Raw genomic sequence first — 70,718 nt, 5'->3', positions numbered from 1 at the left:
CAAACGGTCGCTAAAATAGAGAAATGGTAGATGATCAGTAAGGCAAATTAAGAAATCGCCATTAATAAATATCTCAAACTCAAACCTTTTCGGATTCAGTTAAAATGAGTGACTGTAGATTCGGCACACATCGAAGAAGATCAAACACTATGTTCAGGCTCAACTTCTCCGCGACATACATTTTGATCTTCAACTCGAGCAGTTTGTGAAAGACAGGAAACCCTCCTACGACTGCCTTATATTTTTTCTGAAACAAATTAAACCATCTGTAAGTATGACATCTCCATTAGTTCTAAAACAATCAGGAGGAGAAGATCGAGCGAAAACATACCAGGAATCCCGTCTTCAAGCCTGAGAGGCATTTGTCCGACACAGTTATAGCTGCCGCAGTCACATCGCATAGCGTCTGAACAAATGTTCCAAAGCGAACGGAAGTCAAGGAGGGTGCTTCGATCTGCAAGCTTGTCAAACTGAATTCGGGTTTTAGCCTTAAATATTCGAGTTTCGGACAAGTGATTTGAAGATTTTCTGGAGCAGTTATAAGAGTCAATCTGAAAAGATTTGGCGCCGCTATTTGAATGAATTCGTGTCGGGGATATTTTATATTTAATCTTAATTCTTCTAAAACAGGGCAGCCCGAGAGCAACCTTGCCAAGCTCTCGTTAGGAATAATATTTTCACCAAGTAGGAGGGAAAGCGTCTTCAGATTGCTCAATCTGAAGGCGATGGAATTGGAAAACGTAAATTTGAAATTCACATCGTCCACGACTTGCAGATTCAGCGACAAGAGCGATGGCCAATCGAACAGAAGTTCGAAAAAAGAATCGATTATGATTCTGTATTCCTCAAAGAAGAAATTGAGGAGAGTCACGTGTCGGGCGCCGTGGGATTTGGCATATTCGACCAAGTCATAGAGGAAATTCTCACGTATAATTCTCAACTTGTAGGTTGATCCATGTCGCCGCTGCGGGAAGCGAAGAAGCGCTTCATGATGAGCGTTTTAGTTGGAAGTAGGAGAAGTCGACGACGGGGACGGAAGTCCAGACGCGGCGCCATCTGCGGGCCAGAACGGAGGTACGGACGGAGTCTAGAGTGGGGAGGAAGGAAAGGATGTGGTGGAGAAGCTCGTCCGGGAGATTACTGAGGTAGTCTTCCCCTTCCGACTGCCCGTGCCGGCGAAAGCGGCGGCGGCTGCTACTCGAACCGTCCATAAAGAGAGAGAGGAAGACCGCTGCGGCGTCTGATCTACGGACCTACATATTTATAGCCTATTGCCAAATAATCTGATCCAAGACAATTAAATTAAAGGAAAGTCCCGACAAAAAAGTAAACAGATATTTTGACAATTTTTTTTTTAAATCTTTAATTTTCAATGTATCTGATTATTTTTTTTTTTTTTTTTGGGATGCTATTCTAATTCAGAGCCGTCTCAACAATTGAGACTCTAAGGAATATTTTTTTAAAAAAAATTATCTTATTTTTTTTAAAAATAATATGTTTTTTAAAAAATTAAAAAATATATGATTAGAGACATTTAATTTTATTAATAAAATTTTTAAAAATAATTGATATGGTATAAAAAAAATATTTTTTAATAAAAAGCGATCGCCAACTTGGTAATGTATAAATACTTTTATTTATTTTTTTACCAAATCTCACTTTATTAGTAAAATTTTAAAACTAAAAATTCCTTTATGTTAAATTTTCAAGTATAATATAATAAAAATAATATATTTTAAATTAAATACATAAAGTTAAATTTCATTCATAAAATGTTAAAAATACGAATTAATTTAGCAATGACTAATAATTTATAATAATTCTATTAATATACATTTTGATTGTTATTTTAATTTTTTTTATCAATCAATTTTAACTTTGATAAAAGAAGATGTTGACGTAATAATAAAATTATTATTTTATAATTTAAATAATCCTATCCGAAAGCGTGAAGTTGGAAAGTCGGGGATGTGACGGCTCTGCTGACTGGATGAACACCTTGCTCCACTCTGTAAAATAAACCAAACCAAGGAAGAGGTCTTTAGCGTTGACCCTCCAATGCTAAGTTAGAAAAAATAACAGGAAAATAATCTGAAAATAATAGAGATAGAGATGAATCCCCCCTTTTTCTTCATACTTAACATACCCTTTTATACCTTTTCCTTTTTCTTTGTTGTCCGTTCGACTTATATAATGATGTCGTCTTTACAGTACTGGGTGGAAAACCTGGCCATGTGCTACAAGCTTGCTTATCTAGAGCATGAAGTCTAGCAGCTTCGTGCTCTGAGCGGCCAATCATTTGTTTCTTAGGTGCAACTGGAGCAGATGAGCGCTAAGATGGCTCAACTAAGAGCCGATTTGAATAAGAGCGCCAAGCAGCTTGAGGCAGAGAGGGGCAGGAGCGCCGAGCAAACTACCCAATTGGCTCGGCTTAATAAGCAGGCCACCTCCTTCGAAGTGAAGATCCACTCGGCTAACACCAGGAAGTTCCGAGCTATAGAATACTTGAAAATAAAAAATAAGGAGTTTCGGGTATTGGTCAGAACCTGAAGGATGAGGAGGCCTTGTTGAACGCCGAACGAGAGGGAAGGTTGGCCCATCGGTCGGCAATGAAGTCTCTGCTCGACACTAAGGATTAGGAGCTGGCTCAACTGAAGGAGGAGTTGCAAGCGTCCCGAATGCCAACACAGTATCACCCTTAGTAGATTTCTCAAAAATCTTGTTCACGTAATAAGATTAACTAAGAATAAGTCCTTTTGTTGTTCTAAAAATTTTGATTCCTATAATCACATCAGCTAGACCCATGTTTTTTTATATCAAATATTGAGTTCAACATATCTTTAGTGGATTTGATTATCTTATCATTACTCTCAATTATAAGTATGTCATATATATATACACATGAGGTGTTGCCGCCATGAGGTCTGGGGTCCGAATCTCGGCAAAGTCGAGGTAAATGCCTCCTTTATGTGTTAGTTACTATTCTAAAAACTAATAGCCGCCCGTGATTTACCTCCTCCGTGTTGGCCCTGGGACGGGTTGACTGGGGCGAGTGTATTCGCCTTTTGCCACCACAAGATGACGTAGTCATTCTCTATGGCTTTCATTTAGACACATTTATTGTACTCATTGATTTTGAATCCACATTTTTTCCTGGCATTATTAAATTTCTCATGTCACTGCTTTGGTGTTTGTTTCAAACCGTATAATTACTTCACCAATCTACAAACCTTATTTTTTTGTCATAGCATAAAAACTCCTTCAGGTTGCTCCATGTAGATTTCCTCTTCTAAATCCCTATTTAGAAAGACTATCTTTACATCTATCTGATGTATTTTGAGATTTCATGGAACAATTATAGCCAAAATACTCTAATAGAAGTTATTCTCGATACCGAAGAATACGTATCAAAGTAATCAAGGTATTCTCATTATCGATATCTTTTAATTATCAATCTGGCATTATACTTATCAATCGTGCATCTAATTTCATTTTCTTCTTAAAAATCCACTTGCAACCTAGTAGTTTGCTTCCCCGTTGAAGATCTACAAGTTCCCAAGTGTGATTTTATAAAATAGAGTTTCTCTTAGATGTAATTGTCTCTTTCTAGTGAAGTCTATCATAAGAGTTTATTGCTTTTAAGTAACTGTGGGCTCACTTTCTAACATGAAAGTAATAAAATTCATTCCATAAATTTTTTCCACCCTAGCTCTTTTACTTCATTTGAGCTCAACCTTAACTGGTTCATCATCATCTTCTTCACCTTGTGTTTCATATGTCTATTTTGAAGATTTACCTTCCTCTTGGGTCTTATATGGAAACACATGCTCAAAGAATAAGATATTTCTTGATTCTATTATCGAGTTCTTATGTATATTCAGTATTTGTGACTCATGCACTAAGAACCGAAATGCACTACTGTTTTATGCATATATAATAAATATGCAATTAATAGTTTTTTGTCCTATTTTAATCCTTTTTTGATCAGACATCAAAACTTTGGTAAGATACCTCCACATTCGTAAATATTTATAAGATAATTGTCTTCCATTCTAAAACTCACAAGGGCTTTTATCTATTTTCATTGGAGACACTTTATTTAAAAGATAATTAGCTGTTAACACAGCTTCCCCTACATGAACTCTAGCAATCTAGAGTTTAATATTAGAGCATTTATCATTTCCTTTAAATGTGGTTCTTCTGCTCAGTAACACTATTTTGCTAAGGAGTATAAGGAGCTGTTGTTTAGTGTCTGATTCTATGTTTAGCACACAACTCAGCGAACGGTGATACATATTCACTATCTCGATCACTTTGAACCACCTTAATCTTTTTGTTAAGTTAGTTTGCAACTTCATTCTTATAGAGAGTGAATTTCTCTATAGCTTTATCCTTATTTTTGAGAAGATACACAAAACAATACTTTGTGTTATAATCAACAAGAGTCATGAAGTATTTATTATCACCACATGTTGATGTACCTTTTAGGTCGCACATGTCAATGTGGATTAGGCCAAGTATTTCGTTACTTCTTTCAACATATTGAAAGGATGATCTTGTCATTTTCACTTCATCATAAATTTCACACTTCTATTTCAAGTTAAGGAGAAATGTAGGTATGCTTCGTGTGTTGATTAATCTATGCAACATATGCTAGGACCAAAACTCATGATCTTTCTCAGGTGTTTTCAATGTGAGACTTTATTTACAACCTTACAACCCAACAATATATCATAGTTAACATATCCTAGTCTTTCATGCCATAAATATGAACATAAAGACTCAAATAAAAGTGAAAGATTTGTAATTTTATTATCCTTAGATGTAATCACCATTACACTGAGCTTAATAGTCCATTGGTTATACAACGCTTTCCTAAATACATTCCACTTTTAAACAGAACAACTATGTCCAACTCAAAAATAATACGAAAGTCATGTTTGCTTAGAAGTGATCCGAACACTAATTTTTCTGAATCTTCGGAACATACAATATATTGTTGAGAGTCAACTCCTTACTCAAGGTTTTCTTTAGCACTACTTTTCCATGACCTATGATGTCTAAAGTTGCTGAGTTCCCCAACAATTTATCTCCATTGACTTCTTTGTGTTGGGTTTTTCGGGCCGCGAAAATCACGTTTTCGCGTCGCGAAAACCCCGAATCACCCATGCCACTGGATCTCGTGCGAAGGATAGATTTCAAAAATTTACATGTACGAGTTTCTACTTAACTTAGATCTACTCTTAGATCTACATGGAAGAGATTTATACCTTCGATGCGTGCTCTCGCAAATCCCGCAAGTCCAAGGTACGCCGGATCTCGAAGTTGTCAACGTAGACAACTCTCTAGTAGTATCCTCCTTTGTGACCTTCACTTTCCCTTATTCTCTTGGAACACAACTCACACACCTTCTCAATTTCTTGAAACCCACGGCAACAGCAAGAGAAGGAGGAAGAAAAGACCCAAGGAAGAAGATGACATTCATCACACATAATTGCCACAAAATAAAAACCCCCTCTTCACATTAGTGTGGCCGACCACACAATGTAGCCCCCTCATTTAATGTGGTCGGCCACATTAAGTGGTATAAGATGTGTAACCTCCATGAGGTGGCACACCATTATGAGGTGGAGATGATGTGGCAAGGTTAGTCATGCCATGTAGGATGAGTCAACCTTCATGATGTGGCAATACATCAAGTCAAACTTGATGTTTCAACTTCCATTTAGTCAAGTCAAAATTGACCAATTATCTTCCTTGTTGAGTTAAATCCAACATTTGATTCAAGTCAATTTAAATTTAATGAATCTCAATTCATCAATACAAATTGACTCAATGAATCAAATTTAAATTAGACTCATTAAACAATTGAATCTAATTGAGTCTAACTCAATAAATCTAATTTGAATTAATCCGAATCCAATCTTTGGTGCATCATATGAACCTAATCCAATTGGTTCATCATATGAACCTAATCTCCATCCACTTGTTCTTTGTGTGTAACCCAATAGGTTCTTGTAACGTTGGCAATGTTTCTAAACTCCTTTAGAAACATAAGCAATGAGTGACATCTAGCAATACATCATTGCTACCCAAGTTACAAGAATTTTGAGATCCAACATCACCTTGTGACTACTAATTGTGACTCCTCACAATATATGACAAGTGTCCTTCTATCCTAGACATCTAGATTGATCAATGTGAGGCATAGACCGTGTCATCCTCTAATCAATCTAAATCTTGAACTCCAAATAGACTCACTCGATCAAATGAGCTCAATATCTCATATTGACTCATTTGGGCATGGTCATGCACTTAGTGGTCTCACTCTATCAAGAATACCGATGTCACTCTCGTCATATGGGAGGGATAGATCCCATCTACATCACTCACATCCCTCTGCATAATTCATTACATACCCAGTAATCGCATTTATAGTCCACCCTGTTACGGGTGACGTTTGACGAAACTAAAGTACATAACTCCTTATGTAGGGAACCATGGTGACTTCAAGTCTAAGAACTAGTAGTCATACTAATAGCCACATGAGAAAGTATATGACACTCATATAACGATCCATGATACTTTCTCATGGCGGGTCGTTCAGTATACATTCTCCAATGCATACCCATGTGTCAACTTGATATCTCTATATCCATGACTTGTGAGATCAAGTCATCGAGTTGACCTACATGCTAGTCTTATTGCATTAACATTGTCTCTGAATGTTAATACTCGACTATGAATGATTAAGAGTAGTGTTCCCTATATCATCTCACTATCGGTTCAACTAACCGATTGATATAGGTGAGAACAGTCTACTCAAGGACGTTATTATACTTAGTTTATTTGGCACAAATACAAGTAAGTATAATAACCAAAAACCAAATGCCTTTATTTATATAGAATATGATACAACAAGTCCAAAATACAATCATCAAATGATTGGCTCTAGGGCTCTAGCTAACACTTCGAAGCTGTGGAGCAGCTCCTTGTTGCAGTACACATATCTGGTAGCACCGGTATCGATCCACCATTGTCACAAATTTGAACCCACCAGGTTTAGTTCAGAGACCACGACACAAAGGTCATTCATTTATGGTCTCTCGTTCAGGTTGGCTTCCTACTTTTTTTTTTCAGCTTTTTGCACTTTGAATACTTGTGACCTACTCGGCTATGGTTGAAACACTTCCTAAAAAACTTCTTGCTTATGCTTCTTTTGGGTCCCATCTTGGTAGTTTTGGGGTTCTTTCATTTTGAGATTTGACCGTACTCAACCATGTTGGCTTTCATAGTAGCATGAGAGAATAATTTTCTCTCATAACTCTTGTTGTCTTTTTCAATTTGAAGTTTAACCATGAGTTCTTCTACGTTTATCTCCTTCCCCTTGTGCTTTATGTAGTTCTTGAAGTTCTTCCAGCCGGGAGACAGTTTCTCAATGATAGTAGCCACCTGGAAGGTTTCACTCATAAGCATACATTCTGAGTGAATCTCGTGCAAGATCACCTGAAACTCCTAGACTTGGTTGATCACCGTCTTGGAGTCAACCATTCTGTAGTCTAAGAATCAGCTACAATGAAATTTTGGCCTTCACATCCTTCGTCTTGTACTTCTTGTTCAAAGACTCTCATAGCTGCTTAGTCATTCTCTTCGTGTTATACACAACATACATCGAGTCGGCAAGACAATTGAGGATGTAATTTCGACAAAGGATTCTCTTCGTGTTATACACAACATACATCGAGTCGGCAAGACAATTGAGGATGTAATTTCGACAAAGGAATTCAAAATGAGTCCATGCCTCCGCTGTACTGATGGTATGAACATCAACATCCTCAGTATGCTTGGGAGGGTTCTCGATCAATAACTGAGCCAGATTGAACGTGGTCAAGTAGAAGAACATCTTTTGCTGCCACATATTGAAGCTCAATCTAGTGAACTTCTCTGGCATTTCCCCATGGTTAATTAACACAGCTCTAATCGGGGTGGAGGGGGCTTTCATGTGTTAAGTGTATTGTACCTCAACACTTTATTCTGTGGCCATCTCAACATAACCGAGTTTGTTTTAATATTTTTTGACAATTTGTCAAAGATGTTGGAAATAATTACGAAATTAAAATTACACAAAATCAATTCTAATTTATCTATTGCAATGACATGAGCGAATACTCTCATGTTGCTAGTGGGGCTAGTTTTGCAAAGCTTCTGGTGGTCTGAGTCGTAGAGTCAATGCGGTGCGCAATCAAATTGGGAAAGGAATTCCTCGAGGAAGATGGCAAGGCTTGCACTCAGCGCAGTTTCCTCGAAATAGATTCGCCCAATCTCCGATTGTGCTTTGAGATTCTTTCGGGTTATCTATTTTTTGGGATATGACGACAAAACTATGTACACAACCAGACACTGATTGTTCATGGCGAACTAAGAATGCACTCGAGTGTTATCACGAGTAATTCAACCAAGCGGATGCACGACTGAGAGGGAAGAATCGGGGAATTCTTTTGCTATTGCTCTCGCTTTCGTTTTCGCTTATCTTCCACTTCTATATCACTTTGCTCAAGGTCCAACCTCCTTAAATAGGAGCTCTTACATTTTTGCAATAAATGACTAAATTATGATCATTTGATGCTGGATTTAATGTTGTTATTAATATCGAGATGTTACGAAATTATCATTAATGAATTTAATATCGCCATTAATCCAGAGACGTTATGAAATCACTATTAATGAGATTAATATCACGATTAATATCGAGACATTAAATAATCGTCATTAATTTCATATTAATGCTTCCGTTATATTTATGAGTAGGTAGTAAAAAAAGATTTATATGACAAAATGTTGGTTCATTCACTTGGATAAATTTTGCCTAGACTGGTCCGACATTCGACATGCGCAGGTCGTGCTTGCACACAAATCAACTTGGTACAGTGCAATCTGGGTCTTGGATTTGCACCCACGCGTGAGAGAGAGAGAGCCTCTCCCCATGCCTTTGTTCATGCATATGAACCAATATAAACTTCCAATGTGAGATTAAAGTCTCATTCATAATAGAGTTTCTTTCCTTTCCATCTCTTCTCCATTCACATATATCCATCGATCTTTAATACAATAACAGAGAATTGTAAAAGCCACCGCCTAGAACTAGGTTTCGTTCCTTTCAACTTCTTGGTTATGAAGGAATCATGTGGTCGGTAGCAGCTACCTCATTAAGACCGTCAGAGTTATACATTGTACTGTTCTCCGGAGAAGAACCTGTTGGAATGTATACTAAAAGCCTAGTTTTTTTGTATAAACATTTATTAGAAATAAGAATCACATTAGTCAAATGTCTATATTTATGCTAAGTGTAGCTGCCCGTTTAATTTATATTGTAGATAACATGGTGTGAGAAGACACACAGAAGTTCATGTTATCAGCTCCTTATAAATTATAAACAGTTACTCACAACCAAGATGGAATGAGACAAACTATTGGAGTGGTTGTAGTGAAATTAGGTATTAGTTTATCTTAACTAATAAATTACACTAGTACACTATGAGTGTATTGAGCAGAGACATTTGAGGTAGTATCTTTTTATACTGACTATATAAAAGAACAATACCTCTGTTATTATGGAAGTGTGTACTCTTAATCATGATACAATAACAAGCACATATACTTAATATTTATTTCTTTAATTTATCAAAGGGTGCGATTTCGCTCGTTAAATCAATAGGCCCAATAAGTTGGGAAATGATATTATTTATATGGTGTGTTGTTGATTATAGAATGAAATTGTATCCTAGTAATCTAGGTTGATGATGCCTAGGGATGGCAATTCCACCCGAACCCGATGGAGGATCCGACATCCGACCCGAATGGAGGAGGGTATGGAGGGACTATCAATACCCGATACCCGACCCGAATACCCGATTAAATAATATATATACATATATTAAAGAAATTTTTCTTTTTCTAAAATCAACTTACTATTTTTTGTTGATATTAGTAGGCCTATATAGATGTTTAATCTATTTTTTTAATTATATATATATTTTTTAATAGGATGTTAATTTTAATATGTTTTTGTTGAATGATAATATCTCGATAGAAAGAAGAAAAATTACACGTATAGAATATATTCGGTCCTTTAATGGGTATGGGTATACCCATTGGATATCCTATACCCGATGGGTATGGGTACGGAGGATATAGAATCCGACCCGAACCCGACCCATTGCCATCCCTAATGATGCCCCCTTGAGGAGCTCATAAGGATTGTCATGTAAACCCTGCAGGTGAACTTAGTCCAACATGACAATAAGGTTGAGTTGTACTACTCTTGAAGCTAAATATTAATTAAAGTGAGTTGTCAGTAACTCATTTAATTAGTGGACATTCAATATCTTAAACACAGGGAGACTAACACACTCATGATAAGAAGGAGCTCATATAGTAATATGAGATTGGTGCGGTAGTGTAATAATAAATCTTTAGTGGAATGAGATATTATTGATGAACTTGAGTTGGGTGTTCGGGACGAACACGGGAAACTCAAACTTATCGGGAGACCAAAACCAATTCCTCCTCTCGGTCCCTATTGTAACTTCTTATTTATAAAGTTTTATATCCACCAAAAACCTGACTTCTTACCCACTTCTTGGTGGCCGGCCAAGCCTAGCTTGGAGCCCAAGCAAGGGTGGCCGACCACATATAGATTAAAAGGAGATTTTAAATTTTTCCTTATGTGAAACCCATGGTTTTAAAAAAGAGTTTTTAAATTTTTAAATCTTTCCTTTTATAGTTTTTTACAAAGGATTAAGAGAAAAGTTTGATATGTTTCCTTATTTGTAGTTAAAAGAAAGATTTTAATTTTTTATAAAACTTTTATTTTTAGCAACTATCCACATGTTTTAAAAGAAATATTTTAATTTATATAAGTTTCCTTTTACAACCAACAAGGGATTTAAAGAAAGAAATTTTTTAATTAAAATTTCTTTCCGAAAATAAATAAGGAAGTTTTAATTTCATGTTTAAAACTTTCCTTGTTTGGAATTAAAGAGGTGGCCGGCCATGACAAGAAGAAAAGGAAATTTTATTTTTTTTGTTTTAAAACTTTTCTTTTTAGTCATTGGCAAGGAATATAAGGAAGTTTTAATTATGTTTAAAACTTTCCTTATTTGTCAAGACCAAAGAATATAAAAGAGAGGGTAAAGATGTCTCACCTCACAACAATACATCTATTATTCCTCTCCTCTCTTCCTTGGTGGTGGCCGACCCTCTTCTTCTCCTATTTTCTTCCTTGGTGGCCGGTAACATCTCATCTCTAGGAGTTGTCGGTGGCCGGATCTTGTTATAGGAAGAAGGAGCGATAGGAGGTATTGTTTCTTAGCATCCCTTGGAGCTTTGTTGGTGACCGAAGTTCTTCATCTCTAGGAGATTGTTGGTGGCCGAAACTTGAAAGGAAGAAGAAGGTTTTGGTGGAATCTCGTCTTGGTAGATTGTTGTCCACACGACGTCCGAGATAAGAAGAGGAATACAATAGAAGATCGTGAGGTCTATAAGCTACAAAAGGTATAACTAGTTATTTAATTCCGCATCATAACTAGTTCATCTTTTGTATATATATTAAAAAACCAAACACAAGAGGTTATCGATTTTGTTATCGATTTTATTGTTCGATTTCATGTTTCGATATTGTGTTTCTATTGAGGTCTCTATAGTTAAACCTAATTTACTGTGAGAAGTTTAAATATTCGATTTCTTTGAAAGACTTTGTTTAGACAGTGGTGGATGATCCCAATAACCAAGAAGGCCTAGTGCCTTGCCACGTTTGACCTGAAACCGATTCTTGAAATAGATATTTGATCAACTTCTGTAATTTGATTTAACTTAGGAAGATCACATCGGTTAAACTTGAAGTAAGAATGCTAAGTTTCGTTCCCAATTCAAGTTTGACTTCTAAAGAAAAATTTGGATTAATAATGTTAAGTATCGTTTGCAATCCAAATTTAACTTTAGTAGAACACATGGGTAGTTAGGATAGTTCTATGCTTGCACAAATTTTTATATAGGGGAACTAGGACGGTATTCCAAGTAGCAACCAACAGAACCTGCACCGGAGTTACATTTGTTAGGTTTTCTCCGATGGCCCTTTCTTTTCATAATAACCTATAAAGTTCGATGAAAATAATACTCGATTGGAGCGACGAATTTTACCTAGGCTTCATTCCACGTTTTCTATAACAAAGAGTTACATCGTTCATCGGAAAATTTTCTCCACTAGCCCAACCGACGTTTGTCATCTCCTCTCCATTCCTACATTGTTTCCCGAAAATTTACTTGCATCGTTTATCAGACGTTGTCTTTGGTTCAGACACAGGTCAATTTCTCTAAGAAAACACTTCGTGATTCGGAAAGGTCTATTTTTTTTAACTTCGGAAGGGTAAAATAGAAATTTAACCCCCAAAAAACTACGTTATAAAACGGCTACCGATTTAGAGGACGTTTGGTTTAGAAGAATAAGAGTAGAGAATGGAAATAACAATCATTGATTACCATTGTTAATATTTTGATTACAGTAATAGGAATACAAATAAGGAAATGAATCATTGAAATTGGATAATGACTCATTCCCTCCCTCTTCAATGAGCCATTACTCTATTTTCAACAATCAAAATATTTCTTTATTCCAAAAATACCCTTAACCTAAAATTAAAAATTCCCCCTTAACATCAAAATTTATTTGTTTAAATTTTCTTTCATATCACTTTTCTCTCCTTGTTCTCTCTCATCGTATTTCTCTCTCTCCTAATTTTATCACACACTTTCTCTCTCATCACACTTTCTCTCTCCTCAATATCTCGCATCACACTATTTTTTTTTCTTACCACACTTTCTCTCTTATCATATTTTCTCTCTCATCAATCTCTCACATTACATCACTTTTCTTTGTTTTTTCTCATTACACTTTCTTTCTCATCATACTTTTTCTCTCCTCAATCTCTCCCATCACACTCTCGGTCCTATTTTTTTCTCATTACACTTTCTCTCTCTTCATTCTCTCCCATCATACTTTCTTTCACATCATATTTTTTCTCCCATCACACTCTCTTTAATCATTTTCTCTTATCACACTTTCTCTCTCTTTATTCATTCTCATCGCACTTTCTTCCTGATTATACTTTTCTCCCATCATATTTTTCCCTCACATTCAACTTTTTCTCACATCTATTTTTTTTTTCTTATTTTCCTTTAAGAGTAAAAAAAATAAATTTTAATTTAATCCGATAAAAAATATTAATTAACTAAATATTACTTTTAAAAATGATATTTATACTCATATTCATTCCTATTTCATAATATTATAATTCTCATTCCAAATTCTATTTATAAGAAAAAACCAAACACCCCATGCCCTTTACAGAAAACACAAAACTCTATCTACACTGGTCGGTAAATCGTCCTTTTTTTATTAAAGTTTAATTATATTTTTAAAATGATTTTAATAAATTAAAATTTTCAAATATTTTTATTTTCCCTTGGATTTCCATTAAAATTCATGCGAGGAGAGCGTGAGAGCAGGCAGAGAGACCTTTTTGTTTCGATCGAGTTAGGTAACGATGAGAGGCGCTCTCTGACGGCTTATTCTCTTCCCCTTGGCTTGCACTCCGCAGAACGGCAACAGAGGCCGCAGCGGCCACGAGGAGGGCTTGGTCGGACGAGGTGTCATCGCCTTCACCGCTGAGGACTGGTTAGGGTTCGTGTTTTTGTTCGTTTTCTTCTATTTTCCCACATTCTCGCGTCTTCAATCGGAGAGTGCAGCACTCTTTGATTCCACTTTGTGTTGCCTGTTTAATCCTACAGGTATCCTGGTAGGTTGCGTTCTAGATAGCACGCCTTGTACACTCTTTCAATCTTTATTTTGGTTAGTTTAGCTAAAGTTGAGGGTTTTTTCGCAGCCAGCATTGAACCAATGGTACGCGCGCAATCTCAAAAGAAAAATGCCGCTGGCAGCTCCAGGAGCAAGGGAGGCGCCAAAAAAATGAAAGACCTCCACGATTTGGGCATCTCTTGCTCAATGCAAAATGCAAACCCTAGTAGTGAAATTTCCAGTGGCAAAGGGAAGGACAGGGAAGAGATCATTGCTTCTAGCTCTGGACCCAAGGACCCCTCTCCCTTGAGGAGGTCCACCAGGGAATCTCTCATGAAAAAATTAGCCGCATCAAATTCTAACTTGAGTAAATCAGAACACCTGGAAAACCCAAGCTCGTCAACCCCTTTAAAGAAAGGGAGGATTGAAAGACAAGTCAAGAAAGTGGATCAGAGTCCTCTACGAAAGTCAGAGAGGATTGACAAATCATCTGCCACAAGTTCCTCAGGCTGTAAGAATGATAGCAAAAGCTCAGATTCCTCTGGTAAGAAGAAAGGTGATGCAGTGAAGAATGAAGAAGAGGCCAAGTCTAAACATATCAATTTGAGAATTCCTCCAACGGATAACAAGAGAAAGCAAATGACTGCTAGGAGCTATAGAGCTTCGTTAATATCTGCTAAGAAAGTTAAAATGTCAGGTATATATTTGTTTTACGTCAACTCTAATATTTTTCTTCTTGCCAGTGTTTAGTGTTGACCTTTGTGATGGTAGCTCCATGAAACTCGTGACTCTGGTTCTATATTTGGCCTGTTGTTTGATTGTTTCGTGCTACCTGACTCCCACCTGGGCACCTTCTAGATTCTGCTGAAACACAGCATGAGCGTGATTCACTAGCTGCAGATACTGAAGCAGTGCTGGAGGATGTAGGTGGGTGCTGTCAAAGAAAGATCAGTGAGCAAAATGTGGAACTTTGCAAAGGAGAGTTCAAAGAAGACGCAGAGTGTTCTAGTTCATGTTCAAAGGAGGATTCAGTGAAGGCCCTGGGAATTGAAGGAGGTGCAATATCCATGAAAGAACCTTTTCATGATGTATTTCAGAGACTTTTGGATGGGAATGACAATGAATCTGATGTATGTAAACAAAATAGGAAAGACTTGTTCTTGAAGTCAAGAGAAATTTCTTTTCCAGATAGATCCAATCGTGCTGATACTTCAAGAGAAAATAAGAGCAGTCCAGTAGCTTTCACAAGTTTCCAGCGGACTGATTACGGTCCAGACATGGTAGTGACACCAAAAGGAAATGATAAACTAGCTCAGGAAGTTCATACAGAAGATGTTTGTCTTTCAACTTCTTCGGCTAAGAGGGAAAATTCTGAGAAATGCGCCAAGTGTGTTAAACTCACAAGGTCCTTGTATTAGAATAGTATCTTTTAAAGTTCTTTTTTTGTGCATACATTTTTTCTTTGATGTTGGGTGGATGCTTTGATTGTTGATGTGATTTCTATTTTTTGATAATTGTGTTGCAAACTATGCAGGGTTCAAGTCGTGCATGCTAAGGATTCATGTACCATGAAAAGGATTAATGATGTTTCTTTTGCTCCTCTTGAGGTTTAACCCAATTCCAGCATATTTCTTTGGATGCAATTTTGACTTGACTTTTTCTAATTTAGTGTACATCATGTATAATGGAGAAATTACTTTTCTCTTGGATTTGCTGGTTTGTTTTGTTTATGATACTGCTCATTCTGTCCTGATCAAATTCAATGTTTTAAGATTCAGTCTGTTTGCTAAAGATCAAATGAAAGTTAATAGCATGATACTGTGATCTTCACAGCTACTTGCCAAATGCCAACTATTGTGGATAGTTTATATTATGCCCTCGTTGTTTTGTACTTCCATGCTTGAGGTCACTACAGTGAAAAAGAGAAGTAATTGTGCCCTTAATGGAGGATTTCTTAAGACCTCCCCATGTGTGTTTGGAATAGAGTCAGCCTCTCAAGGAATCAACCACTATGTTAATAAATGTGTACAGCAGAATTTTAAAGGAATTGACTAAGGATACACATTACTCACTTAAGTATGGTTCAACTTATAACATTACTTACTTAAGAATGGTTCAACTTTATCTAGCCCACTTGTAGTTTACTCTCTGACACTCTGATCATTTATGCTACCTTTAAGTACCCATTTGAGAGATTCTGGTGTTATTTTTCTTAGTTAATTACCTAAGTTCTGATCTAATGTATTGATTGGGTTGGACACTAATGCAGTTTCGCCCTTGCTCCACATTTTGAACCTTGTGTTCTTGCCAACTCATTCGTACGTCAGTTTTCTTATCTCTTCTCTCCTCTCTCCTCTCTCCTCTCTGGCTTGCCACATGTCAACTGAGTGAAGCCCAAGAAATCATCAGCTAGAAGGATGAAAAAATAACAACCACTATTTTGCAGGATGAAACTGGGTAATTCCATCTTGACAAAAACCAAGTTTCTCGTTTGTTAATGCTCCAATGTTACTCGGGATGAATGATTTTTGCTTTTGCTAGCCTCTAATGTTTTGAGTAATTTTGGTAACTCCATTGTGGTTATATTGATCACAAGGTTTTGATGTTTAACAACAGTTTTAAGTCAGATGACTTGGACTGAGGTCCTTCTCTTGGATTTGTTGTACTAATATTTGTAATAGGACACTGGACAATCCTAAGCTTGAATAAATGGATTGATAAGCATTATGATATAAAATTTTAGTTTTAAAAACTGGACACATAATGCAGGTTGCTCAAATCATTATTTATATATGTATTCTAAAATTTCATAAGATAGAAAGTAATAATATTTAAATAACATAAATTTATTTAATTTGAAACCTGTCAGTTTGTGAATGCAACACTAGACTGTTGCCTGCTAACTGCCAGTTGATTTCTTACAAGTTTCTTCTTTTTTCCTTTTTCGTTTCTTTGCTTTTTCCTGTAGGTAGTTGACCAACCATCTGCTCTAGGAGCACATCAAAATGATGCCAATCCTATGGAAGAAGATAAAGCAGAAGGAACTCTATTGTCAAAAGCTAAAGAAAAATTGGACGGAGCAGAAAAGTATGACATCTAAGTTTTTTTTACCTGTTATATCTGCTTTCAATTTAGATTAAATGGCCAATTTTGTTCTTCAATTTAACATTGTTGCAGTTTTAAAATTATTTCGTTAAATTTTCATGAAAGGAGCCTTGCGCAACGGTAAAGTTGTTGCTTTGTGACCTAAAGGTCACAACTTCGAATCCTGGAAACATCCTCTTGTAAAAAGTAAGGTAAGGTTATGTACAATGGATCCTTCCCCGGGATCCCGGCGGGAGCTTCGTGCACCGGGCTGCCTTTTTTTTTTTTTATTTTGTTAAATTTTCATGATTGAGCTATTTGTTGCAAATGTTGATGTCCTGCCAAATCAAATGACAGAGGTAATAAAAAAATGCCCAATCATCATTTATAATACTTAAGCTTTTTATTTTTCAATATTTCCATTTTTCCTTCCCTCTCTAGTTTCTCTCCCTCGCTTCCTATTCTTTTTCTCCTACATGTTCTGTTCCTTCTCTTCTCCCTCTTACCACTCCTTTCCTTCCTCATTCCTCTTCAATTGTTTTTAATGATTTTCTATTTTTCCTTTCACTTTGTCTCTTCTCTCCCCCCTTCTCTTCTTATTCCTCAACCATCTTTTCATACCCCATGCCTAGAGTAATCTACTTGGGCAGATAGTGGCTAAATTTGCACAGCTCCAAGCACAACACCAACAACACAACTTTACTAGTTTCAGAGCGTAACATATTTAAGTTAACCTTCTGTCTATCAGTAATCACAAACAACTATCAAATAACAAGTTCCACCAACTCGACAACCTCATGAGTAGAAACATCAAGAGTGATATTCCAACGTAGATATGATGCATCTTACTCAGCATTACAATGCAACTCAGTATAGATGAAACACTCGCTCATAGGAACAATGCAAAAGTTGCATCCCCATTATGTATAACGTATCATAATTGTTGCATCAATGCTGTCCTGAGTTTATTATACTCACACAATACATCAATGCCACTTTGTATCAGCACTGTTCTCAGCACATCAAAAAAATTATGGCTGTTATATCAATTGACAACGTGATCCTGCACTTTTATAATACTAACTGTATCTATCAATGCAATAATGTTATCAGTTGTGTCATAAAGTAGATCAAAGCGTAAGACTTGTGGATTGTCCTAGGTACTTTGACGTTATGGAGATGTATACCATGCCTGCTCAAGCAATGGTATGACTGTTGGCAATATATTTGTAAAAGTTTTGTGTTCAAACTGACACAAGCACAACACTCATCAATGTTCGCATCATATGATCTACCAATAGGATATTTGCAATTGTGTCAAGGAGACAAACTCTTGGTCCATAATATAATCACAATGTCTGAAGACCAAAGACATATATCCTCTCTATAACTAGGCTAGAGGTTGACAAGCCATAGTTATATGACTTGTATTCTCAAAGAGATAAAATGTATGACATGATACCTGAATAATAAACAACTCATTACATACAACTAATGCAATCATAACTCAATAATATGCGGATGCATCACATGTTAGTAGAACATGTGAGCATAGCTTGTGATACTTGGGCTTGACAAAAGTGCTTTAGGTACCTATGTTAATACGACATGACACAGGTAGGGTAATGAAAAATGAATCTGACAAGGCGGACTTGCTTGTTTGCTCGGACAAGTTGAGCAGAAGAACAAAGGAGTGAGAAGGAAGAAAATAAAGAGAAACAAACACATAAGAAAAGAGGAAGCAGTGAAGGAGACTTTCCTTGGCTTCGACATTTTGAGGGAAGAGGTAGCAGGTGATCTCCTGTTTGCAGACAGAGGGGAGAACATCATCTGCTCGACGTGGGAGGATGCGGAAGATGCTTGGCTTACGTATAGGGTGGTGAGGAGAGGAGAGATTGCGAGGAACTGAACTGGATAAAATAAGAGGGGAGTATGATGCTTTTTGAACCAAATGAACCCTACTTTATCAGTGAACCGAACTGTTTTCCTAGTGAACCATACTAGTATAATTTAGAACGCACAATTCATGTTGGGTTTAGCCTGGAAACATCTAATTTGGCATTGGTTCAAGTCCAAATTGAACCCAGCTTGTGTGCTTGTAATTGATCAAGATAGAGAGGAAGCCGATCAGAAGAGGAAGGGTACTGCTTAATTTCGGTTGGAACAGAGGCTCATTGTTGTAATCTAGCTCTATCTGGGGAAGTGAGATTGAGTAAGAAGGAAGATCAAGAGGTGAAATTGAAATAATGCTGGTTCATATACACTGTCACTAAGGATAAAAACTGCTATCACTGCTAATATCATCGCCTTTGCATGTTATGGGAAGTGCAAATATGTGCATTAAGCTCTCTCCTAGCCATAATGCAGAGTGAGTGTAAAGGGATGCTGATGCCTGATATACTGATATCAGGTGGTGAATAGGTTCCCTGCTGTCCATCTCTCTCCCTCTTCCTCCTCCTTCTTCTCCTTTTCTCTCTCTTTTTCCCTTCCCTCTCCCCTCTTCACTCTCTCCTCCTTCTTCCTTCAACTCTTTCCTGTCCTCCTACATCTTTTCGTATCAGTCTCTTCTCCCCCTCCCCACTATTCATGTCCCTCTCGCTCTCATGTGTTTCTCTACCTCTTTTCTTCTTCCTTGTCAGAGCATCATCCAAACTTTGTTCTGGGATAACGACAACAGTGAGAATAAGGGTAGGAAGAAAGAGGAGAGTAATAAGAAAGAGAGATAAAAATTTGTTGTTATATTATTTTTAAAATAACAAACAAATATGTTTTGATGAAAAAAATGCTGACCGAATATCCTAGTAAGCTTTCCGTACTTCAATTTGACAGAATGGCCTAGATTTTCAGAGTTATGGGATAGTTAGATAGAAAATTGCTCTATGAAGTCACAATAATATCTGTAGTTCATGCATGAATTTGGTTATTTACCCTTCATCTCATGTAAACAAATTGTTCCAGAAATAGTGGATGGATCTAAATGTTTCTTTTACTTAACAGGTCAAGTTGTCACGTGCCTCCTGTTTGTACCACCAGTGTTGATAAAAATATAGAGAAGGTACTATATCTTTATAACTATTTCCTTGCTATTCACTGAAAACGTTGATTAGTTGGAGTGTGAGCTGCTTGATGCTTTATTTGACTGTTTTCTTGCTTGATATGTTGTATTAGACAAGTGAGAGTTCCTATTGTCATACTTTGGGTAGCTCAAAGAGACATGTTTGCTCAACCGGTGAGCCGTTGGCTGAAATTCAAACAGATAGCGATCCCGATGTTTGTGTCCTTTGCAGACAACAAAAAACCGAATTGTAAGTCTCCATCTTCCACATCAATACAAGGTCTATGCTAATTGATGCATCCTAACTCTCAGATTTCTGATAACCCATTGCAATTTTTTTTGTTTAGCAATGATTACCTCGAGTTTGTGTTTCTATGAAAATATATTCTAATAAATAATCAGATGACAAGTTTTGACTCAATGTCTACTTTGTTAGTTTTAATTATAACAAAGCTTTGGGTAAATGTCTTTATAATCTTAGGTTATGTCGCGGGAAAGGGTGCAACACACGCTATCATCTTTCTTGTTTGGATCCACCCTTACCGAATGCTCCTCCTGGTATTTGGCTGTGTATATCTTGTATAAAAAAGAAAATAGAGTTTGGGGTGTACTCTGTATCTGTAGGGATTGATTCTGTTTGGAATTTTAAAGAAGGTGAGGAAAATTAGCAATTATTATGCTTATCTTGATAGCCTACTTGGCTTCTCATAAGTTGACACTATTTACTTCCTCACCCATGCCATGGTTCTAGGAGAGCAGAATAGCAAACAATACCTTGTCAAGTATAAAGGTCTTGCACATGCTCACAATCAATGGATTTCAGAAACCCAGATGCTTCAAGAAGCTCCTTCAATTCTGTCTAAATTCAACAGGGATTACCAAAAAAATATGGTTGGTCTATTCATATATCATGCTTTTCGTAGCCTGGTGCGTATATTGTTACACTTTTGTTGATTAACTTATTTCTTTTCAGATCATTAGATGGAAGCAGGAGTGGACTGTGCCTCATCGGCTATTGCAGAAACGATTGCTGATGCCTCAAGAACTAGCAGATCAATTTTTTGAAAAGCTTGGTAATAACTTTACAAAATGCTACCATGAATGGTATGTGGAATGGAAAGGCCTTGGTTATAAAGACGCAACATGGGAGTTGGAGAGTTCACAGTTATTACGAACACCTGATGCACTGTTACTCATGCAAGATTATGAGGTTCGTCTCAAAGGAAAAACAGCATTTGATTCTTCCAATGCCGACAAGGTTGGTGATTATCTAAGGACATCAACTTATATCACAGACATTTCTCCTCAGCGCCAATTGAAATAGCTTGATACTTTTTCTTAAAAGTGAAAAAAAAGTTCACTTGTCTTTTTTGGTAGGCATATGAACGGAAACCTCCCCAGAGGAGCCTTCATCAGTTATTGAAACCAGAGTTATCAAAACTCTGCGAGATATTGAAACTTCCAGTAAGTAGTTTGAAACTTTTGAAAAACTGAGATGATTTACAACAATTGCAGTAGCTTATATAGTATGGAGACTTTGCATCTTTTCTAAAATATGCTTCATGGAGATTTGTCAGTTCAGCTAACTTGCAGGCTATTTATTTGTATTTCCCAAGCAACATTACAAGTGCTATTTAGTTGTATTTGCCATTTATCTGCATCTTGCAGGCATTACCTTTTCAGGTATTCCAATATGGGTAGAAAAAGTCAGTAGAGATACTGTATACCAGTTCATAGGGATCTTACTAGACGATATTGGTAATTATGTACCTTTGCATGATCTACTTTATCATGCATGACCTATGATCTGATGGCTGACTAACTGGTAAGGCCATCAGCATAACTGTTTGTTTTCGATTGAATTGTAGGTCAAAGAATGTATCTTCAGGAATAGGTGAAGCTGCAAAGCAAAGAATCTTGATTTAAAATTACTAAGATTTCAGTATTGACCTGATGACCTCTTTGTGTATTGGTTGAACAAGAAACATGCATGTTACCATGTTAGTATTTTTAAGCTAATTTTTTTGGTTAATTCTTGCATAGCCTTTTCTTGTAAAAAGTGTTACTTGCCATTATGAACCACTAAATTCCTTGCTTCTGAAATTGCACACACCATCTCGGTATCTTAATCCAATACCAATATGTGTAAATCTGATAGAACAAAAATGAAGGTTCATGAGGTTTGTTTCAGTCAGCATGAAACATAATAGAGAAGTATGATAAAATGAGACATTTTCTGAGAGGCTATTCACTCTTGAAGCATATAAGCTGGAAGCCTGCATATTGCAATCATGCAATGTAATAAATCCTATGTTCGTTCTATAATCACTCATGGAAAAATTGACAAACACATTTATGTGATTTTTGTATGATGCTGGCTGATATACTTGAAGTGCTTCAAAACTTCAGACTTATTAGTGGGATTATATATTCTTATGCAAAAAAAATCAGAAATCTGGTCAACACAAGTTTGTTATCTTTGATTTGAATTTAATATGAAATCATCTTGTTCTCTATCTTTTTTCTTTCAACCTTCCTTGCAATCTTTTGAATAGTAATATATTTTTTCTCCATGGTAACATTGGAGGTTTATTCATTCTTTTGGTTCATTTCAGCAGTTTTATGTGATTTCTTGGTGGATGGTTTATACTTGCAGGAGAATGTTGCAGATATGGCTCAACTTTTTCTTGAGTATATAATGTATAATCATCAAGTGAATCCTGAACCAGAAGTAATCTTGCAAGCCTTCAAGATATCACTGGTTAGAACAATCTTCAGTATCTTTATTTACTGTCAAAAATGTGTTTGTATGCATATTTAAGTATTTTGTTTTGTTTGTCTTCATGCTTCTAGTTCTGAATGTTATTTTTTAGAAGCAAGCAAATTCATGTATTATAATTTTCTAATAAGAAATGCACTTAAACTCGTTAACCATTTTTTCTTCTTTTCCCTAAAAAGTCAAGCTTTAGTTTGCCTGGCAATTATTCATATCTTAAGCATATTTTATAGGGACTTTGGTTTGTGTTTGTTTCCTATAATTTGTAGGAGGAAGCGTGGTTGAAGTTAGGGTGTGCAAAAATTCGGTCAAACTGACTAGACCGACCTAGTTTTAAAATTCAGTTCAGTTTATTCGGAATTTCATTTATTTCTCTTAAAAAAATCAGTTAAATTGGTTTGGGTTCAGTTTTAAATTTTCTTATTTGGTTAAACTAAATAGACCGAATTTTTAGACCCTATATTTTAGACTTAAACCGAATTTTATGGAACAAAACCGAATTTTTAGACCTTAATTAGAAAAAATTTGTTAATTCATTTTTTGACTAATTAATTGATATTTTATTGGTTCGGTTTGTTTGGTTATTTTTAAAAATTTGGTTGGTTTGGCTAGTTCAAAAAAAAACTCAGTTAGGTTAATTCGATTCGGTTTTAACCGAATACTCACTTCTAGTTGAAGTTTTGGTCTACTAGTATCCTGACAGGTGTGTATCAAAGTGTGTCAATGTTGTTTTTAAACATTCTTACATGTGATCAATAGGCATTCTGGGTGCCTACTCATAGTCTAGTGTCAGAATATTGATGTTAGGAATGAGTAGGGAAGGGATAGATCCAAGTATCTCAGTCAGCAATCTATAGCTTGATGAGAGTGATACATCACACTTGACCAGGTCTTCATATCACTAATAAGCATCATGGGCAGAATTTGTCATTTTGCTCACGTTGCCTACGATCCACCTTTGTATTATTCTTACTAAGCGATACGAGCTTAGCATGACTTAATACTGAGCACTAAGAACAATCTATGTCATTGCTCACAACTACTATTATTGTCAACAGGGTTCTCTCTCCCCCTTAATCGATGTAAAAGATATCCATATCTCTCTTTTTCATCACTCAAGTTTCCTCTCCATCATTTAAGTTTTCTTGAACTCTATCTTTAGACCTTATGTCTAAACTCACTTAATCTAACTTTTCTATTGTACTTGGCTTACTCGGATGGAAAGTCTTTCCTTCATTGTGTTTATGTGGAAGAGTTGTTTGGGCATGGGAATGAATTGCATGTAGCACCCTTTCAAGGACAGCGTTAGTAGTGGACATGGCTCAATTTACTAATTTGATAGAAACAAAAACAAACTGAAATTTTCAAACCATAAATTTGTTGATGGAGAATTTAATTATGTTCTGATTTTTGCACTTCTAAAGCTCAATATATTACTAAATTTATGAGGAATAAGCCTTAGGTGATGTGACTTATCCTTGATGTGATTGGAAGCAATTGCACTCATTGCAATTTGCAATATATATTGTGACCTCTGCAACAATGCTTAGTAGAGGGCATTCAATCTATTGCACCTTTTTTATCATTAGAAAATAGACTACAATTCTCTTGTTTAGCAGGCCGTGACATTATTAGCAGAAATATTCTGACTAATATGGCATTCAATAAGTCAACCAAAATTTTGATAGAATCATGGTCTTGAATTCATAAATTAAGCAACTTAGTATTCTTTTTTGACAAGTGATGGAGGGGAGGAGGATTGAAGTGGTGGGATAGTCTAAATCAAAGGTCAGCAAGGGCCAATTCAGATCATGTATCGATACTAGAATGTAGAGATTTGGGATATGGATTTCACTAAAGCTGGTATGTCATGGCACCTTGGACATTGTAAAGTTTTTTAAGTTAAACTAATTTTGGTACGATATATTGGATAGGTTGTGGGATTTATTAGTTTCAACGGTAAAGTTGTTGCCATATGACCAAAAGGTCACGGGTTCGAATCCTGAAAACAACCTCTTGCAAAAAGCAGGATAAGGCTGCGTACAATGAATCATTCCCCGGGACCCTACATGGCGGGAGCTTCGTGCACCGGGCTGCCCTTTTGACTTTGACCCATGGATGGATAGATGGCCATTCTATAGTGTTTCTTCAAAAATATGTGAACGCCTCTAAAAGCACTAAATCCCATATATGAAGGGAATGTTGGTGCAGCGGGGACCGGCAAGAGGGGGTGAATTGCCTGCAGACAAAAATTATACCCTCCTCAAAACTTTCCAACTCTTAAAATAAAGCAACAATATAAAATCAACTACAGAAATAAAAGGAGACAGAAATTAACCTGGTTACAACCAAGAGGGTTGTTAATCCAGGGCAGTAAGGAAGGCGGAGAAGCCTTTTACACTTTGACAGCACAGTAGTTGCTTAAACAGAGATTACTAGAGTTGCTATTTCGTTCGTGATCATTGTCTTTCAATAGCTACCCGAGACCCCCTTTATATAGGGGTTCTAGAGCCTATCTGTTAACCTGATCTTCGGGATCAGGTTTGACTCGAGAGGGATCGGTCGACCGATCCCCAGGTTCGGTCGACCGAACCTGCTGTACCTGCCCATCTTTTCGTTCAGGTGCAGTCTCTGTGGATCGAGCTCAGGTTCAGTCGACCGATCGTTGTGTTCGGTCGACCGATCGGCCAACGGTCTTCCTCTGTGCTGGCCCGATCAAAATGCTCGACTGAGTCTCTGGATAAACGTTGGTTCGGTTGACCGATCAGTCCTCCAACGGCTGGCTTGCTGACGTGGCTTCTGACGTGTCTCCAACGGTTGGTCTTCGAGGACTTCTCGCTAGCTGCATCTTCCGCTCGACTTCCTGTGTTCCTAAGTTCCTGCCCACTCAGACACAGGGGTCAGACAAAATGCAGGACCTAACCAACTTAGTTGATCACATCAAAACTACCACGGGGTCCAACAGGGAAGATATCTGGATTAAACAGAATAATATCAGTCTTGAATTTGTTTCTTGCTTCAAGTAAAAGTGCTTCAAATAATATGTCTAGGTGCTCGATTTTTGTATGTGACTTTCACTAATTTCAGATCTGTATTTTTTTTTGCTATTGCGACCATTGTAAATATTGCACTGCACTACTTTGAAACGTGGTAAGTTGGTTATAAATTTGGTTTTTGTTATTTGTTTTTCTGAAAAAAAATGATTTACTTAAGTATAAAAAACAGTTTCAAAAATGTAATATTTATCTTGTCAAGAGTTTGACATTTTAATTTGTTTTTGCTGAGACCAAAATCCACACTTGCTATTGAACACTTTCTGATTCCAATTTAATCTGAAGCTTCTATCAAATTTTCTTAATCAAGTAAACTGAATTTTATTGCTTGCTTTTTAAGAAATCTCGAGTATCACTGCACTGTGTACATTCAGAACTCAAAATTTTCCATATGCTTTCTGTAGCTTGTAGGTAAATCTTGATTGTTTATTCAAAGTTTGTAACCCAGTGTTTGGTTTTTTACTTTCTCTCGTCAGAGACAAGAGATTAATTTGAAGTTTACAAATATTGGATAGACCCCAAAAAATGCACATATTTTAATAAAACGAAGTTGAACGCTGGTAAACATTTATCCAATTTCATCTTGAGATCGATTCTTCTCTTGGTTTAATATGGTCATATGTTAATTATGTATATTTTATTTATTTATTTTTTTTTTATTTTATAGTACCAGCAGTTATGTGTTTTTTCTCTGACATGTAATTTTGTCATTTGGACTCAATAGTGTTGGCGGGCTGCTTCCTTCTTGAAGCACAAGATTGACCATGAGGAGACACTTGCACTCGCAAAGAAGTACTTGAACTTCACATGTGATGAAGATCAGGCATCTAATATTTATTCCAAATTAAGAATTCTAAAGAAGAAGTTTTCACAGAAAGACTGCACTTCATGGAAAAAAAGGGAGTCTGGTCCACCATCTAGTGGTGCTGATATTACCGAAGAACCTGTCTCCAAGATGTCAACAGATTCTTCAGGGCCTAATGTTTCTGAACCTGAGAAAGGTGCCCGTAATGAGGATCCAGGTCATAATGTTCTTGAACAGCTAATGTTGCCAGAGCAGGAGCAAGATCCTGGGTGTGCAACACATGCAGATTTACAGGAGCACTCTGGCTCTCGAAATGATGAGCTTATTAGAAATCAAACTAATTCCATTAACAAAATTTGTTCAAGAAGGGAAGCAGATCTCAGTGTCAAGCAAAATGAAGAAATTTTAGATTTCAACAAGCACAAGGAAAAGATGGAGATGAGTCTTAAAAAGGAGCATGAGAAAAGGATTGAACCTTTTCTAGCTATGATCAATGATTCAACTGAGAGAGAGAACAATATTCGATTATCTTCAGAAAATTTGGCTAAAAAAATTGCTGCATTTAGTAAGCACATGAGTGTGCAATATGAAAAACTGAAAAGTATGCAATCAGTTGCAAGGGATAAGGAGCATCAGATAAAAAATCACTGGTTGGAAGAAGCAAAGGGTGGTAAATTAGAGGCTGTTAACTTAGTGGATTGTTTTTATAATATTCCATTGTCAGATTCTGGATTCATGCTGGAGGAATTCAAAGTACTAGACCAAGATGATTCTCATGATAGTTTGGGAATTGGAACATATGATTCCGACACAACTGGGTCTTTTCAAAATGAACAAATTGGCAATGTGTTATCTGTCGGTAACTTAGTAACCACTGAGCGGCCTTCAAAAAATTTTGAAGTTGCTAAAGCTTCTCCAGAAGTAGCTGAGTGCCTTTCAGGTCAACGTGATACATTTATTACCCAGTCTTACAGTGTGGATGAAGTCCTTGGGGATTTGCCTTTGGAAGTTCCATCTAGTGTTCCATTTACAGATATAATTGATGTGCACATGGATACTGTTACTCTTGCTTCTAAGTTACCTGTCAAGGACATAGTGACTGATGCAGTTGATGGCATGCCTATCAATAGTAGAATAGCAGCAACTGAGAAGCAAGCATTTGACAAAAATTCAGAAAGATCATGCTCGAGATCATGTCCATCACAAATTATGGATCAAGGAGAACATATGAACTATGATGATGGCGTATGCTTGGCAACTTTATCTACGGAGAACCAGGTTCACTTTCCTTCATACATATCGAGTTATTATCAAGTCAGTTTTTTAAAACTAATTAGCAGCAAAAATCTCATTAGTTTGTAATCGCTAAGTCACATGACATTTAAATTGTTATGTCAATTTTGTTCCTGATTAAATGAACACACTAAATTTTGATGAGTTAACTATAAAGAAAATTTCGGTTTTGTTTGTTTTGTTATATGCAATATCCAGGACATAGATGACATGGTTGCCTTTCAAGATGCCATGCATGGATGCACCTGCACGGTTTCATACTGGCTTCTATATGTTAGAAATAATATACGTGTTTTGTCAAAAATGCTGAAAAACTATTGCAAATAGTAGCTAAGTAAATTTCTAAAAACCGCAAATATTGATGACGAGATAAGAGCTTTATGCAATCTTGATTTCCTTCCATTATGAAACTTGAATGCTTGAGGCAATCCAACTGCTGGATGCCATCGACAAATGTCAGCTCCATCAGGTGACCTTCTACGGAGGAAACATAGACTCTAGCGATATTGGTTCTAGAAAAATATCACATGACTATTATATGGGGCTCGTCATCACTAATCCATGCATCATATTTTGCATTTCGTCTCTACCAACAAATAAAATGGCATTGCAAACCTTCAGGGCTTGAGAACCACCTGTTTTCTATTGCTTCATCAGAAGACAATTGAAATGATTGTATAGTTGATGTTGGAGGAAAGATTAAAATGACGGCTCAAATGTCCTTTGAAATAATAATGAATCTTCTATACTGAAAACTCAATTTCCCACCTACTGAAGTATCACCTGGGAAACTTACAACTAGCTTTGTTAATGTGCAGAATTTGTTTTAAAGTATTGCTAAGGAAGATTTATAGTAAGGTTTTCAAAATTCGCATCCAGTAAGCAGTATCACATAAAGACTGGTTTGTCAACTGTTGAATTGGAAATGACTAACAAAATCTGGCTTCTAGGTGGGCCAGCAAAACTATACATGACAAAATCAGGTCTTATCTAATCCAAAGTAATCAATAAATCTTTGAGCATATAATTTCTTAATTATATAAACTCTCTAGTGTCTACTCTTTAATGTATTAATCAACCTAGATCACAACATTTACCAAACCTTATTTGTCTTATCTTGAAAAGCCAAGAAAATGTGTTCAAAATCTGGACAAGTGATGCTCTCATCCTTATATGTTCTAGTCTTTAATAGTGTTAAGTCAATTTTACATGGCTTCGAGCCTACCGAGTCTTTGTTAATTAGTACCTCCAGTAACAAAAGATTGGAAGAAAGATATGGAATTTTTCTCCTTGCACAATCTGAGGAATGTTGTTTGCTTCATTGTATTTTTTCACTAATTTTTGGGCATAATGTTATTTTCATAGCAATAAGATAAGCTTGTGAAGTTGATTGGGACCTTGTAGTGCACTTAGATCAATTCTTAGATTTTGTTTCCCAAAGGGAGTGGGATTTTGATAGTTTTTACATTAACTTGTAGGTAGAGTCATTAGAGCAAGTATGGTTGTTTAATTCCAGTTTTAAGTGACGCCTATTTCACTCAGCTTCCATCATCTTTCTTCTGTATAGCAAATGTGAATTTTTCTTTGATAGAATCACATGATCATGGTGGAATCATGCCTGCATAGGTTCCTACGTCTTTGCATTATGTACTAATTCTGACAAAATTCTACGTGTGCACTAACAGGAACCTTGTATAAATGAGCATGCAAGGACTGATAACTCACTTGTTTTTGAGGGCCAAGGCATTGGCACTTCTCAAGAAATTCCCACATCAAATTCATCTGACATTCTCACCTTCCCAGATGAACTGCTCACTAATAACATAGCTGTTTCTGATTATTTTGACAACCCTCTGCCTATTGGTAGGGTGCCTATATTTGTACAGTGTGAAGATAACATAGCTGCATCTGTAATCGAACAAGAGCCTTCTCGACAGATGAGTGGCTCATTGCAAAATGGCACGCCAATGTCGGAGCCAACTATGTTATCTTCTGCACTTGTCTCCCAGATTGTAGACCAGTCAATTTTACAAAATTCGCATATGAGATCACAAAGTAGTATCGGAGAAGATCTAACAAATGTTTCTAGACAACCAGAAACATTTCGTTATCCCCTCTTTCCTCTTATACAATTGATGCCAATTCAAGGTCTTCAACCAGAACCGCTGAAGAATGAACTAGCAAGAATACGGATGCAAGATGACAGAATTGGCAAGATGCATGAGGATATGGTTTGCTTTCTATGAATTATTTTAAATGCTTTATGCATGACCTTTTTACTCATTCATCATTTAGCTGTATCCTTGTATTTCTTTTTTCTCCAGAAATTGAAACTCAAACTTGAGTGTGATCAAGAGATGTTGAAGGTACAGAAAAAATATGATATGCTTCTTCAGGATGCAGAATCAGAATGTGTTCAAAGTAAGAAGACTCTAGCAACCATCTACGATAAAGTGTTCATGAATCAAGTTTTAGCAGAGGAGTTTAGGGCCAAATTTGTTGAGAACCAAGGAGGATCTTCTTCGACCTCACAAGGTAGGATACTTGACAAGTCTTCAGTTAGGAACATATGGCTTATGGATTTGATGTTCTTACTCAACTTCCATTCTTACAAATTTATGCGCATACTAAATCCTATTTTTTAGTTCTTAAATTTTAATTTAATTGAACATCAATATGATATTGCACTTATCATGTGTATTTCTGTGAAGATGAGTGATCATTTTTTTTTTTAAATTTTTTGATGAGTTACTGGTGGAGAAAATGCAGTAAAAGTTATCATTTGTCAATGTCCCAATCCAATTTTAGGAGCAATTTTGTTACCTAGTAGAGTGGAATAGACTGCATGAAATAAGCATTACCTATGTGGGAGTTATAAGCCAACAAAATAAGATGTTACCCTTCTTGAATCTACATATACCTTGCATATCATTCACAGTTGTTAATATTGGTTGATGTTTTCTTTTGTATACTTTTTCCCTTCCATATTTATTGTCGCATCCTGTGTACTCTCTTCACCTGGTTTGTAAAGGTTTCGCCAGCTCAGTGGTATGGGCTAAAAGTGTTTTGTTTAAAATTAAGATGTTCTACTTCTGTAGTCCCACATAGACAAGTGCAGTGCTCAATGATGTCCATGTCATCCTCCTGAATGGATAGTCATTTCGGCAATTGACCAAAACGCGCACCCAAAGTTCGGAATTGACCAAAAGACATTCCAAGCTTTGAAAAATGCCCAAAAGACACCTTTTTCCTGTTTTACCCCTTTGTCAAATTTGACTTTTTCTATTTCTCTTTCTCTCTTCTCTTTCCTCTCTGCTATGCATGCAATCTCTCTTCTCTTTCCTCTCTTTTGCATGCATGCATGCATAACTATTGTTGTGCTGATTTTTGAAAATCTGCCCCACAACTTAATTACATTATTTTTCGGCACTACAATGGCCTGATTTCCGGAGTAGGACCACATTCTAGCTGATTTTTTCCAATAATATTTTAACACATCCGGAGAAACTGAAATAAACAATGGAGGAGAGAGGAATGAGAAGAGAGGTTGTATGCATAAAAGAGAGGAAAGATAAGAGAAAAGGGCAGCCCGGTGCACGAAGCTCCCATCATGCGGGGTTCGGGGAAGGGATCCATTGTACGCAACATTACCTTGCTTTTTTCAAGAAGTTGTTTCCAGGATTCGAATCCGTGACCTTTTGGTCACATGGCAACAACTTTACCGTTGCGCCAAGGCTCCTCTTCAGGAAAGATAAGAGAAAAGAGAGAGAGAAAAAAAAGTCAGATTTGGTAGAGGGGTAAAATATGAAAAAGGTGCGTCTTCTGGGCATTTTCAAAGCTTGGGATGCCTTTTGGTCAATTCTGAACTGTGGGTGTGCCTTTTGGTCAATTGCTGTAGTCATTTTGATATGACATGAACTAAACCCTGATTTAGAGTTATGTTACATTTCAGGCATAGAAGGATAGCTACCAAGTACCAGTGTGCATTCAGAGACATATTAACAAGCTTGGTTCTATTACCAAGCTAGCATTTTTTTTGTTGAAATTGTGAAATCATTTTTCTACATGACAATCTTGCTCATGGATGTGAGATCCTACTGCTAGGGCACTGGCTTCTCTGTTAGTAAACATATTTTCTTGCAGACAGGAACAAAAGTTCATTGCGTGTAGTTGCATTGTCGTTTTTAGTTATTGGCACTCAATTTTTAGCATTAATTTGTAATTGAAGTTGCACTACACATACTAGTTTGAGTATTTTGAAAGTAGCCTTGGTTTTGAAATCATCTGGTTTTGTTCTAATCTCGAGGCAGTTTTTCTTAACATTGAAGTTGCAGTAGACATACTAGTTTGAGTATTTTGAAAGTAGCCTTGGTTTTGAAATCATCTGGTTTTGTTCTAATCTCGAGGTGGTTAAATGTTCACATTGTTCTTGTTACTTTGTTTATACTGCAGGTCAGCAGCGATCATTGCATCATTTACTTCAGGCCTCCCAACCTCAATTTGTACAGAGGGCTGCATCATCAACAATTTCCATGTCTAACTCACTTCCAGTTACTCGTCCATCAGCTGCTATCCCACTTCCAGTCACTCGCCCAGCAGCTGCTAACCTTCCTCCAGATGCACATCCATCAGCTGCTATCCCACGTCCAGTTACTCGCCCATCAGCTACTATCCCATTTCCAGTTACTCGCCCAACAGCTACTAACCTGGGTCCATCAGCTGCTATCCCACTTCCAGCTACTCGGCCATCAGCTACTATCCCACTTCCAGTTACTCACCCGACAGTTGCTAACCTGCCTCCAGCTATCCCACTTCCAGTTACTCGCCCATCAGGTACTATACCACTTTCAGTTACTCGCCCAACAGTTGCTAACCTGGCTTCATCAGCTGCTATCCCACTTCCAGTTACTCACCCAACAGTTGCTAACCTGCCTGCAGCTATCCCACTTCCAGTTACTCACCCATCAGGTACTATACCACTTGCAGTTACTCGCCCAACAGTTGCTAACCTGGCTCCATCAGCTGCTATCCCACTTCCAGTTAGTCACCCAACAGTTGCTAAGCTGCCTCCTGCTACTCATCTGTCAGCTGTTAGTCCATCAGCTGCACAATCAAACTCATTTGCCACTATAAGACTTCGAGCTCCATCCATCCCTTCTGGTCAGACTGTCCGAAGTCCATCTTCAGTTTTCCCAAGCAATTCCGTTAGGCACCACTTCGGCTCCATGCTTCCCCCCCGATCAAACATTCAAATCGGAAGCGAAACACGTGCACCTGCACCACATCTCCAACGTTTTAGAGCCAATGCGTCACTGACATCTTCGAGTGTCATTCAAATAAGTGGGACTAGTCCTTTTGCCAATATTGGCTCAACCACCATGGGACAGGTTGCAAATACCCCTAAGCTGCAACCATGCTTTCTGCCTGTCAGTGGAACTGGAGAACCTGTCATCTCCAATTCTGTATCTTCTTGTCAAGATGTCTCATCAACTAGTGTTGGACTGCCCCTGAATGTTCAGGACATCGGCATTGGGGCAAGCCAACAAAGCTCCTTTCAGTTAGCTAATTTAGTTCCTACGATTGACAGAAATTCATCCAATTTCCCATCAACAACCACCCCTGGTTTGTCTCAGACATCTGCTGCTGATGTAGATAGGCACAGAGTTAACTCAGATGTTGTATGTATATCTGATGATGAAAGTTGATGCTTTTGATTAGGGTTCTTAGCACTAGTCACCCATACCCGAATTTTGCTCACTGTTGTAAATAACAGGTAACAACCTCGGGCATGCTCGACTGACCGTTTTGAGATCAGAAGACACAAGTTAGTTTAGTCTGGGTAGATTTTGGGTAATGTTCACCACTTGGCTTCTCTTGTGTTCCAGCATTGAATCAGAATTTTATCTATTTGTTCTCACGACCCTGTACTGTTCTCAACCTGCTGGATGTTTGTAATCATGATGTTTCCAGCCAAAATATGGTTGCATCTTTTCCTTGTTTCAACAGTCTTAATGTTCATGTATTTTGCAAATTTCTTGAGTCAGTGAAAACTCAAAGGGTGGTATGTGGATGTGTGAAATGTGCATTTTCAAGAACTGAAACAGTTCATAGAATAATGTATCATTATCAGATTGCTGCTGACTTAGCTGCTGAGAATTGACTCGGGCGAACTTTCATCACCAGTTGGCATTTAAACTCAATGAACACATTCATCTTCATTTAAACAGGTAATTTCCCTGCCAAAATTAGAAAAACAGTTTTCTACTGATCGTTATCATTGTATCTTGGTTGTTCTACTGATGGTTGCCCGTGATCTTTCCTTCAGGTGCGAGCTTCATCGCTGTTTGATTTGAAGAAAAAAATGTTGGCCAATTTTTTCTTCAGAAAATGTGTACTAATCCTTTGTTTTTTTTTAATTCATATATTGATCTGTGCTTTCCAGGTATTCCTGATCAGAGGAGGTGAAGGTTGTTCATGATCACTGACCACCCAGTGCACCAAAAAGAAAAAAAAAAGGAGCAATTGCTCACACTAATAAATCTTGATTCATTCCCATAATTTCCATTGAATGACACCTTAGCAAAAGTATCATTAAGTCTTAATTTGCTAGTATTCTTGATAGACAAATTCATAAATTGTGATACAATAAGATCAATATAGGATTAAGGGGATCTGTGTTTTTTTTTTTTTTGTCCAGACCCAACTAATATCAGAGGTTGAGCGGATTTTTCCCAGTTCATCCACCTGTAAATCTGAAAGTGCTTACGGTAAGTCTCCCAACAGCAGATTAATGGTGTTACTTTGTTAATGTAGGACCTGTTATTTCTAGCACATAGGAAAGAGAATGACAAATATTTGTAGTTTATTTCTCCTTTATTGTTTCTTTTTTCTGTTTCTGAACACATTTTTTATTGCTCTGGTAAGCAATTTTGGCTGAGCAGCGCATCAAGCGACTTCATGAGGATATAGCCGAGTTAGTTATATAGATTTATAGAATTGAACAATTACTGATAAAGACTGCGGAATTACTGTTTAATATGATGGCTGACTTTGATTTTTTAATTTATTCATTCTCAATGGTATAGGATAGTTGTAGGGGACGTCAGTGACTGGCCCTTCTCCTATCAGGACTCTGGTTGGGAGTTCTTTGCTGGTAGGGATGATAATGGATTAGATTTGAGCGGAATTTCATATTTTCCATTCTCATATTTATTAAAGGATTAAATATTTTTTATATTAATATTTTTTTCTCTTTCTCCATCCAACTTTCATCATTCAATAAAAAACATATTAGAATTAATATCATATTTTAAAAAATAAATTAAAATTTAAAAATTGATTAAATATCAATATAGTCTATCCCAAACATCATAAAAAGTAATAAATAGATTTCGAAAAAAGATAATTTAATTAGATATTATAGGTCAGGATATCGGTAATCTTTTTGTATGCTCTTCTATCGAATATCATATTCTTCATTGGGTTCAGGGAGAAATCGTCATTTCTATTTATCGGCCTGTTCACTATATATCATATTTTTCCTTGTGTTTGGGAGAAATGGTCACTTCCTATTTGTCGGCCTGTTCACCGTATATGACCAGCACTCCGTCAACCTGTTGGGGATTGTGGTCCGCCTGGCTGTCCAGTGCCACGTTCGCGTTCTTGGCTTCTCCTTGAATCCCATCGTCTTTGGAAGATCGAGCTCTCAGCGTCCTCCCTCTCTCCTTTGTCTTCCAGCGCATGCAGGGGTCTGCGGAGAAAGCATGAAATGTGTATTGATTAAGTTACTATTAGGGCAAAAATGAGCGCCCCATCCCTGTAAAATGATACAGATGTCCTTCAATGCGCTTTATACACACACAAAATTGTAACTGCTTCGACTAAATAGAAAACTGCATTGTAACAATTATAAGATTGAAATTATTCAGCTAAACAGTGAAATTAGGTGGTGTTTGATTCTCTCCTAGGAATCAAAATAAGAATGAGTATCATAGTATTGTGAAATGAGAATGAGTATGAACTTGGGTATCATTCTTAAAAATAATATTTGGTTAATTAAATATTTTCAATCGGAATGAATCTAAATTTACTTTTTTACCCTTAGAAAAAAATAAGAAAAAAAATTAGATTGAAGAGAAAGTTGAATGTGAGAGAAATATATGATGAGAGAGAGTGTGATGAGAAAAAATGAGGAGAGAAAACGTGATCGAAAAGATTGAAAAGAGAAAGTACGATGAGAGAGAAAGTGTGATGAGGGAAAATGAGATATTGAGAAGAAAAAGTATGATGAGAGAGAAAATGTGATGGGAAAAAATAAAGAGAGAGAAAGTGTGACCAGAGAAAATGAGGAGAGAGAGTGTGATGGAAGAGAATGAAGAGAGAGAAAGTATGATGAGAGAAAATGTAGAGAGAGTATAATAAGAGAGATTGAGGAGAGAGGAAGTATGATGAGAGAGAAAATATGATGAAAAAATGAGGAGAAAATGATAAGAGAGTGTGATGAGAAAATACAGAGAGAAAATGATAGAAAGTGTGTAATTAGAGAGAATGAGGAGAGAAAATGTGATGATAAAATGAGGAAAGAGAAAGTATGATGAAAAAATGAGGAAAGAATAAAGAGAGAAAAAAATGATGAGAGAGAATATAGAGAGAAAATAGTAAAGAATATGTGATGAGAGAGAATGAGAAGAGAGAAAGTATGATAAAAGAGAATAAGGAGAGAGTGAAATGAAAAAAAAATTGAACAAATATACTAAGAGTATTTTAATCCAAAATTTAATTCTCATTATCATTCCATCAAAACCCAAGGAAGGAGGTTGGTTTCATCCATATTCAAGTTTTTGGATTTCATTCCAAAATCTTGATTCCATTCCCATCAACCAAACATAAGGTTTAGGAATGAATCCATTCTCTCATTCCCAAACCTCTAAACCAAATTGATACAGATGTCCTCCAATGCGCTTTATACACACGCAGAACTATAACTGCTTCAACTAAATAGTAAATTGTATTGTAACAGTTATGGGACATATGAGTTTGGAACATATTGCAACAATTAGTGAAAATGATGAATCATTTGGAACATATGAGTTTCTCTTTTAATATTTTTCTTTTTGAGTAGTGCTACAGAGATGTTCGATGTAGAAGATATATCTTAAATAGAGTCCATTTCTAAATTATCTTATCAAGTTAGAAAAGAATTTTCATCAACTAGTTAGTTTTAAGGTTTAAGGTTTCTAAGCAACAATTTATCCTTGGAATTGTCACTTTTTCTCCCAATTAAAAAATCAACTCCTAATTCCGCTTGTGCATGGATTTCAATTAAAAAAATCAATCCCTAATTCCGCTTGTGCATGGATTTCAATTGTAATAACTGGTTCATAGCTGCTATAACTATTGTAGTTGTAACAACTATACAATTGTAGTTACTACAATATGAGAAAAAAACTTTAATAAAAAGGATTAAGTTATTTTGTAACTCTTAAAAAAGACATTTTTTGAATCTAATACGGTTATGAATCGAGAAACCAATCCTCTTATACATCTTTGAGTTTGTTTATGATAAACTACTCCAAGTCCGGGTCTAAAAACTAATCCGATATGAGATTTTCAATTGTGAAAATTCTTTATCAATACATTAACTAATCACTTATAGTTACAGTTATAACAACTATGATTCCATAACTGATATAATTGTTATAGTTGTAGTAACTATGTTCCGTCACTACTACAATTGTGTGACAGTTCAGTTGTAGCAACTACAAATTCGTAGATGCTACAACCTATCTATTTAGGTGGGAAAAGTTAGGAGAGAGATAATAATAAAAATAAGTCACTATTTTATAATGGAGAACAGTTGTATCATTTTAAAAGAGGGTGGGGTGCCCATTTGATAATAAATTAACATAAGACCTCCTTTGATGATTTGTTAAAAACCCTTTTTTATTTTTGCCCTTGCTATTACATATATAACACTCATATCTTATGCTTTATATATATAGTCTAAAATATTTTAATTACTAGCCACAGTGTTTGAATATGTTTTATTGGAATCTTGATAGAGATAATATTGTGAGATGCACGACATAAAATGTAAACTATTTCACAAGCAATGCTCCTAGGAAAAGGACAATCAAATCTTATGCGAGTCTATGTAGTTATAGAAAATAATTCTTAAGAATCAGCTCAAGTACTGCTCCTATAATGACTAAGTTGCCATAAACTTAAGTGGACCACCAAGCTTAGAGGTTAAGTTCAACACATAAAGGCTTATGATTAACAAGGATGTATCGTCAACTGACAACTAGTTGGGTTAAATGGTTGTGTTCTCCTATGCATAATGACTGTAATCCTATACATTATTTTAGTTGATGTCTAAATCCAAATTTGAAAGCTTCATCTACATCTTTCTCCAACTAACTGACTCAACTAAATCATATTCATTAACATGACTGATCAAGTGAATCATTCTTTATCTAGCTCAGCTAATCCATCGAAATTGGCCAGGTGCAAGTAAGTCATCTACTGGCTTTATCCAACTAACAATGATAGAGAGGCATGAAGACAATACAATCTTCAAGTGATGAAATATAAAAGGGTAACTTACAGCTTGTACTGATAATTTACATGATCAATGCAAAGCTTAGTGCATTCATCCTAAGTAAAGAATCTCACCCTAATGAATCTCCAAAGCTTAAATCCAAACATCAGGCAGATAAACAAGATTCTACTGATGAAAACAGAAAAACAACACAGAGTTAGCAAAGTTGGAACCTAGCTTGAATAGTAAAAAAATTAAACAGAACAGGAGGTAAAGTAAAAGGGGGTCACCAAATATCCAAGTATCAAAGAAAGCATGCATGGAAGATCTGCCTACACTTGGACCATTATTTGAAATAAGTAAATAACCAGATTGGTTGCCTGCAAGAGCCAACTCACAGTGCCAAAGTGAAGAAGATTTTTGAAAGAGAACATGCTTTCAGATGAATGAAAAGTACTTCAGCAGGCATCCATGGCAACTCTTTTGCTGCTTTTAGTTGCGATAGGTGCCTTCCCTGCCAGGATCCTTGACAGAATATCGGCTTGTTTTGTGTTCCCTTGTGCAATTAGGCTTTTGATTAACTCATCACAACCCTTCTTATCAACTACCCCTCCTTTAGCCTTGATTTTACACAGTATATTGTAGGCGGGCAGTGTCTTATCAGCAGCATAAAGCACGTCCAATACTCGGTCATAGCTCGAGAAATTTACATCATAGCCTCTCTCCAATGTGAATTCTGCCAGCTTTTGGACTTCAGTTGCCTTTTCACTATCACAAAGAACAGCCAACAAGCGATCGACATCAGGAATGCAGTCATTCATGGTCATGAGATTGATTCGACCAAGGGCTTCTTCAATATGACCCCTCATGAAAAGAGCTTCGAGAATCTTATGGGCCAAGTCCATATTCTCCTTCACTCCCTTCTCTATCATACTCTTCATCACCCTACTGGCAGTTTGAACTCGGCCATCTTCAAACAGAGCCGACATCACCGAGCGGAACAAGGTTGGACTGGGCAAGTGCCCCTGCTCCATCATGCTATCCAATGCTGTCCTGGCATCTGCTGGCTCATTCTTCTTCAAGAAGCTCTCAACGAGCAAGACATATGAATCAGCATCAGTTGGAACTCCACGACGTGTCATGATGGTAAGAATATCAGATGCCGATTCTAGCATAGCCTCCTTTGCATGTCCACGGATCAAGTTGTTGAAGGCAACCTTGTCATCAACACCTTTTTTCATCAGTTGCCTGAAGAAAGCCTCTGCCTTCTTTGTCTGTCCATGATCACACAAGTACTCGATCATAGGATTGTATGTAGGGGGCTCTAAAGCGGGATCCTGGGGATTCAACAATGCGCCATTCTGGAGCAGCTCATCAAGCAATGCTATCGCACTCTCATACTTTTCTCCCTTGCACAAACTCTCAATCAAAACACTATACTGTTGTGGATCCACAGAGAGATGTTTGAATCGGCTCATTTTCTGGTGCACATCTACTGCTCCCTCCAAGTCACCTGATTGGCAAAGGGAAGACACAAGCCTCAAGAATATCGACGGATCCTTTGGTGTCATTTGTAGCTCAACCATCTTATTCAGTGCTTCCCGAGCTTCCGCACCTCTCCCAACATCATCACAGAGCCCTGGCAAGAGAGCTGCAAATGTCTTCTCGCTGAGGCTCAGGCCTTTCTCGCCCATACTAGAGAATAACCGCAGACCGTCCTCCGCCCTACCAGATGAGACATAACCTTTGATCATAATGTTGTAGGAGATTGAATTCGGTGTGAAACCAGCAGCAGTGATTTCATCGAACACCTTCTCTGCAACATCCATCTTCTTCGCCCGCACCCAACCGTTGAGGATCGTGTTGTACGTGACGAGAGTCGGAGCAATGCCACGCTGCTTCATGTCATCAAAGAAGCGCTGGGCCGTCTCCATCTTGATGGAGACGCAAAAGCCCCAGAGGAGGATATTGTAGGTGGAGAGTGCCGGGGGGACGCCCTCCGCGAGCATGCCATTGAAGAATCTTTTGGCCATTGCCACGCGGCCAGTGCGAAGGATGGCTTTAAAGAAAGCGTCATAGGAGATAACCGTACGCGTGATTCCGAGCTCGGGGAGGCGGCGGAAGATCTTGACTGCCTCCTGGGGGATGCTGGCGCGACCGTAGCCATCGATGAGGGCGGCAAACATGTCCTCGGTGGGCGATACGAGGCGCTGGGGCATGTCGTCTAGGAGTATGCAGCGGGCGTGGTTGAGCATGGAGTTCTTGGTGAGAAAGGAGATGATCTCGCGGTAGGTCTCCGGGTCATGGCGGAATCCGGTCTTCTCGACCCACCGGAAGAAGCGAAGCGCGCGGTCCGGGTGCCCGGAACCGCGGAGGACGGCGAGGACGAGGGGCTGGTCGAAGGTGGGAGCGAGATTGCGGATGGAGTTCTGGAGGCGAGTAGTCCATGGCCGCTTGGACATCATGTAACAGATGGTCTCATGGAGCTTCTCATCCTTCCCCCCGGCGTTATCCCGGCGGCGCGAACGCGGTTCCTTGGAAGGAGGAGACGCGGCGTCGGAAGGGGCGGGATCTGCGGCGGTGGAGGAGGATGGAGGGGCGTCGGAGGAGAAAGCATGGTGAAAGAGGATGGAGGTGGGCGAGAGGGCGGCGAGGGTTAGGGTTTTAGTGGCGCGGTGGGCGGTGGCGGCGGAGTTGAGGGAGGAGTAGAGGAAGGCCATTGCCCTTCTAGTTGGTCTCGCCCTGCAAGAAGACACGACTAAAAGGTCTCGTTGCTCTCACACTCATTAACAAAATAATAATAATAATAATAACAGAAAAATCAAAATTATTTTATTTTCATTATTTTAAATATTAATTAAACAGATATAATTTAATCAAAATTAATTTAACTTAATCAAAATTAATCCAACATTATTTTTTAAAAAATATTTAAACATTAATATTCATTGTATTAGCACATTCCTTCTATTAATACATATTCGGATTGATTTTAACGTTAATATAGACTCATATTCATTTTTAAAATAAATTAAAAATAAATTTGGGATGATGGAGATAGTAGAGAAGATATTTTAGGAGTAATTTACTACGAATAATGTATGAAATAATTTATAGAAATATATAATTTTTCAAAATTTATTTAAATGTCCGTTTAGCCAATTGGAATTTATTATTTATATATATATATTTTATAAAATCTGATCTTCAAAGATGTTAGGAATTTATCATTTTTTGATTTTTTTTTTATTAAAAGCTGATACCGTTGGGAATTTCTCATTTTTGGATTTTCTTTTTATAAAATTCAGCTGGGAAGGTCTTATTTTTATTTTTCTGAATTTTTTTTTATAAAATTTATTTATTAACTACGTTGTTAATAGCCATGTGTTAGAACACTTACTCACCATCGTATAAATGTATTGTATGTTAGGATCGATTTATAGTTAGAGGAGAGGATGAATAGTTCGTCGTATCCATTGTCTTATTTCGTGATGATAATATATAGTGAAATAAAACACGAAACATATTTACAATACTAACACGAAGAATTTATTTGGTATCCACCTCAAGATGAGATGACTAATCCAATGATCCATACACACGAGCACTCTCCACTGAGAAAGAAACTATTTCTCGGTACTATCGAAAGTAGAGAAACCTTTTACAACACTCACACAAGCATACAATTCAATGCAAGAAGAAAAATACAAAGAATATAAATGAAAAACCTTCTTCTTGCTCTCTTGTTGCTTGTAGATGTCTCTTGAACTTTGGAAGTGCAACAACACTTGTCTTCAAGAGCTTCCAATAACTGATGGAGAGTAATCGAGGAAGTCATGTGAAGATCGGGATAATGTTTTCGAAGAAGAAAGCGTGCAACGACTTTATACTTGGAGCTTCTAGGACTCCCAATCGATTGAGCTGCTCTCAATCGATTGCCACGTCAGATCTTAGTGATCCCAACTGTCCAAAACTTGCAACCTGCGTAATGGTCATATCCCAATCGATCGGCTGATCTATTGGAGAGGCTTAAATCGTTCGGCTGATCGATTCAGAGCGCTTCTATGCTCCGCTGGAAAAGGCCTTAATCGATAGCCCGATCAATTCAGTCTTTCTCACGTCACGCGAGATTTCCAACCCCAATCGATTGGTGGTGCCCAATCGATTGGCTGATCGATTGAGGATGCTCTTGTGCTCGCGATTCAGGCTCCCAATCGATCGACCGATCGATTGGGCCAACCTTCACTCGCAACACACCTCCAATCGATCGACTGATTGATTGGACTACGGTTCAATCGATCGGTTGATCGATTGACCTCCCTTTGACTTGCTTAACTTAAGTTCAAAAGTTCCCAAATCCAACATCCGGTCAACCGTGACATGTTGGAACTCCTTATGCCTAACATCCGGTAAACCTTGACCTGCTGGGACTTCTTCACCAAATGTCTAGTCAATCTTTTAACTAACTTGGATTTTTCTCCTCGTGCCAAGTGATCGGTCAACCATGACCCAGTTGGACTTGTCGTCTCGTGCCAAGTGTCTGGTACTCTATGACCCGCTTGAACTTCCTTCCACCAGATGTCTGGTCATCCTTGACCCATCTAGATTTCCTTGTACTAAGTATCCAGACACCCCTTTGACCTACTTAGACTTCCCAACATCAGGTGTCCGGTCAACCTTAACCCACTTGGATTGCCACGTGCCTGACTTCACTCACCAGATCTTTCCATCTGCCTAGCTTCACTTACTAGGACTTTCACCTAGCTTCACTCACTAGGATTTTCATTTGGCTTCACTCACCAGGATTTTCCCACTGTCCGACTTCACTTATCGGGACTTTCTCCTAGCTTCACTCACTAGGATTTTCACCTGGCTTCACTGACCAGGATTTTCCCACTGCCCGGTTTCACTCACAGGGACTTTCACCTGCTTTGTTTCACTCACCAGGATTTTCACTTGCATGGCTTCACTCATCAGGACTTTCACCTAACTTCACTCACTAGGATTTCCCACTGTCCGGCTTCACTTATCGAGACTTTTACCTAGCTTCACTCACTAGGATTTTTAATCTGCCTGACTACACTCACTAGGACTTTTTTAGTTAAGTATCCAGTCAAACTTGACCTACTTGAATCTTTTTCACATCAGATTGATCAAACCTTGACTAAAGAAAAATTGTACCAACAATCTCTCCAATTAGATGGTTATACCTGTAATCTTTATATATTGTCAAATATTGAATAACACACATCAAAATTGAAGCTTGAGTCAAACCAAGCTTAATCAACTTGATTAACTCTGACTAAGAATATTGCACCAACATTATAAGAGCAAGATTCATATAATAATGTAATGTAAAAACGACATTCGAGAACTCCCGTAATAAATTAATGTAATAAAATTTTTCATAAAAAATTAATTTAATATTATATTTAATTAAGTTAAAAAGTTAAGAAATATATCTTTCACCCACGATATTTATAGAAGATTTTTGATTTGTGATCGTATCAATATTAAGATGGTAGAATAAAAAATATGACAGATTTGTCCCGAGATTACCGTGCAGCAGGCATTTAATTATTTTCTAAATATCCATAGTTTCTATGATTCCGAGTTACGATATATATTATAGAGATTTTTTAAAAAATAAAATTTGTAATTAAAAGATACTAGATTTTTAGGCTGCATTATTATAAGTACTTTCGATGTATCTGATCGCGTATGAAAAACTTTCGTGGCTCAACGTTAACCGCTTGATTAATCTTTGTTTTGTTTTTAATAATAAAAGGTCTCTTTTCTCTCTTTTATTAATTTTTTTTCCCGACATTTTGCGTCGTGGCATGACTTTTTTGGCACGCCGACGATTACCCGTGACAAGTTTTCAGCGTTGCCTCGAAGTTCGGAACCCATTAATTACCCGTACGATGATTCAAGAGAAAACGATAGAAAGGCGGGACCCCGGTTGACTTCCAATAGCGTGAGGTTAAAAATTTGGCGAGCCGGACTATCACGCCGTGCCTCTCACGACGAATGCACCTTTAAGTCACGACTTGAGTTACCAATCTTCCCGGTCACTGCGACCCATCCCATGCGAGTCGTTACTCAAGTGGCGACTTAAGCGGTTTCCAATGAAATTACATTATTGAATTATAAAATTTCTCGTGTCTTGCTTTTTCATTTTTTATGGTCTCCGGTCGATCGACTGCGGCTATCTCCTTCCTCCATCGAGCACGAATCGATCGATTCCCTTCGAACTGTGGAGCTCTGGTTAGGGTTTTCTCTCTCGCGATTGCTTCCTCACCGCCGGTGTCGGATCCCTTCGCTGAGTTCGGGAACAGATCTCGATCGTTGGAGGTTCCAGTCGCGAAATTCGGAGGCGGCAGCGGCGGCGAGAGATGAGCTGGTGGGATTCCGCCGAGCTGGCGCCTTGTATATTTCTTGGGTTCTTCTGATCTGGGGGTTGGCGGCGAGCGAGATGTTCGTGAGCCGGCCGACGGTGCACCCTGTGGAGGCGCCGCCCCTTACGGATGCGGCCGAGAACCCGCCCAGGGTGAGAATGAAGGAGGTGCAGGGGATGCCGGGGACGGCCGGAGGCCTCGCGCTTCGTCTCCTCCAGTTCGCGTTTGCGGCCGCGGCGCTCGGCGTCATGGTCTCCACCAACGATTTCCCTTCTGTAACCGCCTTCTGGTAACCATCGGCCTGCTGTTTATTTTTGGAAACCTAACTATTTCCCATCTTTCCTTATGCTGCACACTTACCATTTTTTTTCAAAGAATATCATTTTCTATATTAGTCAGTGTTTCGTTTCCTGACCTTTTGTAGACTGCTTGCTAAACTAAATACTATTTTGCATATGAGCATGCTATTAAAATTGAGGTTCAGTGGCAGGACAGATTAATCGAACATTGTATAATCGAAACCTAAGATCCGGTCAAATTAAACTATGTATATAACTAAAGTTTGAGTAGATTATATATTTATATAATCGAACATTCATCCGATCAGAGTAATTGGTAATTTTAACTAGATGTCGTATCAAGCCCATGATCCAAATGCAATATATATTTTTGGTTCTGATTGGTTCAGCATTGGATCAGATATTTATTGGATCAAGTTTTTTGATCATGCCTATTACACAAAAAACCTAGATATCTCATTCAATGTGATGCATAGCTATTCATAGTAGTTAGATAGTTAATATGTTAAGAGTTAATTAATTCTTTTAATTAGAATACAAGATTAGTAATCTCCTACGAAATATGTAGTTCCACTACATTTCAGTTCCTTGTCCACCAATATTTTATGTTTCAGGTGCATGAGATCTTCTAATATTAATATCATAACAAGAAGAGAAGAGAGTCTATTATCACTCATATCCAAATTTAAAATGTTCATATGAGGTTCATCAAAGTGAATTGGTCTAGATTGTAATATCTTAATGAATATCATAATTTAATATTCTATCCTTTTATCAAAAAGGCAGAGGAGAGTTTTTATGGTGCTGAAAGAGAATGTTTAAGATTTAATTGCCAAGTGCTTAGGCTTTCTAGTCGTAAGATAGAGAAGAACTATAGGAGTTGGACATGAAATGGCTACTATGCCCGTGCATCTTGTGAAAGATACTTCTGTGTTCTTCTTTATGTCTTTGTAATTTATCAGCCTCTTACCTCTTAGCATCCATTGTGATTACTTATCAGCCTCTTACCTCTATGTCTTTGTTGCTTCAGAGAGGTTGATTTCCATTTTATGGGTTGCTTGGTAAGGTTAACCATGTTGCTGTGCTTATGTTGTGTTAATATTTATTTTCATGCTTCATATGCATTCATATCAAGTATTGACCTGAACATAATCATGATTATTTTTTGAAGATTTGCACAAAGAATATATTTTGTTTAAATATGGAGCTTAGACTTCATTTTTGTTTATGATGGGAGCTCCTTTTCTTGGAGAAAAGAGAAAGAATTAAATCTATCAAACTGAGAAGTTCTTAAAGTATTCATATCTACCGATTTAAGTCTTCTTGCTGTATCCATCAGATTTATTTAGCTTAAACTTAGTAATCACTGTATGTACTAGGTCAAGCTGAGTATTTCTTAGATATAGTTTGATTACCATATATGGCCAAAAAAAATTCGGGGAGTTGAGGCAGGAATTTGAGTAAATTATGTTGAATTGGCCTGTTACAATGGCAATGTGGCATTTCAGAAGATAAAAAACTTGGAAACAACAGAGATCCGCTTGTATTACATTTTATTAATTGCTCTGAATGATTTTTATGTTCAAGTTGTGGGTATGAGATGATTCTGTGAGCAACGACAGTTAGGATAACAATTTTGTCTGCCTTTGTAGCTGTCATTTTGATCCATGGCTGATGTTTAGAATTTTGCTCTTCTGAAACAATCTTAGACTTGTGAATTTTACAAAACCAGAAATCATGTGTAAAGCAAGTTTTACCGAAAACAAATACATCATGATTCAATGCAATTAATTCTTCATCAGTTTCTCAAAAGAAATATCTGTGGGTTGTAAGTGTAGCACATCCAGCAGCTGGCTGTATAATTCAAGGTCATATGATCAAGCATAATAAAGTCATGTCTTATTCCTAGAGTTCATTAGATTGTAGATTTGTTCTGTCCCCCAGTTGTATGTGAATTATCTCCTAGTTGTTCTTAGTGAGCATTATCAAATTACAGTTTTAGATTTAGTAAGTATTATGTTGATAAGCCAGCAATGTTTATTTTTGTTGATGAGTTTATCTGATTAATAAAGTCATCTTGCCCTTAAACTATGGTATTGCATTTGTTACTTAACTTGGATTTGGTTACCATCCTCTTCAATCAAATTCGATAAGCCCTTAATGAAAAAACTAAAAGAAGTGGGCATTAGTATTTTGCTTGTTAATTCAGTGCAACCAGGAATGAAACATTTCCTGATACTAAATCTTCCATTATTTTCGTGTTACTTTTACCAGTGAAAACCAGGACTTTCGACAATCTAATGCTTGGTTAGTTGGCTGCTCAAAGAAGCCATTTAGTATAAAAAGTTGCTAATATATATTTTTTTATGTACAACATAGCGACATATTGCACGCTTTGTCTGAAATATATGTGACGATGCCTGTACAAGAGGCAGTAATATCTTTTCATACATTGCACAGCTATCTTGTCTCAGTGGCCATCCTACAGAGCCTATGGAGTATCTCCTTGGCCATGCTGGACATATATGCTATTCTCGTAAAACGCTCCTTGCAGAACCCTAAAGCTCTCTGTTTCTTTACTATCGGAGATGGGGTAAGGAAATTTGTCAACAGCTGAATTTCCATTCACAGTTTATTTCTTTACTATGCCACGATACTTCCCTAGAAGCAGATTTGTCTTTAGAGGTTAAGCCGGGAATCATTTACTCCATCTTCAGCGGAGTTGCTTGATTTTTCTTACCTTTTTGTTTGGCTAATATTTTGATCTCTCTGTAGATCACATCCACACTGACATTCGCTGCAGCTTGTGCATCTGCCGGCATTACGGTCCTGATTGGTAATGATCTAAACATATGCTCACAGAACCACTGCACGAGCTTTGAGACCGCCACAGCAATGGCCTTCATCAGTTGGTTTGCAGTCTCTCCATCATTCCTCTTGAACTTTTGGTCATTGGCATCTAGATGAAGAATGAGAATGAGAATGACTGAAGTATCTCTTTTTTTTGTTTATCGTCTATGATCAAATTGCCAATTGCTATCATTTGTATAGTATGACTCGACTCCGACAGGACTGATTGAATATATGAGTTTGGTGTACTCTTCAGACGGTTGCTCCAGGGGTGTTCACAATATTGCATCTCAACAATGTACCTCGAGTGTGCTTTTTGAAATTGGTTAAGGTTGTGTTGCCTGTCTGTACTCTCTTTGTCGGTGATGATTCTTTTCGATATTGCCATCATCGTGTGGTTCATCGATAGAACGTGTTCTAAGTTTTAAGTTGTGCAACAGCAATAGTGTAGTGTATCAATCAATGTTAGCTATAAAAAGGCAAGTTGTGTTATGAAACCACCTAAGATTTATGGTGTTAGATTCAGTGTTATTAGTTATTTTTAGAGAATGCAATAAAATTAGAATAGCTATTTCTGTTTTGAAAAGTGTAATATAAATAAATAAAAGAATTCATGAACAATAAAGAATAAAAAATTATCCATGAAAGAAAAAGAACAAAAAAATATATGCACAAACAATGGATGAAGCTAATGCTTCCATGGGTAATGATACATACGCATTCGAGTTTATTGTACAATAAGGAAATTCTATCGACTAATGTTTGAGGTTCTGAGAAATAAGAAAAGGAAAAAATATAAAAAATCTTTTCTATCTCGCTATTGCTGGGTGAGAAATTTACTCTTCGGTTGGGGGGTCGACCCAGCGGCCGTGGTCCTTGATGAGCTGAATTAGAGCATCAGTTGCATGCTCCATTTGGATACCTCTCTTCAGCACAGTCTGATGCAACAAAGTCAGGATCTTGAATTCAGCAACAGATGATTTCTCAAATTTGCTAGTGATAATTATGAGAATTAATGTAGTAATTTGAGACTGGCATTTTGCTAAAAAAACTCATCGTCGCTTAATTAGTTTGTTTCGCCTGGTTTAGTAATACAGTATGCCTTAGAAGACAGAAGTTACCTTCCCGACATAAAGGTCAATCTTTCCTGGGGTACCTCCAACATAACCAAAATCTGCATCAGCCATCTCTCCAGGTCCGTTCACAATGCAACCCATGATCGCAATCTGTGAAAGTGTCGAGGAGAGTATCAGTTTTGATATAAAAAAAGTAGCTTGACTGCTCAAGCAATGCCTGCTGAGGGGGCATAATTTACCGAAACACCAGGGAGATGGGAAGTCTTTGATCTAATCTCGGCGCTTATGTCTTGAAGATCAAAGAGTGTTCGTCCACAGGATGGGCAGGAGACGTACTCCTGCAATATAGTTGCACACACAGATGAGTGAAGGCGTGGAGGAGGAAGCTATCGAACTAGTTTTCAAAGATTCAGTTCGAAGTAACAGGAGATCTATATCCATCTTACGGTCTTTGTGTTGCGCATTCTGCAACCTTGAAGTAAGTTGAAGGATGTGTCCCGCAGGAACTCAAAGTCCTGTTCAGGCGCCTCAAGTAGGATACCATCTCCCAGGCCATCGACTAAAAGAGAACCAGCATTGCTCCCTGCTGTGATCACCAGGTCATCTCTGCCAATTGAAGGACCAGAATGAGAAAGAAATTTACATTTTTCCACTCTCAACATTCACTTCTTTATCAGCAAGATCGCAATCGTACCTGTGGATCCCTTTAAGGAATTGGATATGGTGAATAACTGGAAAGTTGAGAGAATTTTCTTCTAGATACTCAAACAACCTGAAAAAGAATAAAGAAAGAGCAAAAGTGTCAAATGATACATTTAGCTTAGACGAGAATTTCGTAGATTGTGTTTGTATGCATCACAAGGACAGTCACTATGATCATTTACCTCCTTGCGGCGTGAACTCTGCTGAACTTTTCTTCAACTAACGGAAGATCATGTAGCAACATTGTGATATCATCAACATTCTTGAGGACGTCTAGTTCCCCGTAAGGTTCGTCCCCACGAACGGTTACAGCTAATCGAGTGCCTAAAAACAAAGCACAGTTTTAGAATCAGTACAGCCTTCAAAGAAAGTAGCAAATGTGAGTTGGTTGATAAACCCAGGTGTCACCTTTTGGCAAAAGCTTGTGAGCCCCGGTTGAAAGTTCATTGAGGTTAAGAAGCACAATTGCATTAAGAAGTGGTTTAGCCAGCTGTTCGGATAATGGAACTATAATGCCCATGCTTATATCAATCAACCTTTTGAGAGCTAACCTCTGATCAAATATAACAATACAAGTCAAGTCTTAGATTTAAGAAGCACAACCATTTAACAGTTTTTTGAAAAAAAAAATATCCAACTTGTAGCCATCTAGTTCTTAAGTTGAAAAGAAGAATTAGGCGATAGCTTACAGATTCAACATCTTCCAGAGGAGGGAGTTCTCTTAAAAGAATAGAGTCCACCGTTGCCAAGTCCTGAAAATTTGAAAAGGTTCAGCAAAGTACAAACATGAATCTGGACTAGTCTAACTTCAAGTGTAACAATTTGACGAAAAAGAACCTTGAAAGGCATTCCGACCACAAGCTTAGCTGCAAGAGACTTGTAAAGAAGTTCTGGTGTCTGACAACAAATAAAGAGAAAAGTAGGTAAAGCAAATGAAAGAAACAAGGTAGCAAGATGTAAATTATATTTAGAGATGATGATGAATGAAGTTACTAAGCAATAAATCTGCACAATAATGGAACTGATTGATACCTCTAAACCTTAAAACAGCTTGACAAAATGTTTACAAAAAGACTTTTGCAATTATTGCAGTGTTTCACATTCCAAGCAAAATCAAATGTAAGACACACTAGGATAGAGAATATAAAAGAAACATTCACTACCTACCTTCAGCATGTCCAAAGACACTGGCATGAGGACAGAACCATCACGATGAAGAACACCTCGGTAATCTACTTCTTCACCCTATACAAGACGTGGCAAAAGTTAGAAACATTCTATAGATGATGCAATGGAAGGAAAAAAAAAAAAGGATCTAACCTCTTTCTGCACTGGAAGTTGACCAGTTCTACGCTGGAAGTCCCAATATCGTCTATGTTTCTCCTCAAATGGTGCCTAAATAGTTTTTTAGGAGATACAAATTAGGTTATAAAGGCAAAAAATAGTTCATAAGTGCTAGAAGTTAGACATCTAATATATAATCCTTGCTGCAGCAGTTAGCAGTTAATCAAGGAGTGGCAGAAAATGGCAAGATGGAAAGAGCCATACAGTTCCTTTTTGGAGATTTGAAGCTTGCATTCCAAGGTTAGCCAACCGCTTACAAGGATCAATCTCTTTCTCTGGTGGTTCAGTCAGGGACACCCGGATTGTGTCGCCCAAACCATCCTGTTGAACAACACCACACTAGTTAGAACATATTAAGTTCAACAATCAACAACAAATGTATTTGAAAATTGCAAGCATAATTCTCTAGTCTTATGAATATAAAAAGTAGATCTAGTTTATCAACAGAGGCTATTGAGCTTCCATAGGGCTATCATTTTGTTTGATCAAGTACAACTCTATATAGATTGCATCTATGATTCAATTAGCTGCAAATAGGGATATTTAGGCAACTGAAAGGCGTATAGATATTGCTTATTATATTTTATAGATCTTTTAAGTTTGCATCATAGTTAAAATGAAATCTGACAATATATAAAAAATATGATTTTATCATGAAATTAAATATGTTTCTATATAAAAAGACATTATGGTTCAAGCAAATAAACAAACAAAATAATGAATGCTTTCCGTGAAAAAAGTAGGCAGTCATGTGATGATTCTTAAAGCTATTGCAAAAAATTTGCTAGGTGTGTTTTGCTAAAAATATTATATATAGTGAATATAATACTTGAATTGGAAAAAAGTAGTAGAAATCTAGTTCACATTGTCCTGCATTAGGCTCATGACAATGGAGCTTCAAATCCTCAAATAAAGTGATTCTGCTTGAGATAACATCAGGAATTTGGAAAAAGTTGGCAAAGTATGAACCTGAAGAAGGGTGCCAATACCAATAGCAGATTTCATCCGTCCATCTTCTCCCTCTCCTGCTTCAGTAACTCCTAAGTGCAGAGGATAATCCCAACCTAGAGCATACATCTCAGCTACAAGCAAACGATAGGCTTGAACCATGATGACTGGGTTGCTTGCTTTCATTGAGAAGACAAAGTTATGGAAATCTAGCTTCCGGCATATCCTTGCAAACTCAAAGGCAGATTCAACCTATTGCAGGAACAGCAAGCTCTTCAGCATCAATTCGTGTATGGGAAAAAAAAAAAAATCGAAGGGGTACCCTACAAACAGTACAAACCATTCCACTAGGAGAATCTCCATAGTAGCTCATAATACGATCAGAAAGACTACCATGATTTGTCCCAATTCGAATTGCCCTTCCATACTTCTTGCATTTCTCAACCAATGGAGTGAAGACCTGAGCAGGAAGATGAACATAAGATGAAAGGAATAGGGAAGAATTGCATATGGGACATGGGAAACGTAAAATAACACCAATCCACTGCACTAATAGATGTTTTTAGTTTTTCAAAAAGCAGGAAGAACACCGACAAATTAATTTTTTTGCACCTTTTCAATATGTTCAAGCTCTTTTTGATATTCTTCATTGGTATACTCTAATTGCTCAAACTGCGCACGCCTATCAGCTGCAAGAAAATGTTCCAGCTCTATTGGTTAGACTTCACTAGTAACTGTATGATTCAAAGTTAAAAATTGTAGAATGTCTGACCAAAATTTCCAGGGTTGACTCGAATCTTGTCAAAACATTCAGCTACTTTTAGTGCAACTGCAGGTGCAAAATGAATGTCCGCCACAAGGGGGATATCATAACTGTTCATTGGCAAAGAGAATAATTATACCAGTATGAGAGAGTTTTCAAAAGAGTAAAATTGCCATGGCAAATGGCAAAGTGAAAAAATTGCAAGGCCTACTTTTTCTGAACAAGTTTGTTCTTAATTTCAAAACATGAATCAGCTTCTTTCCTCCCTTGGACAGTTATCCTAACCAAATCTGCGCCTCTATCTGCAATTCTCATCACCTGCCAAGTCCCAACACAATTAATTTCTACCATACAGTAGAAAAGAATTAAAAGGATCAACATGACAGTTTTCACTTGGGAACAAAAAAAAAAAAACACAATAAAATAATGAGAGAATAACAATGAATTTCTGATCATCAAAATGGGGTCATTTGGTAAAGCCCGAAAAAGCAATAATGGCATAAATCATGGTTATGACCAAATCCACATTCAATAGGAAGGTAATAAGATGTAGTTTCACATTATCATTTGCTTACCCTTTTCTACATTAAAGTAAGAAACTAGTATCTTTCATCACTCTCCTTTTAAAGCAATTCAAAAGTTAGAAGGCATGAAATTGCCTTAAGATTGCTAATTCTTTAGTCCAAATATCCTGTTTAAGGTTTATTGAGGTTAAGAAACAAGAAAATGCATGAATCAATAATCATCACTTTTATTAGTGATACCATTGGAGCGAGAATGAAGGAAGCAAAAAGAGAAAAGGCCATCAATCAATCTTGAGTTTTAACAATCTGATGATAAGTTTAGAATGGTACAAATACAAGATCAAATCTGAAAAATCAAAAGGTTATGTAAGCAGACCTCCTCGACAGTCTTGTCAACATCCTTGGTATCTGAAGTGGTCATAGTCTGAACTCGTATGGGATGCTCACTGCCAAGGGCCACATTCCCTACCATCACAGTACGAGTCTTTCTCCTCACGGTCTTGTATAAAGATTCACAATACTTCTGCCTGGGAACTAGGGAAACAGAAATCATAGTGTTAGAAGGATTGCTATTGTCCGGCATAGGTCTTTTCATAATTCCAGCAAGCATTATCTGACTTGTCTAACGATCTCAATTGATAATTAAACAATTTAATTACCTGTTTCTAACTCATTTTGCATATAGAAAACAAGAAAAGGACCAAATGCTAAGCTAAATTAATATAAATGAAAGATGATGTCCCGTGTATTAAATTGCAAGGTATGGCACATTTTCAGAGCATGCAAGATCAGGACTTCGAATGGACCATTGTAAATTAATATCTGACATCCCAAACATCTAAATGGCACAGGACTCATATTTGTACCTAGGAGAGGACTTCCTTCTGAAGCAGGCTCCAGCTCCACAATCTCAGAGCCAGATTTGGAAGAATTTCTGATCACAGACGCAATTCTTCTCTGAGGCTTCATTCTTTGTCGCCCAGGAGCACAAGCAATCCTAGCAAAGTCTACATTCTTCACGAAGCCGAAGGTGCAGTCACTGGTCCGCAGGCCAGTCATGCCAGTCATCAATGAAGGCATTGTTCCAGTTGCCACGATTCTCTATACCGTTTCCCCGACTTACCAAACCTGCGAAAAGAAAGATCCCGGAGTACCAAATGAGCTGTGTGTTCGAATTCAACGAGTCTAAGAGAAAGCAAGAGCAAAACAAACACGATCGGAAGGCGCTTCTCACCGACTCCGACGGAAAGGCCGAGGGGGTCGTAGGATCGCGCTTAGTAAGGCAGTCCGAGTTCGAGAGCTTCCTCCTTCCCTTCCCGTCGCCTTCCTCCGCGTCTTATGCTGCCTCAGGTTCCGATGCGCTGGCGGTGGAGTTTTTGGCCCTTCAATCAACCAATCGAAGTCCCTCTCACCCCAAATTCCACGCTTCTCACATTTTTGTACACAAATTAAACGCCGTATGAATTTTGTGACGAAGGGAATGAATTGGGATACTTCCCGTCGCCTTCGGATAGAGGTCAAATCGCCAGTCCAATCGCTTTTCATCACGTTTGAAGCTTCAACGTAGCCTTAGCACCTTAGCACCTTCGCAAACTGGTTAGGACCTGCATCTCAAGGCTCGCGCTTAGCTAATTGAGCACGCCATGTTCGACCGCACCCAAAGTCTAATCTCTTTGGATCTGACATAAGAAGCCTACTTTATCCGGCAATTAAATAAAGAAATTGGATCCGACGTATGATATGACACGTTATCCTAATAAGTGGTAAAAGATGAATATATTCATCCATAATATTTCCTTAGTATTTTTAATAATTTATCTTAGAATTAAGATAGAGGAGATAAATGACTATTAATCTTTGGAATAGTGACTAGTATATAAGGAAGATATTTATTTCAATTTTTCCAAGATTCGAAGCCCAAACCTTATGATGATAATACCTCATATGGTAGTTACTAGACCGTCCCGTGAAGACGACATGTTACCCTAACAGATTATTTGGGAGGAAGTGAGGGGCGAGAAGGGGAGGGTAAATAAGAGGAAATTTGAATCCCTGTTTGAGAAAAAGTGAGTCAGGGAAAGGAAAGGTAAAGAAAGTTAAGCTCTAACCTTCCTTATAGAATGAAAGAATTTGTTACACCCGGATTTGAAAGCTAAAGAATTTTTTTTAAAAAAAATGATTTCCCAATTTTACCTTTATTTTGTTATATTAAATCTCAAATTCGTTGTTTGCTAGGTATTCTTTCTGTGCTATCAGACGAGAAAATCTCACACCGTCGACTCCAACACAACACTCACTTCTTGGCACCGACACCAACCCTCGTCGAATCTCTCCGATGAAAGGTAACCTTTATCTTTTCTTCTTTGTGTATTCTCTACTATGCTAGGTTTTGTCTCGGTGTTACAATCCGGCCAAATTTTCTTTTGTCGAAACTAATATTACGTGATCTTTTCTTCTTCGTGTATCCTTCCCTGTTTTGCTATTATTTTTGGTTGGATTTTTTTGAGTTTATTTTGCCTCCCCTCTCATCTCATCTTTATCGGTGGAGTTTCCAACAATCTACATCCCATTGGTGAAATGTCCAATCATCTACATCTTTTTTATTTCTGTAACTTTGCTCATCTCATCTTTCTCCTTCCTAAATATCAATTCATTTTTTGATGAAGTTGAATTTATAATATCTCAATAGAAAATCTATTTGGACAATTCAAATACAGTTAATGAGGGTACTTAAATTTCATCTCTTAATTCTAAACCAACTGAATCTCCACCTATATTGTTGGAGCATCATCTAAGAATAAGAGTGTAAAGAAAGGTAAATTTGATGATGACGATATAACCAATGCAATTGACCATATAACTCAAGCCATCATGAATTCAACACATGAAATAGTTAAGTCAAGATGAACTTCTTATTCCCGAGCATGAAGTGTGGAGTTTATTGATTCAATTAGGTGTTGAGCAACATATAATTTCTACATGCTATTTGTATCTTGTTCAACGCCCGAAGATGCTGAGAGGTTTACTTGGATGCCCTTTCGAACATCGCAAAAACTTATTATTTCAAATGTTAAATGGAGAGAATCTACGACATGATTAATTTGTTGCTTGTTATGTATTGGTATTATATATTTGGATGTTATGTACTATGCATTTGAATTCCATGTACTTGGATGATCTTGAATATTTGTTAAACTATTATTTTTTATGTAAGACTTGTTACTTGATGTTGGATCTACTTTGTGCTTATTATAGTGGATTGGTTTTTATAAAAATAAGATATATTTTATTTCTGTTTTATAAAAATAAAAATAAAAATAAAAATTAATATTATTATTTAAAAATATCTAATTTATATTTATTAAATGAAAATTAATATTATAAAAAATATCTATTTTAAAAAGTAAAGATATTTTTATAATTTTATTTATTTAACTTTCATTCTCCTTTTTTTTACTCCTAAATAAAGTAACACATGTTACTTCAATGAATCTTCTCTTCATCCCAAATAAGGAAAAGTTACATACTTTACTTCCTTTCCCTTCTCCTTCCTTCCTTTTTCGTTAATGAACATTTCCTCACCCCATCCAAACAAACTCTAAGACAAGGCTGGTCATCCCCTGATGGACGGTCCACCGCCACGGGCGAGGACTGCACTGCTAGCTGCACGGGCGGCGCCGAAGAGGTTGCACTGTATCTCTCAGATGCTGCTCCGTATATTACATCACTTGTCTTGAACAGTGATCCCAAGCAATGATTACACGCAGTATATAATGAAGCATAGCTACTTCAGGTTCATAAAGTTTTACAAAATTTAAAATGGCAAAGAAACTCCTTCTGAATGAGTGATTGCTTAAAATTGTGGAAGTGAATGCAAAGACAATGCATGTCCAAGTCAGAGGGGGCTGCTATGCTATATATCCCGCAGGAGAGGCCAATGGGTTTTTACTATCTCGTCGATCTTGGCACTAATCTTGCTTTGGATATTTGAAGGGCAAAGTTCCGCAGCATAGCCATTCAACTTGGAAGCCAAGTTGGAGGTTAAGAGTTCGTCGTTCGACAAATTACCGATCAACTGCAATAGAAACCATTTGCGCTTCAGCTCGAATTTCTGCATCAAGTGGAAGAACTTAGTGAACATTGTATCATGGAGCAAGCATTTAGATAGGACCTAAAGGCATATACAAATTTGTCTGATGGCATTTACAAGCAGGATAATGAGAACAATCTATTGCCAAGTTGAATGCTCCAACAATACGTTGTCTAGATCAAATTTTCTTTTTGTATTACTGAAGAGAATTATTTCATCACATAAAACCATGTATTTCATGACCAAAACAACAATTTTTTTCTTCCTTCGAATCACACAGAAATCATGAGAAAACAACTGTATTCATATCTTAACCTTTAAGAAAACAACATGAGAGGGTCACTCTGTAATTTCTCTTTTACCGTGTTACCATCTCCATTTATCTCACTTTCCATCCTTACAGGAAAATGATACGAAATGACATGAAATGAGCCAATTCATCTATAACAATGGAATAAAACAATCAGTGAACTGATCTATTATTATATTCTGACTTGGTTAACCTACTTCAACCGTCATTAAATGAGAACCCTTTTCCTCAATTGGTTAAGATTTCATTGCCCAGTTGTCTTGTGAGCCTCAATGCCGTGTCATGTCTAGATTGTCTATAACACAGGATATGCCACTCATTCGGGAGTTCTGGTATCGTGTAATGCTCATCTATAAAAACTCACTAACTTAGAACTGTTATAAATCATCACTCCCACAACAAACCCTTGTATGTGGGGCATTCAATCTCATCATTTGCAGTTCATAACAGAAGCTTATCTATGCATTACTGCTTACCCACTTACAGCACTTGCCTTTAGTTTTAACTTTCTGTTACACTAATTACTAATGATTTTTGTCATATATTGAGTGCATGCCTTTTAATTTTCTCCAGTTGATTCCAGCTGAATGTCAATTATCGTATAAACGTGTTGACATTATCTATGTAACCTTGGGGTGTTTTGAAAACTTTTGTTATAGCATCTCTGATATTTAAGTTAGTTGCAATAGATAGGTTGAGCATAACTTAGAGCAAGGTGTGGAGAAACTACCAGACAAAAAACTGGTAGATATTCCCTGTTATTACACCAAGACCTTGAGATGAATTCCTCATTCAATTGGTCAACAGCCAATTTAAGCAGTTACATGTGAATCCCATACTAAATCATATGTTTTGGCAGATATTCCTCTTGTTCGACCGTACTGATCAATCAGATCTTTGAGCTCTTCCTTATTTTTTTTAGGAATACTATCGAATGATTATCTAATATTTTCATATAAAACAACATTCTAAAATATACAAACTTTAAATGCAATGAACCAGCCAAACACATGGAGAAAAAGAAATATTACCAATACATCAGAATTAAACACTGGTGGAATAAAAAAACCTGATGTTCAGCTTCTGCAGGATAAAATACTCCAAGTTCCTGAATTTCTGTGGTCACAACACTGCTCCTACTCTTGGCCTGTTCCCTCTCTTTACTCAAAGCAGCTATCCTACTCTCTTGTGTTCCATTTGTAAAGATAATGGATCTGTAGAGAGCCAAATCACTTTAGAATTTGCAAAGTTCACACAGGTAACAACAAGAGAACCAGTGCTATGAGCAGCATCACATGTATATTCTCACAATTTGGCCTCTATTCAGCATAACAAGTATATGGCATAGCCTAGTGAAAAAGGTAATCAGACTATCACAAGGCTTATACACATTAGCTCACAAAACTCAAGATGTTAATAGCATAATCAGAATGAGAAAATACAGTTCTGTGTGTATGTCATTGGAAAGTGTCACTTACAAAAAATATTGACTTAGCTTTCTCGACTACATAAGCCATCATCCCCCAAATGTTAATGATGTTATCTTATAGATCATAGCAATATTCTGATTGCTAAATATGCTTTTATTCCAGAGAAGTTACTTCACCAAGAGGACTAATTGTGTAAAGAGTGAAGTTTAGGGAAGGCAGTCATACTTAAAAGAAAATATTCATGTGTAAAGTTTGTTTCAATTTACACTGCAAATAACAACTAATATTACTTTAATAAAGCAACAAATAAGCAGACCAGCATTAAATTTAGTGCCCATGAAATAATAAAACAGGATTTTATTTATTTACTTATTCATTTTTGCATTAAGGAGATTTTACAATAAGAAATTTATGGAAAAAAAAAGATGACTAGGTATCAACTTTTCACAGTACGAACAAAAATGGCAGAAAGCCACAGTGATTCCAGCTTTGCAATATTGATCAAGTCTGAAGAACAAAATTGTTTTCTTATTTGCAAATACACGGAGTTTTTGTTCTGTATATATTGCTAATTTCTTTTGTTTATAGATTATTCTCTGTGTCAAGAATATTAAAATACCTACCAGAATATTTTTGTTAATGCTTGTTTGTCACGTATACTTAATTAGCTTTATTTCATAAATTCTTCTTCGTCTTCTTTGAGATTGAATTGTGTACCACCGACAGACTACACATGAGGATATTTTGGTATAAATAGGACCAAAACCAAAAACATACTATACAACATTTTTTTCCTTGGATAAACTCCGACCAAACAATTAATTCTTTATACATCCGTTGCATATCTTAACTGCCTTAAAATGATAGCAGAGTTATTAGAAAATAATATTACCTGTACTGGTTACCAACATCGGGTCCTTGTCCAAAAACTTGCCTAGAATCATGGCTAGCCCAAAAGACATCAAGGAGCTGTTTGAATTGAATCAACTTGGGGTTGTACTCAATCTTCATAAAATGAAACAAATAAATCATTAGTAAAGAGATCCATAAGCACAAGAATCCATGTAACCAGAAACTCATAAATTGTATTTGCATAATTTTTATAACTATTATTTGTTATTTTCTGAGGATATCCATTACGTAATGGTTTAGCAACTATCAGCATCAGATCTTTCTAAATTTGACACTACAGAAACATGAGCAAATAGACAAGCCACAAAACACAAGCACACTATATAGACTAAGTTCAGCAGGCACAGAAACTTGAAATCCAGTTTCACTACTTCGTTAAACAAGCTGAGGCTCACTCAAAAGCATGCGCCCAAAAATTACATTTCACAAACAATTAGAAAGGTATATTTTGAATCTTATTTTCAGTTGTACATATAACTCTTAATTAATAGTAGTGAACTACAAGCATTACTACCAAAACAATTTTCCGTACAAACCATATATGCCAACAACTAGAGAATTTGCAATAAGAAATTGATTAAAATTTTTTTAATCAAGATAAACAATTGCAACTGTTCTTGTACTATTATATAGGAATTTATTTCAGTAGGAACAAGAATCAGTGGATGAGAACTTGCCAACAAAAAATGATATCTCTAGATGATAAAAAGTGAAATTGGTTTCAATATAAAACAACTTTGAAATAATTTTTCCCTGCGGTAAAGGCCATTTAATTACTTAAAATGAACAAACTTCGAACAACATGGAACAGGCATAGAATCAAGGGACATTACGCTTATATAACTTCCTAGGAGAAACTAATAAGAAAAATGTTGAGGAGAGCTCATATCTTCCAGTATACTATAAAAGACTAATCATGGTTATTTAATGATTTTAAATCTTTTAAAAAATTCTAAATTTGAATTTAATTGGTTTACTTGAAAACACTTTCTCCCTGCAAAGGTAGACCCTGATCCATTGCTTTTATCATCTAAAAACATTCAAGAGTACATAAAATCGTTTTAAGGATTATATAGTATGTTTTTGCTGCTTCGAAGTCTTGAAAGAGTCTTTCACAAGCACTTCAGTGGACCAAAATGGGGGAGGAGTAAAGCAATTACATCTTACGCAAATTTATTCGACCAAGTCCGTCAAAAACTCGAAGTAAAGACGAATGCACCTCCTATAATCCTAATTAGATTTTTTTTTTGTTTGGGTAATTTTCCAAGTGGCATACGACATGTCCCCCAATAAAAAGCCCTAGATGTCTAACATAACAAATAGAAGCAGAAAAGGGAACACAGTCAAACAGATCAATCTCAATCCACATTTACCAACCTAAAGGAGGCAACAAAGCACAAGTTTCAGTGCAGAGAACACATTAGAAAAGAAGACTCACGCGGACGCACTCGGCATGATCTCCCAAATTGCGGTACTCGGGGTTAGTCTTGGATCCACCGGCGTAGCCGACGGAAGTACGGACGACACCAGGAAGACAGCCGAAGGCCGCCTCGGATCGCCAGAAGCTCCCGAGAGCAAACACAGCAATCCGAAGCGTCTCCTGGTTCGTCGACGGTGGCGGCTGCGAGATCCTACCGGGGAACCGCGCCGCCGACGCCCAGTTGGCCGTGGAAATGGCGAAGAGGAACAGAACGCACAGCAGAAAGCGGAGATCTGCCATGGCGAGCTCCAATTCGATTCGGATCGCGAACCAATCGGCCGTTGGCGAGATGGAACCCGTGGACCTGCGAGCCACTTCCCTAATCTCCTCGAACCATTTTGGTTTGATCGCTTCAGGTGTGGAATATATATATATATATTTCTAATTTTTCAATTGACCTTTCTAAATTTGACAAACTACATTTTTCACTCTCATACCATCAGCCCCTTTAAAATGATATAGTTGTATTCGATATTATTAGATTGATCGATCAAAGATAAGTTCATAGTAGTTGTAAGAGTAAAAATACTATTCCCAATTAATTTTATTGAGGATCTCTGGGATGGTCGATCATGTTCATCGATAATCAAGATAAATCGAAAAATGTATGTAACGACTAACTCAGAAGTCAAACATCCTTTAATTATACCTCTATTTAGAAGAAATTTTTTTATAAATATATGTTGAGATTAAACCCTTAAATGATAATTTAGATGTCTTACTCTGATAATAATTGTAATAGTAGTTATACTTTATAGTTATTATTGTAATTATAACAATGAGAGTATATTAAACTGTTATAATATAAATATATAAGTCTTATTTGATAGTGGTTATAATGTGAATGGTAATAATTATGAAATTAGAGTTATTATAATGTAAATATCATTGAATATGTCAAATCTGTCCTATTGAGAATTTAAATTTAAAATTTACTTTTCAAATTAAAACCCACCTAAAAAGATATATTCCTTTGATTTTTTTTACTTTAATTATAATAAATTTAGTGATCCGATGGTAAGGATGAGGGATCCTCGTTGACGGGAGGTCAATGATACGTGGAGGTTAATGGTCAAGAGGGTGTACACCAAGGTCGTGCCGAGCGGACAGAGGTCATGCCGAGCGGATTGGCGGGCCGACCAAGCATCCGGCCGACCGAACATCCCGCCATGGGTCTCCCAGGTCGGACAAAAGACAGCCCGGCCAGGGATCGGGTTTCCGATGCTCAGGTAAAAAGAGTCTCTGGGCCGTGCGGACATGCCGCCCGGCCAAGCCACAGGATAATAAGGCGCAATCCCATCCGAGCAAATGAGGAGGGCTTCCCCGCCCGGTCCGAGGTACCGGAGCATTCCCGAAAGCCAGGAGTGCCGAGCGGCTAGTCCGCTCGACCCGGGAACAAATAAGAGCGCAAAGAGACAAAAAGGACAGCTGGTAATTTCATCCTCGAGACACCTGCCGCCGACAAACAGCATGGTCGGCGGCCGGAGCGGACAGCGTATCGTACGGTGGAAGTTTCCACCGTCACATCAGAGATATGCTCGGACGATTGCGGAATGGCGTCAGACATGCTTTTCTGACACAACCCTACTGAGGTATGTTTGGGGAAGCGTGCACGCCTCGAGAAGCGTGCCCGCGCCTCCCCAGGGTCCTATATAAGGACCCCTAGACTTCGAAGGAGGTATGCAATTCTCATCACTGTAGCCACAGTAGCGTTACTTTGCTCTTCTTATTCGCTGCCTGACTTGAGCGTCGGAGGGTCGTCGTCGGGAAACCCCTCCCGGCTCGGCTTCTTTGCAGGTTCGCTGGAGATCCACATCACCAGTCGAAGACAGCAGAGAGCGCCACGTCCCCAGTGTCCATCGACTCAGCGCTCAGACAGGATCAAATTGGCACCGTCTGTGGGAACGTTCCTGACTCCGAACATAGACGATGGAAGAAGCTGGACGTCAACTCTTGGTGACGCTCTCTCCCGAAGAACTAGACACGCTCATCCAAGCGCGGGCGACCAAGATAGTCGAGCAACAGCAAAAGGCTCAAGCCGATCGGATAGCGCAACAGGCAACGTCGGCATCAGGCGGTCGGGCGGCACCAGACGACCGGCCGGAGCAGCTCTCAATATGGGGCCAGAACAAAGGTCCGACCGGCACGCAGGTGGAAGCTCGGCCCGCCCCGATACCGTTCCATCGGGCTTTATTCCAAACATCGTCAGAAGTCGCTCAGGCCAACCTCGACAGAGGATCTTCGTCAGACGAGGCCCCCGCGCGGGACAACAGAAAAGGCAAGGCGCCACGGACAGACTCATCCCCCGAGCGGATCAATAGACAGTTCTCCGAGGTCATCCTGCACGACCCACTACCAAGGCATTACGCGCCCCCGGCGATCAGGGAATACAACGGGACCACTGACCTGGACGACCATCTGGGTAAGTTCGACAACACAACCACTTTACATCAATATACAGATGGGGTGAAGTGCCGGGTGTTCCTCACCACTCTTTTTGGGTCGGCGCAACGGTGGTTCCGGAGGCTGCCGGACGAATCAATAACAAGCTTCAAAGAGTTCCGCACGGCCTTTCTCCACCACTTCGCAAGCAGCAAACGCTATCAGAAAATCAGCGTCAGTCTATTCGCCATCAAGCAAGGATCGAGGGAGTCACTCCGAGTTTACATCCAACGCTTCAACCAGGTGGCCATGGACATCACGACGGTCACCTCGGAAACTATGATGAACGCGTTCACACAGGGGCTTGTGGAGGGGATTTCTTTGGTTCGCTCATTAGAAAGTCGCCTCGTAGCTACGACCACATGTTGAACAAGGCCAACGAGTACATCAACGTGGAGGAAGCTCAGATGGCGAGGAAAAAGGAAGCACCACCTAAGCCACCAGCTCAAGCCGAACGGAAGCCGCCTTCCAATTATCAACCACCAAGAGGACCCCACGCAGAAGTCGCCCGGCCTCATCAGCAAGCAAGGCCACAGGTCGTTCAACAAGTAGCGGCCGATCGACCTAAGCCTAGGGGGAAGGTATGGACCCCCATGTTTTGTTCACTCCATCAGTCAGCAACTCACAACACCCGCGACTGTCGGAGCCTCCCCCCAATCGCTCATCCTACGCCAAGGAGCTACCGTCGTCGATCGCCTTCGCCGAATCGACGACATCGACACCAGAGCCCTAGTCAGCGTACAGAAAGAGGATCCCCCCGAACAGAAACATCATTAGCAGCCCAGGACTCAACCTCGGACATCGCACGAGCGTCCACAGGCCATCCGCTCGGGAGGAAGAGAATAGAGGCAATGCGTCGAGGGGTGAAATCAACATCATCGCCGGAGGGCCGACCGGAGGAGACTCCAACAGAGCAAGGAAGGCGCATGCAAGGCAGCTCACGATCCATGTTGTTGGCTGCAGTCAGGAGCGGGCGAACGGGCCTGAGATCAGCTTTGGGCCTAGGGATCTCGAAGGAGTCGAAGTCCCGCATGATGACGCCCTCATCATCCGAGCGGTAATAGCTAACTACACTATTCACCGTATTTTTATTGATACAGGCAGCTCGGTTAACATAATCTTCAAGAAGGCCTTCGACCAATTGCAAATTGACAGAGCCGAGTTGCTGCCAATGGCAACCCCCCTTTACGGGTTCACCGGTAATGAAGTTTTGTCGGTCGGACAGGTCCAGCTGGCTATCTCACTGGGAGAGGAGCCGCTTAGAAGAACGCGGACCGCCAACTTCATTGTGGTTGATGCTCCTTCAGCGTATAATGTGATCTTGGGGCGACCGACACTCAATGAGTTCTGAGCAGTCGTCTCGACTTTCTGCCAGAAAGTCAAGTTCCCTGTGGAAGACCAGGTGGGAGAAGTCCGAGGGGATCAACTGGCAGCCCGATGATGCTACGTAGAAATGGTTCGAGCCGAGGCTAAATCCCCTCGGAAAATGCCACGAGTCGAGGTAAACGCTATAACTGAGAAGTCACCTTCTTTAGTTTATGAAGAAAAAGAGGAGGTACAGATCCACCCTACCCGATCGGAGGCCGCGACTTTTATAGCATCCGACCTGGAGCCGGGCTAGAGGGAGGAGCTGATCGGATGTCTCCAGCGAAATTGCGACGTCTTCGCTTGGTCAACTCATGAACTACCGGGGGTCTCGCTGAGCGTAGCGCAACATGAACTCCACGTCCGACCGGACGCTCGGCCGGTGAAGCAGAGGAAGAGGGACTTCAGCGCTGAACAGAATGTCATCATCCGAGCTGAAGTTGAGAAACTGCTGGAGGCCGACCACATACGGGAGGTGCAATTCCCGAGCTGGCTCGTCAATGTGGTGCTAGTCTCCAAGCCAGGCAACAAATGGAGAGTCTGCATCGACTTCCGGGATCTAAACAAGGCATGCCCGAAGGATTTTTACCCTCTGCCCCGGATCGATCAATTGGTAGACTCTACCTCGGGGTACGAGCTGATATGCATGCTGGATGCATACCAGGGCTACCACTAAGTGCCGCTCGCTCGGGAAGATCAGGACAAAGTGAGCTTCGTTACTGCGGACGGCTCCTACTGCTACAATGTGATGTCGTTCGGACTCAAGAACGCTGGGGCTACATACCAACGCCTGATGAACAAAGTATTTCGGGAGCAGATCGGGCGCAACTTGGAAGTCTACATGGATGATATACTAATCAAGTCACTCTGAGCGGCCGATCTTTGTACAAACATAGAGGAAACCTTCCGAACACTGAGGAGGTATGGAGTCAAACTAAACCCTTAAAAATATCTGTTCGGAGCAAAAGGCGGGCGCTTTTTGGGATATATTGTGACCGAGCGGGGCATAGGCGAACCCTAGCAAGGTGAAAGCGCTGCAAGACATGCCGCCTCCAAAGAATCTGAGAGAAGTGCAACGCCTCACCGGCCGGATAACGACACTGTCAAGATTCATCTCTAAGACAGCCGACCGGAGCTTGTCATTTTTCAAGATTCTGCGCCAGGCCACCAAGTTCTAGTGGGATCAGGAGTGTGACCGGGCGTTCGAAGAGCTAAAAGCCTATCTCAACTCACTACCTGTACTGGCTAAACCAAACGTGGGCGAGCCGCTCTGCATATACCTGTCATCAACCGAGCATGCTGTCGGCTCGGCACTGGTAAAGGGAGACGGAGAAGAGCAGCCAGTGTATTTCTTGAGCCATATCTTAAAAGATGCTAAGTCCCGCTATACTGGTCTCGAGAAGCTCGTGTTCACCCTAGTCCTGACCGTACGGAGGCTCTGTCCTTACTTCTTGGCGCATACTATCATCGTTATGACAAACAACCCGCTAGGAAGAGTACTTCTAAACCCTGAGGCGTCCGGGCGGCTCATTAAGTGGACAACAGAGCTCAGTGAATTTGACATCCAGTATCAACCCCGCTCGGCGATCAAGGCGCAGTCCTTAGCGGATTTCGTAACAGAGGTACAAAATCCTGAACCCGAAGCTTTGTGGAAGGTATTTGTGGACGGGTCGTCCACTCGGCTCGGGAGTGGAATCGACATCTTGCTGCTCTCTCCTTAAGAAGAACAGATGCATCTGCCCGTCCGGCTGGATTACCGGGCAACAAATAACGAGGCGGAATACGAGGCCCTCATAGCCGACCTACAGACCGCTCGGCATGTGGGAGCCCACCGTGTGATACTGTACTCTGACTCCCAATTGGCCGCTCAGCAACTCTCGGGGTCCTTCGAGATAAACAGCGCAAGGCTCCGGCTCTACGCGGATGCCTTTGAAAAGCTCAGAAGTAACTTCATCGAGGTTGTCATACAGAAAATCCCCCGAGCCGAGAACTAGTCAGTGGATGAATTAGCCAAGCTCGCTAGCTCAATATCGCCGATCTTCATCCAACAGCCAATTGAGCAGGTGTCCCTAGTGGCTCACATCGACCGGATGGAAGGCCTCACATTCCCGAGCGATTGGAGAACAACGATAATAGAATTTTTGCGTTAGGAAGTCATGCCGTCCGATCGGGAGGAAGCCCAATTACTAAGAAGGAGAGCCGGCCGGTTCACGCTCGTTGGGGATCAACTTTACAAAAAGGCGTTCTCCCGCCCGCTGCTGAAGTGTGTCAGCTCGGAGGACGCGGAATATATTCTCCGAGAAGTACATCAAGGATCTTGCGGAGGTCATCCGGGCGGGCGATCGCTGGCTAGGAAGGTCATGCTGGCTGGATACTTCTGGCCGACTCTACAGGAAGACGCCGCTCGAACCGTCGCTACCTGCCTTTCCTGTCAGAAGTTCCACAGCTTCTCCCATAGGTCAACGGAGAAGATGAAGGCGTCTACTATGTCCTGCCCGTTTGACCAGTGGGGTATGGATATAGTGGGGCCTTTCCCTATGACGACCGGGCAACGGAAGTTTTTATTAGTGGCGGTCGACTATTTCTCCAAGTGAGTCAAAGCCGAACCACTGGCCAGAATAACCGAGCAGATGGTCAAAAAGTTCATCTGGCAACATATAATTTGTCGGTTTGGCATCCCTCGTGGCTCATTTTAGATAATGGGCGGCAATTCGCTAGTCAGGAGCTCGGAGAATGGTGCAAGGGATATGACATCGAACAACACTTCACTTCCGTGGCGTACCCTCAGAGCAATGGTCAAGCCGAAGTAGCCAACCGGGAGATCCTGCGAATGCTTCGGGTTCGACTCGATCACATGGGAGGAAGCTGGGTGGACGAGCTGCCCGGCGTGCTATGAGACATTCGCACGACCCCAAAGGAGGGAACGGGGGTAACACCGTTTCACTTGGTATACGGGGGCGAGACGGTCGTCCCAGTCGAGGTCGGAGTCGAGTCCGATCGGATCCAGAACTACGATGGGGACAACGCCGAGCGGAGACAGCTAGAGTTGGACCTAGTTGACGAAGCATGAGCTAAAGCAGCCGTCCGGCTGATGGCGTACCGACAAAAAATGAAGCAGAGTTACAACAGGCGTGTAATTCCTAGAGCGTTCCAGGTCGGCGATCTGGTATGAAAGTAGGTGAAGCCGGTCGACGATGTGGGTAAAATGGCAGCTCCTTGGGCGGGGCTCTTCAGAGTCGTCGAGAAGCTCCGATCGAGTGTATACTACTTGGAAGATGAGGACGGACGGCGACTAGATCGACCATGGAGCGCAAACCACCTCCAGCCGTACCGTGCTGGATAAAAGGTGCTTGATCCTAAGGACAGGGAGAAAACAATGGCGTGCGCTTACCAGCGTCGATCAACGAAAAACTAACAGAAATTCCATGCGGAGTGAAGGTCGTTTGATCGAGCGAGGAAGTTAAGAAATTACATGCGAAAAAAAAGGTCGAGCGACCGATCGGCACAATTACAAGGAACACTCAAACGAAAGGCTAGCAGAGCAAAAGTTGGCATTCCCAAGTTACATTTAAAAGTTAGTCGACCGAGGGCAAAGTTACATATGCAATTCATTAAAATTAAGGTTCAGCCGATCGAGAGAATTACAGAAAATACTTCATTCAAGGTAGTTGAAAACATGCTTCGAGATGGTGGTGAGAAGCGCCGCATGCTCCGTAGCAGGGATGACCACGAATTCGGGGAGATGACCCTTGGACTTCAGATAGTCCGTCGTGGCGGTGATGGCCAACTCGAAGGCGATGACCATCCGGTCTCAAACCTTCTCCACAAATTCCGCCGAGCGGATGTATTTTTGCCTCAAGGTGGCGACGCGGCCTGGCTCCGCTTCTTGGTACTCTTTGAAGGCGGCACGGGAAGCATCAAGAGCCTCCTGCAAGGCCTTCAAATCGTCCTTGAGTTTGGTAACCTCCTTCAAGCGGCCTTTCTGCTCTCCTTCTAGCAGCTCGGCCAGCTCTTTCACACGCTGCTCCAGAGCTCGGGCCTCCACATTCTTTTTATTCAGATCAGCGATAGCGGTGTTCTTCCGAGTGGTGGCGAGCTCAATCTTGCAGTCATAAGTTTTGACCTGCTTGTCAAGCTGGTCCAGCATGTATGCCTGGTCGGCCGTCTTCTTCCTCCCGGCCTCTAGCAGGCCCTTGGTCTTTGCGAGCTCCTTCTGCAGCTCGGCATATGAAGGGCCTTGAGAGGAAGACGGGCGAGAGGCGACAACAATGTTTTCCACCCATCTCTGATATACACAGGAATGTTAAAAGGCCGACCGGGAAGGCTACATAAAAAGAGCAGAAATAAAGCTTACCCCTGTGGGCTGCTGCATGTGACTGTCAGCCAGTTTGTCGAGCGGTATCATGGCCACCCGGGCTCGAGCGTTCACCCACATCTCAGCAAGGGGCCCCTTGATAGTGATCATATGTTCAGGAGCCGCCGACTGATCGGACTCGGCCATAAACGCCTCAGTGGGGAGATGCAGGGTGGCCCTAATGGTGCGGCGCCGGCCCGGAGTCGTGTGAGCGGACGCCAAGGGATCGGAGGCCGGGATGGACATTGTGGATAGAATGCCCAAGCGGCGAACTCGGTGGGGTACAGGAGGCAGAGAGCGGACTGGCACCGCTTCGAGGGGGTTCGTAGGCGGATCCAGTTGGGAGGGGGTCCGGTCGGAGGAGAGCGCCTCAACCGATGGCGCTTTGCCACGTTAAGATGCGGTGCCCGTCCGCTCGGACGCTTGCACTGCTGAGGTGGCCGAACGAAGAGGCATCTCAACACGCCGTCTTTTCCTGTCGAGCGAGAGCTCGTCCTCCGGATCGGAGTCTTCCTCCCGAGCGGTCGGTGCCTTGCTAGAAGTTGCACTGCCAGCCGCATCCACAGGTGAAGCTTGAGAGGCCGACTCCCCTGCATTTGCTTTGCTATCATCCTCGTGCGAGCCGACCGGAGCAATGCCCAACTGCTCCATTTCCTTGGCCGCTGCCGCCTCGAGCGGGACCGTTTTCTTCTTCAAAATACCGAACAACACAGATTCCATTACGATGTTCGCTGCAAGGAAAGGAGAAGGAAATCAGTTAGAACTCAAGGCAAATGTGCAAGTGAAGTTTTTACCAAAGCTGCTCGGGAGCGGGGTCCGGCTCGGACTCAAACCGAATATATACATCACTCCTTCATGTAAGAGCTTGTTGATGTCGAGCTTCAGACCGGCTAGCAGATTCGCTGCTTGAAGATAGTCCGGTCGGGTCTTAAACTTCTTCAGCTCAGGGGAGGTGGGCGGTCCGACCTGCCAT

General features: G+C 39.0%; 5 protein-coding genes across 15 annotated transcripts; 2 read left to right on the top strand and 3 right to left on the bottom strand.

The window, feature by feature from the left end:
- Window positions 1–13,534: 13,534 nt before the first annotated feature.
- On the top strand, window positions 13,535–34,621 carry LOC121989756. 7 transcript variants are annotated; one of them, XR_006114315.1, is made up of 17 exons: window positions 13,535–13,738; window positions 13,941–14,549; window positions 14,711–15,257; window positions 15,387–15,459; window positions 16,821–16,939; window positions 19,934–19,991; window positions 20,105–20,241; window positions 20,473–20,645; window positions 20,743–20,882; window positions 20,965–21,249; window positions 21,369–21,455; window positions 22,648–22,752; window positions 26,545–27,903; window positions 29,604–30,149; window positions 30,243–30,453; window positions 32,371–34,145; window positions 34,361–34,621. XR_006114315.1 is itself a non-coding variant. In XM_042543982.1 (17 exons), the coding sequence occupies exons 2-17, from the start codon at window positions 13,955–13,957 to the stop codon at window positions 33,621–33,623; spliced, it is 5,616 nt and encodes a 1,871-aa protein (XP_042399916.1). In that variant the 5' UTR covers window positions 13,535–13,738; window positions 13,941–13,954; the 3' UTR covers window positions 33,624–34,621. The 7 variants fall into 7 exon arrangements, 5 of the variants coding, with proteins under 5 accessions (XP_042399916.1, XP_042399914.1, XP_042399913.1 ...); XR_006114316.1 differs by having other exon boundaries at window positions 34,244–34,621; XM_042543982.1 differs by having other exon boundaries at window positions 32,371–32,751; window positions 32,824–34,621.
- A 775-nt stretch (window positions 34,622–35,396) lies between these two features.
- On the bottom strand, window positions 35,397–41,239 carry LOC121989757 (pentatricopeptide repeat-containing protein At2g37230-like). 4 transcript variants are annotated; one of them, XM_042543984.1, is made up of 3 exons: window positions 38,749–41,239; window positions 38,593–38,647; window positions 35,397–35,668 (listed from the first exon to the last, which is right to left on the bottom strand). In XM_042543984.1, exon 1 carries the CDS (start codon window positions 41,176–41,178, stop codon window positions 38,917–38,919), a length of 2,262 nt encoding a protein of 753 aa, XP_042399918.1. In that variant the 5' UTR covers window positions 41,179–41,239; the 3' UTR covers window positions 35,397–35,668; window positions 38,593–38,647; window positions 38,749–38,916. The 4 variants fall into 4 exon arrangements, with proteins under 4 accessions (XP_042399918.1, XP_042399919.1, XP_042399920.1 ...); XM_042543985.1 differs by having other exon boundaries at window positions 38,593–38,644; XM_042543986.1 differs by having other exon boundaries at window positions 38,857–41,239.
- A 3,388-nt stretch (window positions 41,240–44,627) lies between these two features.
- On the top strand, window positions 44,628–48,510 carry LOC121989755 (CASP-like protein 5A1). Its single transcript, XM_042543977.1, has 3 exons — window positions 44,628–45,145; window positions 47,616–47,748; window positions 47,931–48,510. Exons 1-3 carry the CDS (start codon window positions 44,934–44,936, stop codon window positions 48,120–48,122), a joined length of 537 nt encoding a protein of 178 aa, XP_042399911.1. The 5' UTR covers window positions 44,628–44,933; the 3' UTR covers window positions 48,123–48,510.
- Window positions 48,511–48,684: 174 nt separating this feature from the next.
- Window positions 48,685–54,896, bottom strand: LOC121989754 (4-hydroxy-3-methylbut-2-en-1-yl diphosphate synthase (ferredoxin), chloroplastic-like). Of its 2 annotated transcripts, none has more exons than XM_042543976.1 (20): window positions 54,575–54,896; window positions 54,229–54,490; window positions 53,739–53,896; window positions 53,050–53,156; window positions 52,848–52,948; window positions 52,688–52,764; window positions 52,416–52,535; window positions 52,097–52,327; window positions 51,332–51,448; window positions 51,104–51,178; window positions 50,951–51,028; window positions 50,621–50,680; window positions 50,473–50,535; window positions 50,192–50,336; window positions 49,966–50,107; window positions 49,776–49,853; window positions 49,528–49,687; window positions 49,321–49,419; window positions 49,127–49,231; window positions 48,685–48,943 (listed from the first exon to the last, which is right to left on the bottom strand). In XM_042543976.1, exons 2-20 carry the CDS (start codon window positions 54,440–54,442, stop codon window positions 48,842–48,844), a joined length of 2,232 nt encoding a protein of 743 aa, XP_042399910.1. In that variant the 5' UTR covers window positions 54,443–54,490; window positions 54,575–54,896; the 3' UTR covers window positions 48,685–48,841. The 2 variants fall into 2 exon arrangements, with proteins under 2 accessions (XP_042399910.1, XP_042399909.1); XM_042543975.1 differs by having other exon boundaries at window positions 54,597–54,895.
- Window positions 54,897–57,133: 2,237 nt separating this feature from the next.
- On the bottom strand, window positions 57,134–61,927 carry LOC121989753 (peptide methionine sulfoxide reductase A5-like). Its single transcript, XM_042543974.1, has 4 exons — window positions 61,543–61,927; window positions 60,085–60,197; window positions 58,832–58,976; window positions 57,134–57,473 (listed from the first exon to the last, which is right to left on the bottom strand). The coding sequence occupies exons 1-4, from the start codon at window positions 61,822–61,824 to the stop codon at window positions 57,276–57,278; spliced, it is 738 nt and encodes a 245-aa protein (XP_042399908.1). The 5' UTR covers window positions 61,825–61,927; the 3' UTR covers window positions 57,134–57,275.
- Between the last annotated feature and the right edge of the window lie 8,791 nt (window positions 61,928–70,718).

The sequence above is a fragment of the Zingiber officinale genome, chromosome 6B, assembly GCF_018446385.1.
Source record: "Zingiber officinale cultivar Zhangliang chromosome 6B, Zo_v1.1, whole genome shotgun sequence".
NCBI lineage: Eukaryota > Viridiplantae > Streptophyta > Magnoliopsida > Zingiberales > Zingiberaceae > Zingiber > Zingiber officinale.
This window is presented reverse-complemented; position numbering and strand designations above follow the sequence as displayed.

What these genes read in the sequence shown, in the direction of transcription:
- LOC121989756 (XM_042543980.1), top strand. Translation starts at nt 13,955, where the DNA reads ATGGTACGCGCGCAATCTCAAAAGAAAAATGCCGCTGGCAGCTCCAGG. An exon ending in ATTCTTCCAATGCCGACAAG is followed by an intron (nt 21,250 to 21,368) that starts GTTGGTGATTAT and finishes CTTTTTTGGTAG; the next exon opens with GCATATGAACGGAAACCTCC. An exon ending in GCAAGATGCATGAGGATATG is followed by an intron (nt 30,150 to 30,242) that starts GTTTGCTTTCTA and finishes TTTTTTCTCCAG; the next exon opens with AAATTGAAACTCAAACTTGA.
- LOC121989757 (XM_042543984.1), bottom strand. Translation starts at nt 41,178, where the DNA reads ATGGCCTTCCTCTACTCCTCCCTCAACTCCGCCGCCACCGCCCACCGC.
- LOC121989755 (XM_042543977.1), top strand. Translation starts at nt 44,934, where the DNA reads ATGTTCGTGAGCCGGCCGACGGTGCACCCTGTGGAGGCGCCGCCCCTT. An exon ending in CCTTCTGTAACCGCCTTCTG is followed by an intron (nt 45,146 to 47,615) that starts GTAACCATCGGC and finishes TACATTGCACAG; the next exon opens with CTATCTTGTCTCAGTGGCCA. An exon ending in TCTTTACTATCGGAGATGGG is followed by an intron (nt 47,749 to 47,930) that starts GTAAGGAAATTT and finishes ATCTCTCTGTAG; the next exon opens with ATCACATCCACACTGACATT.
- LOC121989754 (XM_042543976.1), bottom strand. Translation starts at nt 54,442, where the DNA reads ATGCCTTCATTGATGACTGGCATGACTGGCCTGCGGACCAGTGACTGC. An exon ending in AACTTCCAGTGCAGAAAGAG is followed by an intron (nt 51,029 to 51,103) that starts GTTAGATCCTTT and finishes CGTCTTGTATAG; the next exon opens with GGTGAAGAAGTAGATTACCG. An exon ending in TTGACCTTTATGTCGGGAAG is followed by an intron (nt 48,944 to 49,126) that starts GTAACTTCTGTC and finishes TTGTTGCATCAG; the next exon opens with ACTGTGCTGAAGAGAGGTAT.
- LOC121989753 (XM_042543974.1), bottom strand. Translation starts at nt 61,824, where the DNA reads ATGGCAGATCTCCGCTTTCTGCTGTGCGTTCTGTTCCTCTTCGCCATT. An exon ending in ATCATGCCGAGTGCGTCCGC is followed by an intron (nt 60,198 to 61,542) that starts GTGAGTCTTCTT and finishes CATTTTATGAAG; the next exon opens with ATTGAGTACAACCCCAAGTT. An exon ending in GATGTTGGTAACCAGTACAG is followed by an intron (nt 58,977 to 60,084) that starts GTAATATTATTT and finishes GGCTCTCTACAG; the next exon opens with ATCCATTATCTTTACAAATG.